Raw genomic sequence first — 72,089 nt, 5'->3', positions numbered from 1 at the left:
AGGGTCACATGCTGCTTCTAGGCCCTGGTTTGGGGGATCTGTTACCCCCTCTGCTGCTGTCGGGGTGGTGCTGGACTCGGGGATTGGCTCCTGTTTGGTGTTGGTGAAGCACGAGGGGAGTTGAGCCAACTTACTGTCTGGGTGAGGGAGCTGTTGTGGTGTTCCTGTTTCAGCCCCACTCTTCCCTCTCAATCTAGCTGCTGGCTCTCTGGTGATGCTGGGGTCTAGGCTGGCCACTAGTTCTGTGGCCTGGGGGGGATTTTTCCCATATAGCAAAATGCCAAACCACTCTGTGGGCTTTTTCGCCTTCCATTCAGCATCCAGGAGGTTTGGATTTGGGGTTTGTTAAAATTGCTGCAACATGAGTAGGTTCCGATGAAGCTGGCCAGTTAGAAAGGGTCTGACTGAGGTTGTGTAAACCCATTGGGCTGCCTGGGTATTAAGTCCTGGGCACTGCAATGCATGGTGAGTCCTGGGCACTGCAATGCAACCTCTACCTGGCTCCCCTCAACTCATCTCTCCCCTATCTCCAGCATGAAGGAGCGGAGTGGGTTGGGACTGTAGCTTCCAGTTAGAGCCCCTTCGCAAGCTTAAGGTTGTAGGGGGAGCATGGTCTTCAGACCAACCTTCAGGTTTATATGGTGTCCACTGTGAACTGCACTGGAATGACTCTGCTGGGTAGATTGGAGTGGTTACCCCAGTTAGGTAATAATCTATAAATAAAGTTCCAACCTCCACATTTAGCCTTATTATAGAGACTGTGTCTCATTGTTTCCATATCCATATCAAAATGCTGGCCAAGCAATTATCCACAGTTTAATACCACTGAACTGTCAGTAAACTTCAGTAAAACAAAGTTGTGACTGGTAGAGTTATATTTTTAGGGTCCTCTGCTATTGTGTTATTATTCTAGACTTCACGCATCACATTTGAATTCCTCCACAGACGTTTAGCGTCTTTGCTCTCCCATAGCTTCATCATATTAGATTATAGAATTGGAACAATACATAACTGCTTGTTTATATATCCAGTAACATCTAGGCAATATATCATCCAGGAAAGCTGTTTTTCCAGTGATGAATCACCATCTTCACACCATTATACTCTAACCCTCTACGACATTCATTATCACACCATTTTCAAATGCCAGGCTTGTGGATGTGGTAAATAACAAGGATTAATATAATAGGAAATGTGGTAGTTAAGAGTCTAAGTACAGTTGTTTTTCATGTCTACATGCCAGTGCACATAAAACATACATCTGTGTGCATACATAAACACACAGGCCCCAATCTCTGGTCCAGCCAAGCTCTGTTCTCCCCCATCCAAGGGAGCATTATGTTGTCTACTGAAGTCCACCAATGTACTGGCCATACCCTGCTCCGCAGAATGTCCCCTACGTGGAAGAGGGCCAGGAGGAGGTGGAGAAGAACAGTCTGGGTCTATGCTAGCCAGTAATTCCCCCTCAACAGGTTAATGGTCCTTTTGCATTGCCATACCTGTGCAAAGGGAATTGAGCATGGGCCAGGATGTGGCCTAGTACACATAATGCATAAAAATATATTAAGTGCAAAAGCCTAAGTCTGTGGTTAAGACAATACTAAGGAAGCAAGAAATTTTAACACATCAGGAAATGCAAATCATTTGATTCCAATAGCAATATTCACTCAGTGAATAGAGTAGATTAGATAAATGTCTATCAGGGATTTAGTCCTGCCATGAGGGCAGGGGACTGGACTCGATGATCTCTCGAGGTCCCTTCCAGCCCAAAAATCTATGAATCTATGAATATCTATTTATCTGTTTTAGGGTTTTATACTGCCACTCATCACCATAGTGTCTGAAAATTCACTGCTCTACAGCCAAAATGCTTCTGAAATAAATGTAGTCAAACTTTACTAATTCTGGGTCACTGAGAACGAAAATGATGCTTAAAATTGTTGATTGGCTCTAGTTTTCAAGATATGCTATTGGGTCAGTATATACGACCCTTGACTTGAGAATGGCGGAGGATAAGTGAGTTATAAAGGGAAGGGATCTCAATTTAAACCAGAAATGACTAAAATACATCTTTGACTGGATCTATGAATAAATCTATGACTGGGTTTGGACAGTACTTGCTTTTTAGGCAAAACAATGAATGATGCAATCTGAAGCTGGTATTGCGTCATACATGATATGAATTGCATCATGTTATTCCTAGAAGTCATGGATGATGCAATCATAACGAAGCTTACATCACTCTGCTGAACAAATTGCCCTATATCAGCTCTAGAAATCATCCAGTGTCGTGCTCTCTTATTTGTCAGTGTTTGATTTTGCAAAGGGACACATTTCTGTTTAGCCAAAGTGAGCAGAGATGCCTCGTACTTGTGTGAACAGTGCAGATAACTTCTGCTATGTTTGTGGTGAAGTGACTTTTGCATCACAAAAGCGCAGTATAACCACTATGGTTAAGAAAGCCTATCACCTTTATTTTGGCTGCAAAATTGGAGATCAGGACAAGAGGTGGGCCCCACACATATGCTGCAACACTTGTGCAACAAATCTTCGCCAGTGGTTGAACAGGAAAAGGAAATCTATGCCTTTTGCAGTGCCAATGATTTGGAGAGAGCCAACAGATCATACCAGCAATTGTTACTTCTGCATGGTGCCTCCAGTTGGGAAAGGTGTGTCAAAGAAGAAAAAGTGGACTCTGCATTATCCAAACATTCCATCAGCTATACGCCCAGTACCCCACGGAGAAGGACTGCCGGTTCCTGATGCACCAGAATCATTCTCACTTGAGTCAGACGAGGAAGAGGAAGAGGATGAAACTTCTGGTCCTGAACCATCAATGTCACAGGACCCACATTTTCTCCCATCCTCCTCCTCTGAACCACACCTCATAACACAAGGTGAACTGAATGACCTTGTCAGGGATTTGGAACTACCCAAGAGTAAGGCAGAGCTGTTGGGCTCCAGATTACAGCAGTGGAATCTCCTGGCAGGTGATGTTAGGGTTTCCATGTTCTGTGACCGTCAAAAGGATCTTGTCCCATTCTTCTTCATGGAAGGTGATCTTGTAGCCTGCAACAACATCGATGGGGTGATGGCAGCCCTCAACATCGTTCACGATCCAGATGAGTGGAGACTGTTCATTGATTCATCGAAGACGAGTCTTAAAGCTGTTTTACTGCATAATGGCAATGTTTTGCCATCAATTCCAGTTGGTCATGCAGTCCATACGAAGGAAACCTATGACAACATGAAACAACTTTTGAGGTGCATAAACTATGACCAACATCAGTGGCAGCTTTGTGGCAATTTGAAGGTTGTTGCTCTCTTGCTTGGTCTGCAGACTGGATACACAAAGTACTGCTGTTTTCTCTGCGAATGGGATAGTCGTGCAAGAGATTCCCACTACATCAAGAAAGATTGGCCACTCCGACAGTCATTGGAGCCTGGGAGGAAAAGTGTTCAGCATCCACCACTTGTTGAATCAAGGAAGATTTTGTTACCACCCTTACACATCAAGCTGGGTCTGATGAAGAACTTTGTCAAGGCCATTGACAAAACACAAGCAGCTTTCAAGTACCTCTGTGGAAAATTTCCAAGGTTAAGTGAAGCTAAGATAAAGGAAGGTGTCTTTGTTGGTCCTCAGATTCGTGAACTTCTTCGAGATGATGCATTTGACCATGCACTGCGTGGCAAGGAAAAGACGGCATGGAAAGCCTTTCAGTTAGTGGCAATAAATTTTCTTGGAAACAACAAGGCAGACAACTGCAGGTTGTTGGTGGAAAACCTCCTCAAGGCATACAAAAGCCTTGGTTGCAACATGTCACTAAAGATACATTTTTTGCCCTCTCATCTAGATTTTTTTCCACCGAACTGCGGAGCAGTGAGCGACGAGTACGGCGAGCGATTTCACCAGGACATTGCAACAATGGAGAAACGCTATCAGGGCAAATGGAGCCCATCAATGCTTGCAGACTATTGCTGGACAGTGACAAGAGATGCTCCATTTAATGAATACAAGAGACAAGCCAAGAAGCGCCGAGTAGACACTGAATAGGACTAAACTATGTACAGAATAGTTTTTTGCCTTTTGTTTCATAATAAATTGTATTTATATAACCCTTTTGCTGATTTTTAAAGTGTTACATAAACAGGACAGGTGAAATATTATCATGTAAAGCAACCATAAACACATGAAAAGACCTAGGTTTACAATTTATGATTAAAACTCTACTATCTACACAATATACGTAGACATAAAATGTAAAAACTTAAATATCTTAGAAACAGTAGCCAATCAGTTGTTTTAATTGTCATATTTGAATTCAGCACATCAAAATACATAATAAATAGCACATTTTATCTCTGAAGCAGACGACTTCTCAAAAATTGTAGACCAGTGAAATCAGTAGCATGGAAAATCAGTAGCAATAGTAATGTCCCTAGTGGACTGTCTGGAGACTCTGGCACATCTCCCTTTCTTTTTGGGGTCAAAACTCTGCTTGAGGAAGGGTTTTGTTTATGTTTGTTTGTTTGTTTAGCGGGATATTGGTAGGGAGTTGGCAATAGCCGAAGGGGTTTGTATTGTGAGCATCATATATGGTGGGAAGGTTCTCTCAAAGACCAAGGTTTTGCATTATTTTGTTAAGATGATCAGATTCTGGATTTGCCTGATGTCCGCCCTGGAAGATGTTCCTTAGCCAGATCCCCTTGACAGAGAATGCTTTGTCCCTAGCTCTAACATGCTTTGTGATCTGCATTGTTTCAGAGGAGCCCAGCCATTGTGGTGGTTCATAGATAAAAATTCAGTCTTTGGTGTAGCTGGGGCTTGATCTATTAATTGATGTGCTCATAGTAGCCTAAGACATGAAGAAGGTGAGCCACTGCATTCTGTACCAGCTGGAGCTCATGCATCATCTTCACATTCAGCATCAGATCCAATGAGTTGCAGTTATCCACCCTGGAGCTGACAAATACATGGATTACTGTGGTCATAAGAACGGCTGTACCGGGTCAGACCAAAGGTCCATCTAGCCCAGTATCCTGTCTACCGACAGTGGCCAATGCCAGGTGCCCCAGAGGAAGTGAACCTAAAAGGCAATGATCAACATATCTCTCTCCTGCCATCCATCTCCATCCTCTGACAAACAGAGGCTAGAGACCCCATTCCTTACCCATCCTGGCTAATAGCCATTAATGGACTTAACCACCATGAATTTATCCAGTTCTCTTTTAAACGCTGTTATAGTCCTAGCCTTCACAACCTCCTCAGGTAAGGAGTTCCACAAGTTGACTGTGCGCTGCGTGAAGAAGAACTTCCTTTTATTTGTTTTAAACCTGCTGCCTATTAATTTCATTTGGTGTCCCCTAGTTCTTGTATTATGGGAATAAGTAAATAACTTTTCCTTATCCACTTTCTCCACATCACTCATGATTTTATATACCTCTATCATATCCCCCCCTTAGTCTCCTCTTTTCCAAGCTGAAGAGTCCTAGCCTCTTTAATATCTCCTCATATGGGACCCGTTCCAAACCCCTAATCATTTTAGTTGCCCTTTTCTGAACCTTTTCTAGTGCCAGTATATCTTTTTTGAGATGAGGAGACCACATCTGTACGCAGTATTCAAGATGTGGGCGTACCATGGATTTATATAAGGGCAATAATATATTCTCAGTCTTATTCTCTATCCCCTTTTTAATGATTCCTAACATCCTGTTTGCTTTTTTGACCTCCTCTGCACACTGCATGGACATCTTCAGAGAACTATCCACGATGACTCCAAAATCTTTTTCCTGACTCGTTGTAGCTAAATTAGCCCCCATCATATTGTATGTATAGTTGGGGTTATTTTTTCCAATGTGCATTATAGATTCATAGATTCATAGATTCTAGGACTGGAAGGGACCTCGAGAGGTCATCGAGTCCAGTCCCCTGCCCGCATGGCAGGACCAAATACTGTCTAGACCATCCCTGATAGACATTTATCTAACCTACTCTTAAATATCTCCAGAGATGGAGATTCCACAACCTCCCTAGGCAATTTATTCCAGTGTTTAACCACCCTGACAGTTAGGAACTTTTTCCTAATGTCCAACCTAGACCTCCCTTGCTGCAGTTTAAGCCCATTGCTTCTTGTTCTATCCTCAGAGGCTAAGGTGAACAAGTTTTCTCCCTCCTCCTTATGACACCCTTTTAGATACCTGAAAACTGCTATCATGTCCCCTCTCAGTCTTCTCTTTTCCAAACTAAACAAACCCAATTCTTTCAGCCTTGCTTCATAGGTCATGTTCTCAAGACCTTTAATCATTCTTGTTGCTCTTCTCTGGACCCTTTCCAATTTCTCCACATCTTTCTTGAAATGCGGTGCCCAGAACTGGACACAATACTCCAGCTGAGGCCTAACCAGAGCAGAGTAGAGCGGAAGAATGACTCCTCGTGTCTTGCTCACAACACACCTGTTAATACATCCCAGAATCACGTTTGCTTTTTTTGCAACAGCATCACACTGTTGACTCATATTTAGCTTGTGGTCCACTATAACCCCTAGATCCCTTTCTGCCGTACTCCTTCCTAGACAGTCTCTTCCCATTCTGTATGTGTGAAACTGATTTTTTCTTCCTAAGTGGAGCACTTTGCATTTGTCTTTGTTAAACTTCATCCTGTTTACCTCAGACCATTTCTCCAATTTGTCCAGATCATTTTGAATTATGACCCTGTCCTCCAAAGCAGTTGCAATCCCTCCCAGTTTGGTATCATCCGCAAACTTAATAATCGTACTTTCTATACCAATATCTAAGTCGTTAATGAAGATATTGAACAGAGCCGGTCCCAAAACAGACCCCTGCGGAACCCCACTCGTTATGCCTTTCCAGCAGGATTGGGAACCATTAATAACAACTCTCTGAGTACGGTTATCCAGCCAGTTATGCACCCACCGTATAGTAGCCCCATCTAAATTGTATTTGCCTAGTTTGTCGATAAGAATATCATGCGAGACCGTATCAAATGCCTTATTACTTTACATTTATCCACATTAAATTTCATTTGCCATTTTGTTGCCCAATCACTTAGTTTTGTGAGATCTTTTTCAAGTTCTTTACAGTCTCCTTTGGTCTTAACTATCTTGAGCAGTTTAGTATCATCTGCAAACTTTGCCACCTCACTGTTTACCCCTTTCTCCAGATCATTGGTCAGTTCATTGTCCAGGAGAAAAGGACAAATTTTCTAAACAAGCTGGAGGTGAAACAAGGCATTTTTGGAAACTGATGCTACCTGATCATTCAAGCTTAGTAAGGAGTCAAACAGGAGTCCAAGGTTTGCACCTCTTTGACGAATGGGGACTTCGGTGGTAGGTAGAGACAAACTGAGACAATGTTTTGGCCAGGTCTTTGAAGCATTTCCCTTTTCTGACCAGCATCACTTCAGTCTTGCCACAATTCAGTTTAAGCCAGCTGCTCTACTTCCAAGAGTTAATTTCTTGTAGACATTCTGACATTTTAATAGTGGTAATGGATGCATTAGTTGGGAATGAGATATACAGCTGAGTACCATTGGCACACTATTGGCAGGTAAGCCCACAATGTCTCACTACCTCTCCCAGTGGCCTCATGTAGATATTCATGAGAAGCAGAGAGACTATAGATCCTTGTGGGACCTCGTAGGTGAACCCCTTTGGGGAGGATGAGCAGTTACCTATCACCACTTTCTGAGTGTTGCTGGTTTCTTATTATGGGTCCAGGCCTGTAGTCCTTATGTCAGAAAAATTCCCACTGACTTCACTGGGCATTTTGTCTACCATAGAACTGCAGGATTAGACACAATGCATATTAAAGTAATATATTTTGTAGTAAAAAAAATGGGCCATACCTGTAGCTGTCACGCATTGCTATCAGAACCTGAAATTTGTATTTTCTCATTCTTTTGTTTAAATTTGCAACTTGGCTGTATCAACTTTTTTCTCAAAACAGAAAAGAAAAATGTGAATTTGCAGTGTTATAAATCTGTTTTGCATAACTCCTTGGGGTAAAGCCATCCCTGCTGTGTCCTCATTGACTTCAATCGTATACATTTTGCCCCGTATATTTCAGCTGCAGCAGTCTATAGATATAACAACTCCAGGCAGCAGGATGATATGGCAAGAATGATGTGAGAAACTGATCCTTGATCTTTAATCCAATTAAAATCCCTGTCTCATCCCCTACAAACTCAGAGCACGATCCGAGTACAGTACAGTAAAATGATGTACTTGGCATCTATCTTGGACCACGCAACAGACGTAGAAGATGAATGAGTAAAACGGGAAATGGCTCATAGCTAATTTGCAAGGCATACAATGCTGCATGTTATGCCAGAATAACAAATGTGGCTGGCAGGTTGGCATATGTCTTTGCAGTGACCTGAGCTATGTGAGGGCCGAGGGTTTTTTCCTCTGGGCGAATGGTGATTGAGCAGCACACTGTGGCTGTGCTCCTTATGGAGCTGGAAGGCAGGGTCAGCAGGCCATTTCTGCCATCCAGAGGCAGCCCCACTGGGTCAGAGAAAGAACAGAGTGGATTTGAGAGAGCAGACAAACTTTGCAAAGGCGCCCCAAAAGCAGCCAAGATGTTTTAAAAAGTGTATTCCTAATACCCACTATGATCCTCCATGACTCAAAGCTTCACTACCTGGAACCACTGCTTGGAGGTAGCCTCATTCTCCAGCCTGGGCCACTTTTACCAAAGTGATGAAGACAAGATGCGAGCCTCTGAATGACTAAGGGCCCTGAACTAAAGTGTCTGATTCTGCTTTCAGTCACATCAGCAAAAATCTGAAATAGCGACACCGAAGTCAGTTGAGTTTGAAGCCAGTGTAAGTGAGATCAGAACTAGGCACCAAGTTGTTAATAGTAAAACATCAGGGATATGAATGTGGATTGTTGGGTTGAATCCAAGATGCAAACAGGGATTGAGGAGAGCTGCAGCATGCACATGACATCTCAATTCAGATCTGAGCAAGTTCCTTCCTGAGATTTCCCCCAACAGTCTTATTGGTTTAAAATAAGTCTAAAGGTTTGAGAATAGTTTTAAAATAGCCTGATATTATTTGTACTCCTCTGGTGTCTAAAGGCCATAGCAGAAGTCAGGGCCCCATCGTAATAGGTGTTGTAAAACCATATAGTAAGAGACACTTGTTGGCCCAAAGAGTTGAGATAATCTAGACAGACAAAGCGTGGGAAGGGAAACAGAGGCACAGAATGGTGAAGTGATTTGCCCAAAGGTCACACAGCAGGTCAGTAGTCTCCTGAAACTCAGACCAGTGCTCTATCCTCTGGACCATACTGCCTGGCCATGTGAGAAATTAGTAAATCAGGGTAACAAATAAGATGCAACACAAATCAGGTTCTGACTCTGGCTGACAGTTCTAGTCACCTGCAGCAGTTCAGGGTCTTGTTTTACATGGTTATAGGGAAAGGATGGATATGCCGAACAGCGTCATGAGTTCTTTATTGTTCCCACTGAAACCAGCTGTCTGGGGTGGGCACACTTGCCATGCAGGGAAAAGAAACTGCTATTGCATAAAATGATTTTAATGGCACTAATATTTTTTTTAATGTTTGAAAAAAGTCACTATTAAACCAGAATGATCAAATTAGTCTATTGTAACTTTAACCCACTATGAAACAGAATATAAAAAAGATAAAGGGACCAAGAGCCTTTCCTTGTGACACAAGGGAGCACGTATGAGAGAGACAAAGAGAGACAGAGTGAAAGAGAGAAGAGACAAGGGGATAAAGATACTTGAAAAGCTTTTCCTCATGCCTTTTGTTTAAAAGGGAACTGCATGTTTGCATGTGGTTAATTTCTCTCTCTTTGGAGGGGCTTTAAAAGGATTTGTTATTTAAAGTCCCATTGTCCGTTTTTATTGGAAACCCTCTAATTTTGTTATGTGCCAGGATATCATTTGAAAACCCTTTCAACGCTCTTTTGCAAACGTCAATCAAGCTTTAGATTTCTTTCCAGCATCAAGGCCTTCTACAAATAGTCCCCTCCATGGAAGCACTCTGGGGCCAGGAATGAAAGTCTTTGATTCCTAGAAGCTGATACATGGACTGATGGGGTAGAGACAGAAATGAGCTGACGGCAACCTTGTTGCAAGAAGAGACTGTGGATTTTACCCTGGGAATTAGGTTGTCCGAGGCAACCCCCAACATCAAACCAGTTTTGCTTATGCCTCTTACTGCACTTGTTAATGAGGGTCTTACGAGGACAAATAGTTGACAGCTCATCTAAAAAAGAAATGTCTGAGTCATTATAGGACTGGTGTGGACAGTTGCACAGTCTTTACCAATATCAGGGTCACAGAACTGCAGCTGTTCTGCTATACAGGCAGAAAAATCTTCAATGTCATTTTCTGGTGTTTAACCTCAAGTGTGAAATAGCTACTACACTCCAGGGACTGTCCCTTAGGGGTTATGCTGAATTCCTCTGTGATGCAGAGAAATTGAAGATGAATGTGTTGATAATATTAGAGCAGTGCAGAGGGCAGAAATTCCATTTCATGAAGGATTTCAGGATTTCAGCATTTGTCTTTGTTCCAATTAGCAATTAAACTTGTACATTTTTAAATTCTCCACAACAAGGAAATCATTCTGGGTTGATAGGAAACACTTTGTTTTGACAAAACTGTTTAGTTTCAATTTTGTTTTTTATTTTACATGATAATATAAAATCCAAAACGAGCTCAAACAGATTTGAAACAGCCATTTCAAAACACAAATTAAAATGCTTCATTTTGAAAATGTCAAAATGGGATGTTTTGACATTGTCAGAACTTTGTGTAACCCCCATGTGGCGTATGTCAGATCCTGGAACTCCATACTGAACTTGAAGGGGGCCCTACAACTGTAATGGCTACCAGAGCCCTCCAACGTCATTTCCTAGGATGTTTAGGGATGGGAACAAAAGGAACTCGAACCCCCACCCCACCCCAGCAAGGGGACAGCCTAACTTTAAGCAGAGCGAGTTTACTTTCAGATTTTCATTTGGAAGCTGAGAAAGAAACAGCATAGTTCAGGGAGTCCCTGCTAAACTCCCCCCTAAAGGAGTTTTGCACAGCTGAACGATCTAGCTGCATAGATCAGGCAGTTCCAGCACGGCAGTGACCAGCATTCAGCAGAGAGAGACCCAATCTGGCAATGGCTACCAAGAGCCAGCCAAAACCCCAGGAGGATCCCAGACCAGGGAACCAGCAAGCCTGGTTGGAGTCAGGAGAACACCCTCCCCCATAGAGGGTGAAGAGAAAGTAAAGGGACTTTTATTTAAGTCAGCCAATGCCAGAGTGCTATGACACTCCACTTGAAACCTCAACCTACCAAATATCTTGGGGAGTTGGGGGTTGGAGGGTTGTTGAGTGTTAAGAAGTGGAGAACTAGATTATTTATAAATGTATTAGTTAACCTTAACCCTTCACTTACCCAGAGCCTATTTTCCTGTTCCCTGTAAAGTCACTCCCTTTGTTACAGTGTTATTTTAGGTGTGTCATCCCTTTTCTGGGAGTTATTTACTCTATTGTTCCTTGTATACTGGGCTTTATGCCCCTTGTCAGCTACTAATATTAATTTTCTCAAGGGACAGCACCCCTGTGTATATGGCACAGTCAGGATATGCCAGGGCTGGAGGCACCAGGCACCAGAAAAGAACTCAGGTCCCAACCCACACGAGAAGAAGGGAGAAGCCTTTCCAAATATTGGTGATAGCAAGCACCCCAGAGAGAGAAGGGAGGAGGCTTAAGCCACAGCTCAGGGGAGGGGCCACATCCAAAATGAAATTTTGGAAAAATCAACATGATTTTGCAAAGCATTTTGACTTCAATGGCACTGCATTCTCCAATGGAAAATGGTTTCACTGAAGTTTTTCTGACCAGCTCTAGTTGATAGCTATTGATAGGTAACTAATTAACATTAGTATTTTTCCTTGTTTTACAACCAAATTAATCAAATAATTACCCTTAATTATTTAATCTGAACAGGCTGTAATCTTCCAAGAAGGTCTTCAAGGCAATTGTTCCTGAGCTGCTGGATGCTAATGACTGTGGTCTAGAGGCAAATACTCTAGAAGAGATACAATTGATTATGGGCAGATTCGCAGAGTCTGCAGAACAGTATGCGCTGACAATCAATCTGAAAAAGACAGAGGTCAGGGAAACCCTACATGAAAGCAAAAGTCAACATCAGCAGTATACAGCTGAATGCTGCTCAGATGTCTGCTAGCTTGGTAATATGTCACTGAGTGATGTTACTATAGACAAGGAGCTGACAAGTCATATCAACAAAGTTAGTTCATCGTTTGGCAGACTATCAGGCAGAGTCTGGCAGCGACATGGTATTAAGCTTCAAACCAAGTTAAAAGTCTATAAAGCAATTGTGAGTGTATGAGTGTGAGACCTGGACCTGCTACAGGCATCACGTTAAGCTTCTAGGTACGTTCCGTTTACGACTTCTGCATTCCATATTCTGTATCAAATGACAGGATAAAGTTACCAATAATCCGATTCTGGAACGTAGGGGACTGAAGTCATACTTATCGCATCACAGTTATGCAGGGCTAGTCACATGTTGATGTTTGAGAATGCCAAAGCAGTTGCTGTATGGCAAACTGAAAGTGGGCAACCACTCATGAGGCAGCCAGAAGAAACACTTCCAGGACACACTGAAGCATAACGTGAAACAGTGCAACACTGATGTTGACAGCTAGGAGGCATCAGCAACAGATAGATCCCCCTAGCAAGCAGTAGTGAATAATGGGGTCATCTCGTTTGAGATTAACTGTCCAATGGATCTTGAGGCACAGAGGATGAGTCATAAACATGGCATAAAGTGGCAGATTCAGCAAGCACAGACTGTAATCCCTTCCTCTGCACTGAGCCACCTATACACTTCCTGCAGAAAGGACTGCCACTTGCACATCGGTCTGTTTAGCCACAACCATACTCACAAGACATGAAACCGTCATCACAAAGGACAACCACAACAATCTGATGTGTCTCAGAATCCTCAGGGGGTAGCTGAGGCAGGAACAGTTGCAGTCTGAAGCAGGGCTTGGCTAGCATGGAAACGGGCACAGGCTAGAGTAGGAGTAGGCTGAAGCTGGAGAGGAAGCAGGAGCAAGGGTCAGCTGGAGCAGGAGCGGAGGAAGCCTGTCAGAACTACTAGGTAATATGAATTCCCCTCAGCCTGGTAGTGACATTGAGCAGACTGGAGACACTGCTTCCCATAGAAGCCTGTATGCCAGTGGTGTGCCATCTATGTATGCATTGCATGCCCAACTGGCTTGTGTTGTCCAGTCGGGTCCAGTCTGGGAGACAATTCCATCTGGCCAGAGATAACCTGTACCTGCCGATAGTGGGGGGGTGGCTTCAGCAAATGTTACTGAACGTGTTCAGTCTGTGTGAGCAAATGGACACATGACCCTGTGTGCCCTTCCATGTTGCCTCTACATCTGGCCCCTTAATGTGCATGAGGAACAAAATGATATCCTCCGCCCAGTGGGACCTTGCATGCACCGTATGTGTGAGGTCACACTGCATGGAGGACACCATTTTATAGAACAAAATGATGTCCCCTACACCACATCTCAGGATAAAAGAAAATCTAAACCAGAAATATGGACAGGGGAAGGGTTAGGCAATCAACAAGAATATTCAAAGTTGGTTGCAGGCAGTGGTCTTGGTGTGAGGACCAGTTTGATTTAATGTCTTCACTAATGACCTGTAAGAGGAAATAGCAGCCCATGAATGACGCAGATGATTCTAAATTGGGAGGAGGTGCAACCATAAATCAGGATACAGAAATAATACAAAGTGACCTACTGAGATTAGTAACATTGTCAGAAAAACAACAAAATGTGTTTCCACTTGGAAATATGCAAATATACCTAAGGAAAAATAATCCAAGCCCTATGTACTTAATGAGAAACTGTTAGTAGAAATTACTGAAAGAGACTTAGTGGTAACAGTGGACTGCAAATCATATGGATGTGTAATACAATATAACTAAGAACGCTAATGCAATTTTAGGATATGGTCACCTTGACATGACTCAGAAGAGACAAGTTTACCCGCTATGTAGTTCCAGTACAAACATAGCTGGAATATTACATTCAGTTCTGGTCTGTTAGAACAAACTGGAAAAAAGTTCTGAGAAGAGCAACAAAAATGATTAGGTATCTGGAGGGACCGATTTATAAGGGAAGCTTTAAAAAGCTCAATATATATAACAAAACTCATGGCAGTACATGCTAACAGTGTGTGTATATACTTGAAAGGTGTAGACTCCAAGAAGGGAGAGGCATAATTTAGAGTGATACATGGAGGTATAACTACCAAGTAGGACAAATGGACCGATATTACAAATGTGAAAATGTAGGCTGAATATCAGGAAAAACCTTCAAGAGATGTTTAGCTGTAGAACAGTCTCCCAAGGGAAATGGAGGAAGCCCAATCACTTATGATTTTTAAAACTTGACCGGGCAAAACACTAGAAAATGTACCAGAGGGAACAATACCACACTGGAAGAGAGATGGAGCGGATGATCTAATAGGTCTTTTCCATCTCTAACCTCTATAATTCTGCCGTTTCTCAGTGTACAGCATTATGCTACAAAAGGAGTAAAAAAAAAAAAAAGGAAGGAAAAGTATTAGATGAGTAAAAGCCCAGAGAAAGCTGTGTTTTGACCTGTCTCTCTGTGTGTCTTAAAAAGGTTGCTTTCACTGCACTGTTTCCTATTAAGAGAGATTTTATCCCCACGCCCTTAAAATTTGTCTAACTAGTTTACCTGTTTCCATTTATAAAGCAGAAAATAGCCACTCAGGAGTAGTGGAGGCTTTCAGAGAAGGATGCAGCTCTCATGATTTTAAGCAGCGCCAAACCATGGGTCATTCAGAACAAGAAAACCTTATTACTGGTTGTTGGAGTGGATTTCTTTTTAATAACAATAAAAAATCAGGAAAAGAAAAAGACAGGTACATAGGTATGTGCATGTACTTATCGACTGTGCTCTCTTTTCGCATGCCCTCCTCCCCTGCTCCACTAATGACACAAGCCTCAACATCTGTTTGTCTACATATCCCATAAATATATCTATGCTCCATATCGCTCCTTATAGGTGGAATACCTCCTCCTGAGCTGGGCTGCAAGTCCACACCCCTCTTTGCATTCAAGTATCTGTTGAAGACATACTTCTACTATGTTGTCTACAGAAGATTAACTAGTTGATACAACAAGGGCAGCTCTATCTTTATATAAAAATAAAAATATGCTAAAAGTAATACGATCATTCTGAATGATCAGATCATGACCAATCATCCCCTGAGCACTTTACTTTTATGTTGTAACCGTTTCCTTTGCTCTGTCTGTTTGCATTTTTAGTTTAAGTTCTTCCAGGCAGGGACTGTGCCTTCTTTTATGTTTGTACAGTGCATAGCACATTATGAGGTCTACTGGAAACAAATAATACTAACATAGTATATATATATATATGTGTGTGTGTGTGTGTGTGTGTCAGGGCTGGCTCCAGCTTTTTTGCCGCCTCAAGCGGTGAAGAAAAAAAAGAAAAAAAAAAACGATTGAGCTGCCGCCGAAGATGAAGAGAGCGAGTGAAGGATCCGCCGCCGAATTGCCGCCGAAGACCGAACTGGAGCGATTGACCTGCCACCGAAGTCTGAAGCGGAGTGATTGACCTGCTGCCAAAGTGCCGCTGAAGACTGAAGCGGAGCAATTGAGTTGCCGCTGCCGAAGTGCCGCCACAGACCCGGACATGCCGCCCCAACAATGGACGGCGTGCTGCCCCTTTCTATTGGCCGCCCCAGGCACCTGCTTCCTTTGCTGGTGCCGGCCCTGGAGTGTGTGTGTGTGTGTACACATATATGGTAGGTCTGATTTTCAGAGAAGCAGAGCACTCACAGGTCTGATTTCAGTGAGACTTGTAAGTGCTCAGCACCACTGAAAATCGAGCACAGCCATTAAGATTTTCAACTCCCCTGCCCCCAGGGGATTTGGATGACTGATTCCAATTCATCTTTACTGCAAAATGGATGGCTAAACCCCTTAGAGGCTTTGACAGTCTCAGTCAACATATGCATGCTGATGGCAGACTGCTATGTTATTTGAGGGAACAGGAAAGCATCATTACTTTTAAAAGCTGTGATAGAAACAGATTTCACATACAAACGTATAACACAAGAAGCTAGCATTAACTTCCATACCATCATGAACTGTCTGTCTTAGGATTTTATACTGCTGCCCATCACCGTAGTATCTGAGTGTCCCTAGTGGATTTCATAGAGTTTCTGGCACTTGTCCTTGTTTGGGGACAAAACTATGGTTGGGGTAGGGGCTTCTATCTATTTTTCATTTTGATGTTTTGTATTATTATTTTATTTGTTGGCTGAGGGGGGCAAGGAGTGGTTAGAAAGTTGGGAGTGGAAGGGGTTTTTCATATTGTGAGCATCACTTAGGGTGGAAAGACTTTCTCAAAGAGGAAGGTTTTGCAACATTTCCTACAGATGGTCAGGCTCATAACGCTTTCATTCCAGGCTCCGATTTTAAATTACTGAATGTGTTTATGACAATGCCCAAGGGCTTATGTTGGGAGGGCCTTTCATATAGACATAGATGAAAGTTCTTTACAAACTTTACTAACTGCATAGACTTCAGATATGCAAGAATAGCTTTGCCCATCACTGCAACTCAGCCAGCTCTGCGGTGAGAGGCTGCAACTGTTTAACTGTGTACAGCCACAATTCACAGCAATGAATGCCATATCCAGTGGAAACTGATGGGGATAGATAGAATGTAGTTATTCAAGTTAGAACAATGGCCAGGATGCTTTGGCTAATGCCCTAAACCTATAGAAGTGCCTGGGAATATTTAACTCTTAGGAAACTGGCCAGTGCTTAAGGCGATGTCCTCTAAAGCGTGGATAATTTCCAGGACTGAATCAAGACTAACAAGGGATGCACTGTCAAAGAGCAGGAAACTTCTGTGGCAGCTGAGAGGAGGGTAAGGGCACCTGAGGTTGCTTTGAGTCCTGATTTGCTCCACTTCTCCTTTGCCAGGGATCAATCCCTCTTGACCTGGCTAGCTTCTTTAATGGACAGCTGCCTCCTGCAAATGCCAGCCTCTCACCCGAGTTCAGGAAGCAGCAGGGGATGGTTGGCAAGCACCTGCAGCAGTATTCACAGGAAGGGATTTCCCAGAAGAGAGCAAGGTGGCCCTTGTGTTGCCTGTGGAAGAGCAGACAGGACATTGTGGGAAGAGTGATGTCCTTTTGATGTCAATAGTGGTGGTGAAGAAAGGGCTAGAGAGGAAGGAAGGAAGGAAGGAGGAGGGAGGAACTGTACAGTAGGGAATCACTACTAGTGCTGAGGGACAAGGGTCCCAATTTACCTCAGAAATTTACTAAGAAAAAGTAGTCTGTGTCTCATGGTCCATGTGGTGAATGACCATAAGGGGTTACCAGGACTTTGGTTATATGTCTTATCTGAAATTTAGCACCCTCCAGCACACAGTGCTCCTAACAAACTGGGTCTCTATTGACTCAGAGGGAAGAGAGACACCTACTGACTACACAACACTACTTCCTGCAGCACCAAGGCTTTTCCCTCCAATGTGTCCCATCTAAATTCTGACTCAGCCCAACTCTGTTCAGCTTGTGAGATCGAACAGCTTCACAGCCTGAGGTAGCCAAAGTGTAGCTTTAAAAGTACGTAGAATGCTTTACATATCCATTTTGCTGATTTGGGTTTTTTTAACTGTGCCACAACACATATTCAAAAATCAAGCTTGAACCCCATTTTTGGTGGGAATGTCATAATTCCTTAGCTCTTCCGATCCATGAAATGATGGTGATGCTCTACGTCAGTTTTGAGCATGGCTTTGCTAATACAATCTAAGGGTCTGCTCTTGGGCTCAGAGGCAGAGCTGTAGCCTCAGCTACAATATAAATGGTGAAGTAAAGGACCTGGTAGAAGAGAAACCATAAAGCAGGAATTTTCAACAACAAAAGAACTACAAAAGACCTTCACTATAGGTTAAGATATCATAGGGACATCTGATCTTTTTTTTTTCTTTGTCTAGGAAAGCCAACACACACCCATATACCTACATAGATTAGTCAGTGGGAAGTTAAAAATACATTCAAATTTCAATGGCCAGGAAGTTTTAAATATTTCCATGCAACCACCTTTCCAATTCAACTGGAAAAGGAAATACACTGATGCACACATGACCATTAACATCCTCTTGTTTCCTCCAGTGAGTTTTCGGCCGGTACACATCAGACTTCTATCCCATTAAGGGGCCATTTTGCAAACAAAACTATAGATCTGAATATACCCTAGTTTTGAATTCAAGAACACTATGTTTGTGGTTAGTCTGGGTTGGAGTAAGACTCTAGTGTATAATTACCTAGCCCTGGAGTTTTTACTGCTCTTTCTTAACATACTCATTGTTCAATCCCCTTTTTATTTGCTGCTGATTGTTATTGTTCTGCAAAATATCCTGTAGTCAGATTTGTGTTGCTTAACTCTTGGATTCCTCAAATCCCTCCTGTAAAACAGAAGGAAAAGAAACCTTGCAAGTTGTGAAAGAACAAAAGTAATGAGCTGGTGATTCTGTATTCTGTATACAGTCCTATTGCTTTTATTGACTTCAAGGATATGTTCTCTTTCAGAGAGCAGGACTGTGGTCTTTAGATTAGGATTTCAAGGAACACTGCTCTTATAAATTAGTAAAGTGTATGAGTCATCGCAATGTTGTGTTTGAGCCAAGATGCAGCTATCAGCCTAGCATAACATTTCAGCATCTGTCCAAAATACAACACGCCCTCATTAGCACACTAGTCCTGGGAGGTAAACCATCTGAAGGTTACAACAGGTGCTTCTGTTATAACAGGGGTGATTCTGGTGTTTTATTGATGCCCAATATGTACAGTGTGTTAGCCTTAGAGCAGAGAGAGAGAGAGAGAGAGAGCTATACAACAAAGAGCTTTACAAAGAATATTGGAGTACAGCTGATCAAATATTGTTCAATTAATATAGTCAATGAAGTTCAGAATTTTTTCAAATCAATTATTTAATAACTAAAAACAAACTATTCATCCAGCTACAGAGCTGGGCTTCTTGTCTACAAATATGTCTGCAGATAATTTATTCAATGATTTTTTCATGATATTGTTCAATCTCATTTTTTGACAAATATTTTATTTTTCATTCCAGGCCCAGCTTCCCTATGATTTCATAGAGATTAGCACTATAGTCACTTGAGAGAGAGAGAGAGAGAGAGAACACTTTAACCTAGGCATTTGTATGCTTAGGAATAGGACTGATGTTTGAAACGATCAGGCGTTTTTGCAACACAATGAACCTGATTGGTAAGTCAAGGCTAAAGAAGGGAAATTAAGTGCGACTGCAGAACTTGATGAAAGGCATACAAATATGGGTGCTGTTCACAAGTCGAGAATTACTGTGGGTGTCAATTAACCCCACAGATCACAGGGTTTATTAGGCTGAATTATTTGTCCTGAAGATAAAACACTGGAAGAAAGAAAGACATAATTAAACAGCACAGGCTTGCACAGATTTTAGGCAGCGAACCAAGTTTCCGAACAATTTAATTTATTAGGGGCCTAAATTGTACTAGATTATCAAATCAAGTGGAATAGTGGAAGGCAGTGCATTTTACATTCAGTGCCTAGAATGTAATAAGTGTGTTATTTCATTCATGCCATGTCACAGCTTGAGTTATGAAGAGAAGGGTATGTTTCCTCTGTAGGATAATTTTCCATTTTTTATCCATTTTCAAAAGCTGTCAAACAGCTGTCATGAGGAAAATGTTGCCAGTTTATCACTGAAGCTTGAAACCTGTTAAATGTGAGCATAAAGTGGTGCGCTACTTATAGACCCGATACAATGGGAGGAGGCTTAGCTGTTTGAAGTCTGTCTTTGTGGAGATTATAGATGGGCAGAGAGGGACAATGAGAGAGTTTCTCTTGGGAGAAAAGAGACTGACAGGTCTGTGTGTTTTCGTGAAATCAGGAGCACGTCTTACATGATGGGCATCAATTAAAAAACACAAGAATTTGGGGAAATTCCCCAAAGAGCATAAATCCTTCCCGAGAGGGGGGGGGGGTGTTTTCAAGAGAGTTTCCATGAAAAATTCATGCAGTGGCTCCATTTGTACAAAAAAGTGTATAATAAATAAATAATCATATTAATCTCACTGCCTCATAAAACAATAGAATATCCATTTTGGTCACTTAGTTTGAAAAGCAGGTCCTGAGTCTGAACATGTGTGAAATTACATCATCCGAATGAAAAGAAGACAAAAGGTTGCACTGTCTCACTAAAAGAAGCAGCTCACACAGTAGAATCACTCACAATGTCTGGGAAGTAAGACGCTGCCATACATATACAGCCAAGAAACTGTGCAGAGATGAACACAAAGAGGCAGACGAAACACAGTATGAAAATGGGTGATAAGCAGAGATTTGCAGCCATCAGGAAAGGGAGAAGAGGAGGCAGCTGCAAAGACAGGAGGCCGGAAAAAATAGACGAATTGGGCTGGAAATATATACAGTAATGATAACGACTGTGAAAGGATTACATGGAGCTGCAATTAGCTAGCCATGCTCCACTGCTATTCACTTGTGCCTTTTCCCATTCCCCTCCCCCCTTTTCAAATATTTTCTGTGCAAGAAGAAAGCTAGCTTATTGGTGAAGAGTTATGTATATGGTGCTCAGGTTGAAAAAATAGACGCGCTGGTATGGTCTCTGCTCTTCCCCCCTCCATCATGTGGTCAAACCCAAAGCCCCTTCCCCCAGGGCTGCAGACAGGCCATCCTCCACCATTCAGCTCCCCCCTTTTTTCAACTGGAAAGCCAAAATGGAGATACATGAATAAATGTAACATTTACTAACCTTCAGAGTCAGAATGATTTTTCTTGTCTGTGGAATTTTTATTCCCGTTTTATCTCCTCCCCCTCTCTTTCCTTTTATCCCCACACTTTACATGTCTTTTTTTCTCCCCCATATTTATTTTTTCACCTCTTTGTTTCCTCTTCCCACCCCCTCTCTCAATTACCTCCCCCTCTCTGCCTGACTCCCCAAAACCCCTCTCCCACCCCCTGCTAGCTGCCGCACAGCTCACTTTCCTTACCTCAGCCGCCTATCCCTGCCAACCAAGTCTCCTTCACTCTACACTCTTGCCTCCTGAGTGCTCTACGGAAGGCTCCCAGTCATGGGCTTTGGAAGCCAGCCACCCTCCTCCTGAACTGCCCATATGCCAAGGTGGCATCCTGGGGACAGGCCCTTCCGACAGTCAGCCCCATTCCTTGCGGTCTGTGATCCAGCTCCCAGGCACGTTGCATATAGGGCCTCTTTCTATCAGCCTGGTGGTTTGCTCTGTTACTGCAAGAGCTAGAACCTAATGGAAGAGCAGCAGTGCTCCCTAGGGAGGCAGATAAAGACCATCAATGCCAGTATGTGGCTGCATGAGGGCACAGCTGCAAGTGTCAGTCCGACACACTACCAGTCCAGCGTGAGCTCTAAACTGCAGCCATATCAAAGCATGGTAGAAAATATTCATTTTGAAAAAGCAATTAAAAATGAAGGGCTGATGGTTATTGTTAGCAACATGACACATGTACACAGCGCCTTTCGCCCCAAGCCTTTACAGGCTATACCCTGCGCACACCGGAATCACTTTACCGCTCCAATGCAGCTACATCTGGGGAGAAGATTGGCAGGCAGGAACACAAGATGCTGCATGACAGTGATGGGACTGTTTTACCCCAGGGCACTGGGGCAAGCAGCCATTTGTATGTAAAATGCTTTGAGGTCTTCAAGTTCCATGTACAGGAGGCAGAACCGTAGTGCACAATTCAGCCCCAGATTAGGAGAGTGAAACTCCCATGAATTTGGTCTTTGGTTTTGAAAGTCTTCTCCAGAAGACCCAAATACAGTAAACTTGATTTATCTATCTGAAAAGGATGAGTCACTGCTGCTAGGATGTGAACCCATCACCCCAGGGAGTCTAATTATCACAAATGTGTACTTAGACCACTAAGCCATTCCCTCCTGCTTTAATCAACTCTAAAGGAGTCAGTTTTGATCCTAGATGGTTACACAGCACCTGTGATAAAGGCAAAGTATTTAACAAAGTCTCTGTAAGTGCAGTGGCTCATTATTCATATTACAGAAGGTTTAAAAGAGTGGACAGTTAAGGAGGTGCACATTGTGTTGTAACAAAGATTACAGTAGCAGCACCGTGAATTGCTTCTCAGCTCCAGTCTCGATTTTCCTTCAGCTACACAAAAGAATAATGGAGCAAAAGGAGAGTTAAACAAAATTGTACTTGCTCCAGGCAAGTACATTCTCATTCTTAACTGGGTGTTTACTTGAAGGAGATTTCATTTCACATAGTTCTAACCCAGGTTAATGGATTACACAGCTGAAGGATCATGACTGTACTGAGATCATCCTGTTCTGTATCCACAGCATGCATCCCTGAGCCGTGAGGCAGCCTCCCCCAATTTCAGTGTGCGTGTATGTGGTGCTGCCTATACGTGTGTGTGCGTGCACACAGAAAAGGGAGGGGATCCTTAGCTGTCCAGCTGCAGCATATAAGCTGAAAGGTTTCTTTGAGAGAGATGGTGCCTGTGCAGCGGATCCTAATGACAGCAGAGAGGTTTTTTTCCACAGCATTTGGTAAACTTATGATGTGTCTGACATTTTTGCACAGTTCAGAAGACACTGTCTCTCATTTGGATTAGAGAAAGTTGAGGTGTAGCCCTAGCCTCATTATAACAAGGCTCCTGATTGGGAGAAGGCATTTTTCACCCTGTAGAAAGGGTGAGCTGCAAAGAAATTGCATCCTGAATCTTTTCTCAGAGATACCATTGCAATTGATAGACAATACTCTGCCATTATTTCTCTGGAAGAAAAGAGATTGTTTCCCCCATTACCTGAAGGAGACGCAGGCCTCTTACTAACACACTACATCTTAAATGTTAATGGACTGGCTGTGTTTGCAATTTTCTGCTGGAAGGCTGGTTGGCAGGATACCGGCCTGCAGTGATTGAATCATTCCACTGAATCACAGCCATGTTGGCAGGAGCACATTCTGAGGAAGTTTGCAGTACTGTCAAACACCTGCTGTTGCCATTGAGCGATATTATGCAAGATCCGAAATTCTATTTATTTAGACCCTCATTTGATTTTTTTTTATCCTCTTAAGACACTGAAGCCTCAAGTGACAACAACAATAAAACCCGCTCCCAAGAGCTTTATACAATACTTGGCCCAATGCCAATGAGCTTGTTCTTATAGGATGAAATCCTGCTCTCCTTACTGTGCAAAGACGCCAAGATGATAGGGGCCATAAAGTACCAAGACAGGCAAGTACTCATGCAAGCAGTGCTACTGAATTCTTAAGGTTACAGGTGCAAGTAAGGCAAGCAGGATTTGGCCAACAGACATTTCATTAATCCCTTTCACTTTTTCTTCTGAAAGGTTTTGTATGTACAAGCCTATGGGAAGATAGGAGAGGAAGCTACCAAATCCATAGAGAGGCTGTCACATATCCTGTGATGGACAGTTTTAATCCCTGGTCTGCTAGGACAGTGACTGTTTCACAATGAGCTATCTCATGGACTACCAAAATCAGAAGCTAACCCTATCTGCACCATGGAAGCAGAAAATCCCAGCTTTCCAATGATGTATAGCAAGTTTATTCCATTCCTGGCAGTTCATGAGATCCTATTAAAATCTATATTTAAATGTATATTTTTTCTGAGTATGCTCAGTATGCTTATGTCTCTCATCCCCTAATAGACTTCAGTTCCACCCTGAATTTAGTGTTCACTATCTCAAAAACTGTTACAGCAAGAACAAATATTGTATACCTATTTAAGGTATTTATGCGGTCCCCATTACCACAGTACCTGAGTGCCTCACAATCTTGAATGCATTCAACCTTACACCACCCTTTTAAGGTAGGACAATGCTATTATCCCCATTTTACAAAAGGGGAACTGAGGCACAGAGGAACTAAGTGATTTGCCCAAGGTCATATTGGAAGTCTATGGGAGAGCAGGGAATCAAATCGGTGTCTCATAAGCTAGCACACTAACTATTGGACTATCCATCACCTGCAAGCTTGCCATTCCCTTTTTGTGGTGGTATAAAGCAAGGACTTTGAGAGAAATGGCTTTTAAAATTGAGTTGGAATTCAATGGGAAGTGAAGCAAGATGGTAATCAGAATGAACTGGGAGTCACCCCAATTACCAAATTGTATTGTAAATGTTTTGTTATTGAAGATTAATTATGTAAAACTTTGCAGGAATTTCACACAACTGAAAGAAATGCTAATATTTGTACCTCAGCCATGATTCCTTATCTCAGCAACTTCTGAAAGGCTGTTTGAGTCCCAAGCTGCTGCTGACATATGGTTTCCTTGTTTCTATGACCACGAGTAGCGACAACTTTCCCGTTTGGAGAAAATATTAGACTTAGAAAAGTCAAAGATAATGAAGCCTATTTAAGGCCATTGGGTCATTGACACTTTTCTTTGTTATGGAAAATGGAAGAAATCAAGAGGATTTGTGTGTGATGTCAGCATGGAATTCAAACGGCTGCTCAGTTTCTGCTGGGAAAGGGAACCAGCTGGGGAACAGGTATGAACTTTGCTGTAAGTTTTGAGAAGCTTTTGAAGTGTTATGTAATTATATTCAACACCTTCAAATCTATTGAAAAAAGAACGTATTACACCTATGCTTTAAGGTTCATTCTTTCATGTCTTTCCAGGAGAGGGTTAGTAAAAATGCTTTCAGGAGAGTAAATGTTTCTATGCCCTTGTCCCGGAATAATAATCAGTACAAAAATATTTGATCCCCTAAGTCTCACCCTCATCATCACCCAAAAGCCACAAGTCCCAGCACCACCCACCAGGATTTCCTGCTGGCACTCAGGATCAGCACTTACCGTGAACGCATTTGGTGGGTGGAGGAGTCATAGAGCTGTCTTTCTGCATGTTGGGTGGTTGTCTTCCTGTATAGTGGAGGATGGAAGGGAAATAGGCAGAAGTGGAAGCATTTTCATTGCAGGGAGAAGGAGAGAAATTATGCACTAGAGAGGAGTTATGTCTGCCATGGCTTATTCCTGTAGCTTAGTATCCTGATCATGCCTCAGTAGTCTGCCCTTGCAAAGTTATGATTAGTTGGCAACAGAAATAGTTGTATTGTATCCATGGACTATCAGAACTCCAGTGAGCAAAATGACCGTAACTCTCATGTTTACACCTGCCTCCCAGATGAAGCTTCACGGAGAGGAATGTCAATAAAAAGTGAAAAACCTTAAAAGGATCCGGCTGGTTTGGGAACATTGGTAATGCTCCATGCTGCTGTGTGAGAAACCTAGGTTCAGTTCTTGTCATTAGTGTCTCACACTCTCTGAGCTGGCAGAGGCTTGGAACTCTGGAATCCTCCCCAACAGATAATGTAGCTGCTATGGAAATCCTGCCACTTCAAATCATTGGTGAACAGATACAGGATAATACAGCATCTCAGTTTAAATCCTGGATTTAAAACTGAGCTCCACTCACTGCCAATATTAGGAGCAATATGAGATGCAAAGTTTGGATCAGGCACCAAATCCACTTTCCCCAAAGTTTGAGGGCAGTGGGTCAGGGAAATTGGCTTGGATTTAGGATTTCCCTTTTATACTCATGTATTCCACAACCCCACAGCCCCAGAATGCACTGGGAAATCCAATCCTTGCTGCAGAATTGTGCTCCAAAGCTAAGCTGTCAGTTAGAAATAATATTGTAGCCCTCCTGGTTCTGAAGATAGCCTTGAACACTTGAAATGAATGTAAACTGATGCAATGTTCTCATCCTAAAACCAGCCTGAGTTGTGAGAGTTGGGAACAGCCCCACACTCCACATTGCGGTGTTCACTCTGAAACCAGAGAACCTATAAATGTCACTATTCACTAGTGATCAGTTTGGCAGAAAAATCCAACTAATAGGTTGATTCCAGAATCCCAAACTGAGTCCCACAGCTCCACAGGTGCCAAAAACACAGGTTGTATTGCCCCGCCCAGCTCCTCCCAGGCAATCTGTATGATACAGTTATATGTTTTCAGAACAAAAATCTACACAAACTGAAAAATGAGAATATTTTAAAAAGCATTAAAATGTCAAATTTAACTTCCAAATAAACAACAACAGGGGCCAGTGTACTGATTGTGTTTTCATTCTGTATGTCATTCATTTAAAACCCCCAATTCTTTAATTAAAATAAAGCTGCCTAGGAATCTACATTCTGTCACAGAGCGCTGCTCCATCAAAGGACCCTGCTGCAATATTTCAGTCCAGCTTGCCAGTGAGTACACAAGGCTTGGTTCTAGAGATGGCCCTGACCTCTGACATTCAGATCCAGATCTCCCCTAAGTCGAAGCTTGTTCAAACCCAAGGCTGTAGTCTGGGTGCATCTCTAATTAGAACCTGCTTTAGTTTTCCCAGGGTCAGCTGCAATGCTTGGCATAGGCCTCCTGGATATTTAGATGACAAGTAATGAAGATTTTTATTAGAGTTGAGTCTCGGCTGGCTGGGAGGGAGAGAGCTGTTTAGCATCAGATGGGAGAGGCAGTTGCCTCTGGAATAATTTTCAGTGCAGAGCTGAGAGAAAGGTAGTGAGGACGCTGTCAGAGCAGGTGCTAATAAGGCCTGCCTTGGGCACAGTGCAGAGCTGCACTGGTGCATCCCTTTAAAGGTGACCTTGGCCATTAACATTAACATTTTAGCAGACATTTGACATATTCAATTGTTTTTGTATCAAAAGACACTGCTCCTTATGCTCAGATCAATGTCTTCAATGCCACTGTCTTCTTGGACTGCAGTCCCTTAATGTTTGATATTTAAGAAACAAATGCTACAGGAGCACAAGGTAATGCACTTGCTTATTTAAAGCATGTAATCAATCAAATCACTATGTGTATATACAAACTAATTCAAGGTACAGAGTGCTCACTGTGCAAATTAAAGTGTCTGCCAAAAAAAATAAAATAAAGGCCTTCAGAATAAATCTGAAAAGTACTTATTATTCAATGAATCAACCAGGCGACCATTACTATAATTCAGTAGTGCCTTTTATGCTATTTATCATCTTCTGATGTGTAGAACTCACTACAGTTGCCCACCGCATGGATATCAGCCAAGATCCTGAGAAGTGCCTAGCACCTGCAGTTGCTGTCAACTTCAGTACCTCTCAAGATCAGGACCACAGACAGAGAATATGAGATGGTGTGAAGTGCTATGAGGTTTCTTTTGCCACTTGTTTGGGAATTCCTTCAGAACTGCTGCATGCTTCTATCTTATGGTGTATAATAGCTGATGAGGGCTGCAGTTCTCCCCAAATAAGTGGCTATAAAATCTTTATAGCAACCCCTATGTGCAGGTTTTGTTTATGCCACATTTGTCTTATTTTATTTGCTTTGGGACTTTTTTTTTTTTTAAAAAGTCTCTGTTTCCCCTCTTTGAAGTTCATCAGTTACCATGGAAATAGTGATGTCACTTGTATTGGTGTACAGTAATAATATGAGAACACACATTTATATAATGTTTTATTAAGCATAAGTGTTTAAGTAATAGCTATGGCCACAGATTTGGTATAAATATTATCTTTACATACACATTGCATCTAGTATACAATTCAACTACATGTGGAAAGAGGAAATGCAGTTGAGGAGTTTGTACTTTATGCTTCAGGTGCACATATTGTTACAAAGACATTTAACTTTTGCTGTCATGCTAAACATATTTTTACATATCTGCCATCACACTTTCTACCATACCAAGCTGGCTAGGAGACTAGATGTCTTGGCCTCAGTAATCCACACTTTGTCACCACCCTCCGGACTGCAGCAACATGATACACCTGAGCATGAAGCCTTCAGTGGGTATGAAACTTTAACTTGTACAGAAGGCTACAGCAAGTCTCCTCAGCAACACAGACTATCAGGAGTATATCAGACCTGTCCTCCACTCTCTAAACTGGCTTCCCATAAAATATCTACTGAAGTTCAAAGTCTCAGGCCTTATCTTCAACATGCTCCATGGCCTGAGACCAGGATACCTAAAACACTGCCTGAAGCTCTGAGATGAGGACTGTGAATGACAGCTTTGCTCCTCTGGCACAATGGAACACTCTATAATAAGAGTAAAGTGCATCTGCGCAGGTGACAGAACCCTCTCATGGGCCAGTCCAAGACTGTGGAATGAACTGCACCAGGAACTCAGAACCAATCCAAACCGCACCTCCTTCTGCTCAAAGTGCAAGGTGCATTTCTTTGCCTTCTCTAATGTAAACACACACACACACACACATATATATAAACTACTAACTCAAAAACACTCCACCACATACACTTCTGTCCCCAGGGAGAGGATGAAAACATGACACATAGGTGCCGACTCCATGGGTGCTCCGGGGCTGGAGCATCCATGGGAAAAAATGGTGGGTTCTGAGCACCCACCGGAAGCCCCCCTACCAGAACTCCCTCTCCCCCCAGCACCTCCTGCCTGCCAGCGACCCCTCCCTCCAAGCACCTACCGCCTGCCGCAGATCAGCTGTTTCACAGCGTCTGGAGGTGCTGGGAGGGAGGTGCGAGGGCACAGCATGCGAGGGGGAGGAGGCGGAGCGGGGGTGGGAAGAAGCAGAGCGGGGGTGGGGCCTTAGGGGAAGGGGTGGATTGGGGGCAGGGTGTGGGCAGAGCCGGGGGGAGCACCCCTGGAAGATTAGAAACTTGGCACCTATGACGTGATGGATGTTAGTTATGGCACTTAATGCACTACTGGAAGGTGCTCAGATATTATGGTGATGAGCATGGTATAAGAACCTATATATAATGGAATATCAAATTTCTTACCTGTGTTACTAATAATGCATTAACTTTGAAAGAAATTTTAAAATCCCCATTTAGGTGATTTGTGTACTCTTTGCACCTCACTTAACTGAATGATAAAACTAGACTAGTCAGTTTCATTTTGTCTCTGGTACCGTTCACCCTACACCAGCAGTAAAGTACTGAAATATTTGGGTTACAGTATTTCAGTATCTCCTCCAATCCCCGCTCCACTCCCCCAGCTATGCCAGCCATGACATCCAATTTTTCAGCTTCTCACACAACCACTTTTATGCTTTCTTCCACACCACCCTCCTGAATAGCCACTAACCTGTCTTTCAAATCCGTCCTCAACATTTACGTCTGCCATGATGCCTGCAAGAAATTATGAGAAGAATGGCTCAGTTGAATGGCAATTGGGGATGGTTGATACACACACACACACACACACCTATAATCTTGATTCAATATTGTATTCCTTGACACAACCCTTAGGGATGTGGTGTCTCTTTGCAAATTATAAGCTCCGAGGAGGAGGGTCAGTGCCTGCCTGTATGTGTGGAAAGTGCTCTGGGTGCTAGCATAATACAATAATCAACCATAATACAAATAATCTGATAACACTAATAAACAAAAGTCCATTTTCACTGCATTTTTTTAATGTTATCAAAAAGAATTTCTCTAAATATTAAGGACCAGATTCTTGACCCCACTACAGCAAAGCAACCAGAAAGCCAACGAAGCCAGCTCTCCAGAGAATACTACTTCTGGATGGCCTAGAGTTAGAATGCTATGCCTATTTCTCCCCTTTCCTCTTGCCCCTGATGAAGAGGGTATATCTGGGATTGAAGAGTTGTGGTTGGGAAGTGCCTACATCCACGACTGAGGCTTTAACCAGCACTGCAGAACCAGATTAGTGCTTGGCAATCCCAGGATCAGGGAACCATGAAAGCAGGTCCACTAGTGTATGAAGGATGATCTAACAAATAGAGCACTGGATTGAGATTCAGAGAATGGTGGTTAATTTCCTGGCTTAGCCACAGACTTCCTGTGTGACCTTGGGCAAGTCACTTAGTTCCTCAAGTCCCCATTCCCCTCCCTATTTCACAGGGGTGTTGTAAGCAGAAAATTCATTCATGATTGTGAGGTGCTAGATGCAGTGATGGGGGCCATATAAAGACACAGACAGATCTACCCCCCGCTGAAAGGTCATGCATGTAGAAACAACCCAAAGATCTGAAATTAGGTTTCATAAAAGCTTTTTAGTGAAAGACCTAAATTTTGGGTCTAAATAATTGTCAATATGATTCATATTTTAGAAAAAAATCTTATGTTAAAAAATCCTACATGTAATGTTTGAAAAATGTGTCAATTTTCAAAATATTTGCATACATTATGACTGTTAAGTTTTGGCTTATTCTTAAACACAGGAGCTGTTAATTTGATTGCTTTTTGTCAATACACCTAGAGATGATGAATGGCAAGGTACTATTAGAGCGTGGTGAGGCCTGTGAAGTATTTTTCAACATAGTATGAATAAATGCCTTTGATTTATTTGACAAGTACTTTCATTTGCATGGCACGCAACTCATATCTTAAAATAGCTTTTTTTTATACACCTGAGCAATCAGGCTTCATGCTGAGAACTAGGCAGAGAGTGAGGGGGCAGAATCCAACCCCACAACCTGGTGCCAGGTCAGGGGATGGGACAGGTCTGGAACACTGCTATGGCCACTATTTTCCAGCCTGCGACACACTCTCCTTGTTGATGCCAGACAGGACAATCTGTCAAAGTTTGCAGCTCATGCCATAACTAGTATTCCCTAAAAGATGCTATGGTGGAATACCATAGGCATGGCCAACCATGTCCCAGCCCAGAGTCCCCTCCCATACCCAGACTCCCTCCCGGAGCCCACATCCCCCAGCTCTGCCTCTGGCTTATGACACCAGTTTACCGACCCCATCCCTGGACCCAGTTCTGGCATTTGGCTTCTGCCCTGCTGGTACTCACCTTCAGCTCATTTCCTGGACTCTGCCCATCCTGGACCCAGCTCTACCCAGTAGGCCGAACTCTCTTTCACCACTAGACCTGGCCACCCATGCCTTTGTCAGCAACAGTTTGAGCAACTACAAAGGTAGGGGCCCATCTCCCCAGCATGGACCACACTCAGGCCAACACTTCCCTGGCGGAGCTGGTCAGAGCTATACAGAGCCTGTAGACACAGTGGAGAATGTGGCCCAACAGCCCCTTGAGCCCTGACAACACCCTAGCCTCCCACCCCTCAACAGCGCACCCTGCTCTAGGACCTGGAACCCATGAATGTCGACCAGGCCCAACCATGCCTGTCAGAGGCTGAGAACAACTGATGCTGAACTTTGGGCCTGTGTCTGTATTGTGGGGCAGTGGACACTTCACCTTGAGATGCCCTGCAAAGGTCAGACAAGCTTCGGGGTCGGGAAATGCTAAGCCCCAGCCCCAATAAGGGGGTCCAGGCTGGGCCGATGCTTTCCCCCCTCCAGATACTCTTGACCTCCATGTGTCTCTGTCAGGAACACAGAAACCACAAATCCATCCTTGATGCATCTCCACCTGCCATTGCAGCTCCTACTTCGAATGAGCCCAGTAGTTCACCTGGAGGCTCTGGTCAACCCGAGGGCCTTAGGTAACTTCATGGACCAGGATGTGGCTAACGCCCATAGGATCTCTGCCATGTGTAAGAATTCCCTGGATCTGATGGAAACCATGATGCATCGCTTCTGGCTTCGGGGCCGGTGAATCACCAGGCCACCCCCTTAGGGGTCCTTACCCTTCCGGGGCATTGGACACTCTTCAGTTCATGTTGATTCAGGCTTTCCACTTTCCAGTCATCCTGGGAACACCCTGGCTCACTGCCCATGACCCCTGTATCCATTGGCCAAAAAGGACAGTACACTTTTGCTCCCTGTGCTGCCAATGATTGTGGCTTCCCAAGAGAGAACTGGTATCTTCTGCCACATGTCATAATTTGGGGAATCCCTGCTGTGAAGGAATGGGCCCATGGGAGTTGGGCACACCCCCAACTGTCTTACCTGCCACTGCCAAAATACCTTGCAAGTACCATAACTTTGCAGATGTATTTGACAAAGGAAATGTGAACACCCTGTCCCCACACTGCAAATACAATTGCCCAATTGACCTTCAGCCAGGTATCAAAAGTTCCTTCGGCCATACATACACCCTTTCCAAACCAGAGCTCCAGGTCTTTGTGGCTATGTGCAGGAAAATCTGCAGAAAGTTTATCCAGTAGTCCACCTCTCCAGCAGCAGCCCCAATCTTTGTCAAAAAGAAGGATGGCTCCCTGAGGCCCTGTTTTAACTACTGGACCCTCAATAAGATGATGGTTCAGAACTGTTACCCACTTCCCCTCATTCACGAACTCCTAGACCGATTACACTGTACCCAAATTTTTACAAAGTTAAACCTCTGTGGGGCCTATAACCTCCAGATGCGAGAAGGAGATGAATGGAAAAACGCCTTTGCACCCAGTATGGACATTTTGATTACGTAGTCATGCCGTTTGGGCTATGTAATGCTCCTGTGACCTTCAAGCACTCTATCGATGATATTTCTAAGACATACTGGATCAGTTCATTATTATTTATCTCTATGACATTGTTATTTTTTCCGATGAGCAAGTAAAGCATGACCAGCACATACAGAGGGTCTTAGAAAGGCTTCACCAATGCCACCTGTATGCCAAACCAGAGACATGCCAGTTTGACCAGGATACAGTAGCGGTTCTCAGCTACAGCATCTCTCCTGAAGGGCTGGCCATGGACCCACACAAGGAGACAACCATTATCAGCTGGGTGGTACCCTGGGACACCCAGGGATTCCAATGCTTTTTGAGCTTTGCCAATTTCTGTAGATGGTTCATTAAGGGTTTATCAGGGATGGTCACCCCAGTCACAGCCCTTCTGTGCAAGGGAGCCCATTTTTCTTGGTCCCCAAAGGCACAAGCAGCTTTTGAGTGCCTAACACAGAAATGCATCACAGGCCCCATTTTGGTTCACTCCAACCTGGGCTAGCCATTTATGGCAGAATTGGATGCCTCAAACTTCATACTGGGAGCAGTCCTCTCCCAAATGGCAGCCTCCGATGGTCAGATTTACCCTTGCACTTTTTACCCATGCAAGTTCACCCCAGAGGAGCAAAACTATGACATCCTTAATAAAGAGCTACTGGCCACCAAAGCATCCTCTCCTGGAGGGTACCAGATTCCTAATTCAAGTCCTCACTGACCACAAAATTCTGGAATTCCTGAAGATGGCTCGGTACCTAAATCAGTGACAGGCCCACTGGTCCCGCTTCTTCACACAATTTGACTTTGTGGTGACCAACTGCCCTGCAACCAGGAATGGGAAGACAGATGCCAAAAGGGGAGTATTACAAACTTAACCAAGAGACACCATTCAAGATCCTGAAACCACTGTCTATGACCTGCTCCCCAGTGATCCCTTTGCAGTGAAGATCCACCAAGCTCTAGACAATGCAAATGCTCAGACTGCCTCAACTTTCACCATTCATGAAGGAATTCTGTATCAGAAGGGGCTCATCTTCATACCTGATGGTCAACCCCGACTGCAAGTCCTACGAATCTGGCACAATGCTCCTCTGGTGGGTCACTTCGATGGTTTCAAGACTCAGGCTCTCGTGTCGAGGAGTTTCTCATGGCTGGCCCTCGGCGCTTCGGAACCAACTTATGTCCGGTCCTCTGACCTCTGTGCCCAGACCAACCCCCCTACCCATGAAACCACTTGGCCTCCTTCATCCCTTGCCCACCCCACCTCAGCCTTGGGCCATCATGGTGATGGACTTCATCATGAATCTATCACCTGCCCAACGGTACACCACAGTTCTTGTGGTAGTGGAACGCCTGACAAAGATGGCACATTTTATACTGTTTCGTGGTCTCCCCACCACACAGGAAACTGCCCATCTGTTCAAAGACAACATCTTTCACCTTCATGGATTGCCCACAAGCACAGTGTCTGACCAGGTGTTCCAGTTTGTTTCCCACTTTTGGCAGGAATTTCTGTGCCTCTTGGGAATAGAACCTTGCTCCTTGACTGCTTACCAATGGTCAGACAGAGATCCTGGGGCAGTACCTATGCTGTTTCATAAATTATGAGCAGGATGATTAGTTGGCCCTCATTCCCCAGGCAGAATTTGCCTACAACTCCATGCATACCACGACCCAGCAGACCCCATCTTTGCCAATTATGGGTTCTACCCTCAGTAACACCTCAAAATCCCTCTCTATCCATCCATGCCCACCGTTGCTGACCTCACCATACACATCGACCAAGTATACTAGGAACTCAGGCACTGATTAGAAGATGCTAAGACAGCATACAAATGCCACATCGACTGACACCATCAGCTGACCCCAAACCTCAAGGCAGGAGATAATGTTTGTCTGTCCACCCAAATCTATGGTCCACCTGTGACCAGCAGATTCTGGACTCATGCCAAATCCGGAGAAGTCTACAATATACGATTCCTCTAGGCCATATCCCTCTCAGTTGGTGTTCATGGGAACCTGAGGAACACATCCATGCCCTAGACCTCCTACATGTCTTCCACCAGGTCTACCCCGAGAGTGGCCACAGCCCCTGAGTGGCTGCTGATTTAGCAGTCCTGTTTAAAAGTCTGGCCCCCACAGCAGATCAACAGCTGCTCAACGCATCCCATGCCCTCAGCTTGCTGACTCTAGTTCCCGTCCCTTCTCCTGCTTGCTCCAGTCCCCGCTCCCCTCTGGCTTCAGACTTCTGGCTTTGACCACCCAGCTCTGCCTCTAGCTTACAACTGTCTGGTTGACCCCCTGGTTCTGGCATTTGGTTTCTGTCTCTCCAGTACTGATCCCTGGCTCCACCTCTGGCTCACAACTCTGGTTCACCCCCTACCAGCTCTGTCATTTGGCTTCTGCCCCTCTGCTCATTTCCTGGACTTTGCCCACCCTGGACCCAGCTCTAACCAGTAGACCGAAATCTCGCTTTCATCACTAAGCCTGACTGCCCACACCTTGGTCGGCAACACCCGTAATGCTGCAGCCAACAGTCCAGCCTCAACTCTGACAGCTGCTGGTAAAAGCTCTCAGGCTTCAGGGCAGAAGCCAATCATTAACTGCCTGGTCTTAGGAAGAAAGTTTCCAAAGGGACAGTTTATCCCAAGCTTTTCCATTACAGAGTTTCTTGCACCTTCCTCTGAATCATGGTCTGCTGTGTGGCAATTCCTATGTTCCTATGAATGTATACAGCAGGTGGAGATGATATGACAGTTTTAGCTTCTGGTCCACGAGTTACAGAAGAAATCACATAATTCACAAGCAACATTTAGGATTTTATCCTTAATTCAGTGTGAGACTAAAAGTACTAGGTCACTACCACCCATTTCATATAGTGCTCATTCTGCAGTGTTTTTAAGGGCCAGATTATGGGCTAGACTGTGCAGTCATATAGGGGCTTAAGAGGGAGTGGGAATCCTGTCTCTGCATCCCTATGCAGTCTCCCTGGACCTTGACTCTGTATGGTCAGCAGGCACTTGTGCACTCATTACTGCCCACACTCAAGCAGGTAGGCAAGGAGTGGGCAGAGCTCCCTATCCAGGGTGGAGGTGGGGTTGTACTCTGCTGCTGGTAAAGGCCAGTAACAGATTTTTATACACAATGCAAGGAGGGAAAGGGAACACATTGACTTTCTGACCACAATTCTCACAATCCCCAATTCCCTTGTGCTGCTCCTGAACCACTCCTCACACAGGGCTGATTGGAAAACCACAATCTAGCCCTACGCGAATGTCCTTTTCATAATTTTTAACTAACTCCAACGTGGAAATTCTGCAGCTAAAAAAGATATTCCTCCACTGGGAGGGCAGAGAGTTACCAGGAAATCTTTCTAGGCTGGAGTTTCATTGCCTGTGTTGTCAGATTGACTGCTAGAGGCATGGTTGAGTTTCAAGAGGCAGACATGCATGTGTGTGATGCCCTCGACAAAGAACACATTTGACAATTGAAATGTTTTTGTTTTTGAGACGAAGAAAGAGCAGGCACTTCAGAAGTGTAATATTTTTGACAAGCATGCTGGGTCGTGAATGATGAGCTCATGGGTTAGTGTACTGTACTGCTCTGACTGCATAGAGAAGGGATTCATAGACTCTGTGGGTACGAATATATTTAGACCACAAATCTGGAAAATAACAGCACTTATCAAGTGAATTTATTTTCAACTACTATAGGACTGGAATATAAACATATATACATTTTTGCAGTATATTATCTATGGTGCTAGATGCTATGGTGATAGACAAAGACAGATAGCACGAGGACATTGTGTAGTGTGGTATAAAGTTTTACCAGCATGAGTGCACCTGAATGAGTGCATATGAAACCTTTATATCACACCATTATGTACGCTGTACAGGCACAATTCAGCAAAGCATTTAAGCAGGTGCCTAAGTCCATCCCTATTCAGCAAAGCACATAAGCACCTGCTTAACTTTAAGCATTGAAGTCAGTGGTACTTAAGCGTATGCCTAAAGCAAAGGGACAGGCTATTAACTTGGACTATATACTACATATTTTACAAGAAATTATTTTAGTAACATTTTAGAGAGTTTTAAAAAAATGTGTTGGGACCATTTTTTTTATCTCCCTCCACTTGTAAAACCAGATGCCTTCGTTACTAGAAGTCCATCTGTGCAGGGCTTAGACGGGGAGAAAGATTAAACCCAGGTATCTAAAACCATTTGAAAGATGGCCAAAAATAGCTTTTCCACACATAAAAATGTCATGACTTTAAAGTCCAGTGTCTTGAGAGAATTCAGAGCAAGAAGCAAACCCTGGGTATCTCACTGGAAAGCTGTGAATCTCCCCTTTCCAATAGTATAAAGCTCTCATCTCTAACCTGAAGAAGCATGAGTTATTGGATCCTAGAGATGACCCTGATGCATGACTGAACATCACATACCCTGGGTCTTGTGGCAGGGTAATATTGGTAGGCGGGGAGGGAGATTCTACATTTGAACATAAGCGAAAAAATATTTTAATAGCACATAGGTTTTTCAAAATGGAAGCTCTTTTGAAGCTGTTCAGAGGATGTAATGTTGGAATAAGGCTTAGTCTACACTTGAAAATTATATCCACATAGCTACATCAGTCAGGGGGTGAAAAAACCAGTGTAGCTATGCCAACATAACTTCCAGTGTAGACACAGCTATGTTGATGGAAGAGTGTTTCTGATGACATAGCTAATATCATCTGGGGAGAGGGTGTTGATACATCGACAGAAACACCCCTTCTGTTGGTGTAGGCTGTGTCTAAACAACAGGGCTATGTTGGCATAGCTATGACAACATAGTCTCTGTAGTGTAGATGTATCCTAAGTCCCTTTGGGAGACAAATTTTGATGAAGAGGTCAAAAGAACATGGTCCTGCAATTGATCAGATGGGTATCACCATCATGTATCTGAGTGTGTGCCTATATGCATACATACCTATGTATAAACATATGCCCAAATTTCCAATAATAAATGTCAGTGTATGTAATTTTTCTTGACAATTTCATATCGTTATTGTTAGCTCAGCTGAGCATAAAATAGCCCCATGAAAAGTTATTGTTATACCACGAGCAGTAAAAGTTAGATATTACACTGTGAAGCTCCAGATGAGTCATCGCTGAAATCAGCAGCTATGCCAATAGCTTTGATTATAGATAGATATGAATACATTCTGCTTTCTACTGACACCACTGGAAGGAAGAGTGTAGGACTCGCAGGGCCTTGAAAAAGGACCTAGGAGAGGAGAGAAGGAAAAGACAGATCCCAGAAGACGGATTTTGGAAAGGGATGAGGGAATGCAGAAGGGGAAATAAAAAGTCTTCTCATTTCCTTCTTTATTTAGTGTGGCTTTATAGTTGGATTCAGGATCAGTGTGTTCATTAGAAATATCCTCACCAGCTTCTCCCTGAGGCCCCTTGGCAGGCTAACTGATTTGGACTTTGAAACTCGTCGGGCTAGCCTGACCCAGGGGGAAATTCCTTCCCAACCCCAAATATGGCGATTAGTTAGGCACCATCACGGTCAATTTAGTACCAACACCCACTGCCTCTGGAGCGTACCAGCCCCTCTACCCAAAGCCATGGCAACATTCACAGAAGTGCTGTCAGGATGACAAACAATGTCAGTGTGGTGACAATGGAAGAAATGAAGAGAGGGGCGATGACTAGGAGCCTGATCAGACTCCCAACTTACTCTAATGGGAACTGGAACCAGCCCTAAATTAAAGAAATTTTGCACCACTCTCAGCTTAGGAAGAGAAGCTTCCTGCCTACAGCCCCACAAGAGCATCTGTATGAGCTTCAGCCACTGTAACGTCCATGATATTGGCACAGTAAGTCTAGCCACTGGATGAAATGAAGGGCTCTAATAGTCAGTTTCAGCTACTCCAGTGTTGGCTTATCCATTCAGAGACAACAGTCCAGAGAACTTCCAGGGCTAGAAACAAATGTCCGTGGACCAGAATTCCAAGAAACTCCATTTGTCTTCATTGACAAGGAAGGCTAGGCTTGAAATCTCAGGACTCTCTCGTGTAATGCCCTTGTCTTAGCCTACCCCAGGCTTGCAATGAATGAGCACAGTATAAACACAGAGACAGATGGTGATCTGAGCCCCTAAAAATTGAAAAATAAAATTAATTTCACATGCATTTTTTGAGCAGTACTGTTGTATTAATTTAGATGGACTATACGGGCTCAAAGACTTAACGGTGTTAACATGACCATATCACTGTCCAGTGACAACAGTACCTCCTGCCTTCTTAACACCTGGAGTTGCCATCTTGCCAGGTATAACAGGGTGGCTTGCCATGTGCCAGAGAACCTGGGTTATGCCAGCCCTGATGACTAGATATAAGCCCCGCGAGAGGATTCAGGTGATTGCAATATAAAAGTCAGCAGGAAGCTGCAGGGAAAGGTGTGAGACGACTGAAGCAAAGTAGGCATTGAGCAGCTCTGCTTTCCTATCACCTTTCTTTACCAGCTCACCTTCTCCACTAGCAGCCAACTCACACTGTCCTTGATCTTTCTTTTTTGTCTGACATGTTTGGAGAACCCCTTCTTCTTGTCTCTAACATTCCTTGCCAGCTGTAACTCATTCTTTGCCTTCACTTTCCTAATTTTATCCTTACACATGTGTTATTCCATGTATACTTCCTTGGTGACATGCCCCTTCTTCCATTTCCTGTATGTATCCCTTTTGGTTTTTAGATAGCTAAAAAAAACCTTGTGCAACCACATTGGCCTCCTGTGGCTCTTCTTATCTTCCCTCTGCATCAGAATAGCTTGATGCTGAGTCTCTAGTATTACATCTTTTAGGAACTGCCAGCCCCCGTCAACTCCTTTTCGTCCTAATTGGTATTTCAATAGGACCTGGCCTACTATTTCTCTGAGTCAGTTGAAATCCACCTTTCTGAAGTCCAGTGTCCTTGTTTTGCTGTTCTCATGCCTGGCAGTAAGCTGGGGAGTCTTTGGAAACTGCAGCTATGCCTGTAGACACTGCAGGGAGTAGTAATAAGACTCCTGCAGGACCCTGTGTCAGCGGAGGAAGGCACCAGCTGAGAAAGCCTACTGAGAAGGAAAACTCCAGGCACAGCTACTTGGAAGCAGACAGACAGACAGACAGACCTTTAGGGCGGAGAGGCTGTGCCCAGCTGAAACTGGGATAAACACTTTGAAATTTGTGTTTGGTTTTGTTATTTTGGTCTACTGGCAGAGGGACACTGAATTGGGCTTGGAGGGCCAGTCTGTACCCAGAGGACTAAATAAATGGGACCCCTTGTGGGGATTGTTGAATTACCTGTGACTGAGAGATCTTCAAGAGCCCTGAAGAAGGGGAAACAAAGTAAGTGGTCACTGTCCTACAACAGGGTTTCCAGCATTACCGTGAGACATGGCTGCTTCCTTTACAATTTGTACTCGAGAACCGTTCCGCCCCTGCTCTAGTGTCTCCTTTGACAAAAGCTAAGTGAATGGGCAGCAAGATGGCAGATGACAGATGACAAGAGCAAGGTAATGCCTACTGAAAGAAATAATTTGAACTACTCATACAAGTTGCTGGATTCTAAATTACCTATAAGCACACAGGAAAAGACCCAGACATCTCAGTGAAAAATCTCTCCTGCATGTGCAGTTGCATCAAAAAAGCAATCCAAATGTTAGATTGTAAAGGCAGTGGGATAGAAAATCATACTGATAATATTACATGTTCTATTATATAAATGGATCATGCACCCTTATCTGGAATACTGTGTTCAGTTCAGGTCAACTCAGCTCTCAAAAGTTATAGCAAAAAAAATAGACAGGGCCTGGGGAGAAATGACTAAAAAAATGAGAAGAATGCAAAAACTATCATCTGAAGAGAGATTGAGAAGTAGGCTATGTCACGGTTACAGGCCTAGCAGCACTTTTGACCCCTCTCTGCTCTCTGAGTGCACTCCCTTAAGCACCCTCTAGGTACTAGACCCCTGAGTCATCTTCACCTCTCTCAAGGTAGAATCCTGTAATTCTCTCACTTTCAGACAGGGACCTGGGCTCTGGTTCAACCTGTGGTTTAACCGTGCTTACCCAGAAGGCCCAACTGGGTTTGGTGTCTGCAAGCATTTCTTTCAGAAGTTTGTGACTAGTGGCTCATACTGGTGACTAGAGAGTCTTCTTGGAGCAGAGTCTCATTTAATCTTAACCATAGGCATAAAGCATAAGACAAAAAGAGAAAAAACTATGAAAGCGCTACATGCGTGCCTGTCTTACCCTAAGCCCTATGGTAATGGGCCAGGCAGGTTTTGCTTCTTCCATCCCTCCAGCAGTCTGTCTCTATGTTGGTCTTTCCCTGGAAACAGCCCTCTGACAACTGCCTCCTCCACCATCTCTCTAGAGAGCGTTTTTTTTTAAACTGTGTGTAGTGTGCTTTAGATCTTTTGGTTCGCAGCCTTATCAAAACAAATCTTGTAACTGGCTGGAACCTGCAAGTAGCGTCATCCAAGCTAATAGCTCAGGCATTGTTGTCTCTTAGTGACTTCCACTGTGTATACCAGGAAGTTGCTTGCCTGGAGTCATGATGTTGCCTTCCTACAAGTTTCCTAACAGCCAAGCTATTAAACTAAACCAATACATGCCTACAGCATACATTCCAATAAAGCCACACCGTAACTATCCCAATTGCTAGCTCACATGGTCCCTAGGATCCTGTTTGGGGCACTCTCCTGAGACCTGGGAGACCCAGCTTTGACTCCCTGCTCTGTCCAAGACCGCCTGGGTGACCCTGAGCAAGTCTCGTTGTGCCTCAATTCTTCATCGATGAAATGAAGATAACAGTGCTTCCCTACATCACCGGGGTGCTGTGAGGCCATTCATAACCGTGAGGAGCTCAGGTACTATGGTAATTGGGGCCATAGCGGTTGAAAAGATTTGTTGTTCAAGTGGGAGAAATGAGGGTGTATGACAAAGGTATATGAAATGATGAGTGATATAGAGAAGGGAAACTGACTACTCCACTTACAGCTGGTGGCAACTAGCAATTCCCATTTTGTAGGAAATTCTGACATTTTATTAAATTCGCTTTCAGTCCAATTTGGAACAAACAACTATTTTCTAAATTTCCCATGAAAGGGAATTTTTGAAAATTTTTGGTTTGGGAATTTTTTTTTTTTCAGAACTTTGAAACATTTTGGATTTTTGAAATGTCAATTTTTTTTTTTTTTTTACATTATTTCATGACATGTCAGTAGTAGTAGGGCACAATATGCTATAGCAGGGGTCTCCAAACTACGGCCTGTGGGCCGGATCTGGCCCGGGGCTTCCATTTGTCCGGCCCTCCAACCAACAGGGGAGAAGCGAACAGCTGAGTAGGCACGCGGAGCAGGCAGGGGAAGGGCTGCCGGCAGCAGCTCGCATGGGTGTGTGTGGGGGAGGGTAGCTCAGCTGAGCTGTGCAGAGGGGTGAGTGCCCCCAGGAGCCAGTGTCCCCCCAAAACGGGAGCCAACTTAGGGGAGAGTTGCTGCTGCAGCCGAGCAGGCACGGACCCCTGCCTTAGAGTAAAAATACATGCCAGATGCTTAATTACATCTCCAATAAATGGAGTAAAGACGATGGAAATTAACAATTTCGTAACGCTTAAATTTTAACTACAGCACTAATAGAACCAAACAGTATTTGTATGATACAAATGTGTGAGTTTTTAGAAATAAAATTAAAAAAAATGTGAAATGATTTTTAATGTATTGACAAATATTTTGTGTGATTTCACAGTACCTGTATCAATTAACTTTTATACCTGATTTAGAATTTAATGCAACACTGACACAGTAGAGTAGTGTTGTTTTTTTAACGATTTTGCATATATTTGCATATATTTAATTTCGTTCACAGTCGCTTTGGCCCGCGAAGCCCCTTCAGAAATCTAATATGGCCCTCGTCTCATAAAGTTTGGAGACCCCTGGGCTATAGAACTACTGACATGTCATAATATGACAGTGTTTCAATTATTTTTATTTTAAAAATCATTAAGAACAGCTAGTATTTAATGCTGATTGAAACAACTTACCTTCTTTTCTAGATCAAAGTGTCTCCTGTTTGTATTGTAATAAAACAATATGACATGTTGATACATTTGATACGGATGATACATAAAAAAAATTCTACAGAAATTTTCATCAAAATTGGTATGATTTCACAAAAAAGTCAGATTAACTGAAAAAGCGTTTCTCAATGAAAAACAATTTAGATGAAAATTTTCCAACCAGCTCTACTCTGAATTGCCTTCTTTAACTGAAAGGGAACAAATGTAAAATACATTAACACAACCCATAATTAGCCTATGGAACTCATTGCTATGAGCTATCATTTAGGTCAAGAGTTCAGTAAAAGTCAAAAAATGTTCAGACATTTGTGTGGCTAATCAGAACAGACACATGCACCTGAGAGGATTTTTAAAGTTATCATTAATCATTTAGAAAGGGCATTAATCCTCATGATTAGGCTTGGCTGCATTCAATTTTTAATAATTTTGACAGATAAAATCAATTTTTATTTTTAAGCATTTTTTCTAATTTTATCCATGTAATTTTTCAGGAAATTGGGGGTGAGGTCAGACAGTTGGGGGGTCAGACAATAATTATTTCATGACAGAAGATGTTGAGATTCGAAGAGGTAAAGCTTTCTAACCATTAAAACACAAACTCTTATCATCGTATGTCAACATTTCAGCCTTAAATAAAACTTTAATAAGCTCTCATGTAGCATTTTTCTTACTTTGCCTACAAGTACATTTGATTATTAGCAATGGAAATATTTTTTTCATCGGTTTGTGTGTGTGCACACAGTGAAATCAATTAGTGACCATAACAGCGTTTAAAAGAGAACTAGATAAATTCATGAGGTTAAGTCCATTAATGGCTATTAGCCAGGATGGGTAAGGAATGGTGTCCCTAGCCTCTGTTTGTCAGAGGGTGGAGATGGATGGAAGGAGAGAGATCACTTGATCATTACCTGTTAGGTTCCCTCCCTCTGGGGCATCTGGCATTGGTCACTGTCAGAAGACAGGATACTGGGCTGGATGGACCTTTGGTCTGACCCAGTATGGCCGTTCTTGTGTTCTTATGTTCAATGTTTTTTGACACTTACCAATAAAAATCGAATCCTTCCAAATCTACTAATGATTCAGGACATCAACCAACCACTAACTGATAGGAGTCAGGAGGAAGCTTCTCCTATAAGCAGGCTTTTCTATCATTGTCCACTAGGGGAGTTCTTGCACCTTGTGAAGCAGCCGATGCTGGCCATTGTCAAAGACAGGACACTGCACTAGATGCACCGTCAATCTGAGCCAGCCAGGCAATTCCTATTAGCAGTTCAGAAGCACATGAGCTTTATAACAAACACACAGAAAGTATTTCTAACAGGAAATAATTGGGCCAGATCTTTGGCCTTGTTGAAGTCCCTTTGCACCACCAGACCAAGCACAAAGGCAATTTAAACTTGATTTATGTGGACAGTTGAGAATTCCTCCACTCTAGCAGAAGCCTCAGCTGGTGTAAAGCTAGCATAGCCCTCTCCATGCCAGCCTCTCTTAACCACACCACCGTCAGGACCGTTCCAAAGGCTGGAGGGTAAAAAACCAGAGACACTGTACTCCATCCATCCTCAGGGGTGTCATGGCTATACAGGGGAGAGGGTGCAGAAGCACTGCAACTTGGAGCAACAGAAGGACCGGGAGCCAATTCAACCCTTAGCCGGCTCCAGGTTGGGAAGGTGATGTATGGCCACCCTTTGCCACCCCACTGCTTGCATGTGCTGAGCATAATCTTGGTACAGCTGAGGATTGAGTCCATCTCTTCCTACAGAACCAACGACCAAGTAATCAGTGCATACCATAACATAGGGATGGCCAAACACAGGTGAATAGTTAACTGTGAAAGATCTAAGCACAAAAATTAATGAGCAGTGGCTTAAAATCTCTCTGAATATGGAAATGTAAAACCCCCTAATCTCTCATTTTTTCTACACAGCCTGCTTTACAGAAATACCTTTTTGTTATACAAACACTTAGCGCAATACATACCCCTCCTTATCTTGCCATAATAAATGATCTTGTGGATGCTTCTCTAGACTCATAGAGTTCAGGGCCAAAAGGGACCACCACTGGGCCCTGCCCCCTACCATCAGAAACAAACCCATTACATAATTGCACTCACAAATTTGAACAGCTCTCTCGTAAAACTAATTAAGTCATTTCCCCCCACAACTCCTATTAGGAAGCTGTTCCAGAACCTCATCCCTGTATTAGAAACCTTCTTCTAATTTCCAGCCTTAATTTGTTCATGGGGCAGTTTATATCCATTTGTTCTTGTGAAGTCACTAACCATACAGTTGCTATTAATTTTTACTCTCTTACTATGTCCCTTTTATACACACACACACACAGAAGCAGCTGATCCATCTTAGGCAAACTAAATTGTGCTTTGGACAGTACTCTCCTCTCCTCCAGGGAACATTCCTCTCGTTAGTTGTGAAGTGTTTGCCACATTGCATCTGGTAATGACATTCTCCTTTGGTTTTTCCCCGGCTCGCAGCAAGACTTTTTACTCCATTCTCTGTAATAACTCAGATACAGGATTCTTCGTGCTACAGATTGTTAACCTCCTTACCAGACTCACCCCAGCTGGCACAGGGAAATGCAAAATGTCCAGTGCACTCTGGGGACGGGGACATGGATTTACCTTCCAGGGTTCCAGGTATTTCCCTTGAAGTTTCCACTGCAGACACCATAGAATCTTGGCTGCTGAAAAGATACTATGAATCACTGCTTCCCTCAGCTACCCTGCCATCTTTACCACCATAACCTCTTCCCCTAGTGGACTTTCCAGTATCAAGCAAACGTCAAAAGAAAATCTGTTTTCTACTCTGGATGTTCAGAAACATGGGAGAGCTCTATAACTGAATGACATCAGGTGGTAAAATAATTGGTGTAGCTGTACATAGGCTAACCATAAACATGCAGAATCAGGAAAAGCACTTGTGCCTTTTACCTACAAAGGATACATCTCTACATGGGCTCAGTGGAAAGAACTGATAAACACCTGAGCAGGCCTTGTGTATATTTCGTCTAGTAGACAAGAGTAATGAACATACCCACAAGCCAGTACATTAACTTCTGTTACTGTATGACACTTCTGACATTTCTTTAAATATTACAGATTGTACTAGCATTTCCCTTCTCCCTGACTGGCCAGGGGCACAGTACAAGAGTTCAGAGCAATCTACTAAATCTACTCTACAAAGGGAACCTGCAGGATCCTCTCTTACTTTCACAGGTCAGTCTCCCTTTTGACAGGACAGCTTTGGAGTCCAGCATTCCACTGCTCAGGAAACTCCTGCATCAACACTCCTAAATCCCCATGAATTCTGGGGTTTTCCTTTCAGAGAAAAAAGATACTTTCTGCAGGGAGGGGTGGGGTTCAACCACAGACACACTCTGGGAACAGAAATGAGACATTTAGCGGTATCAAAATTGGTGATATTCAGAGCAGTCCCCTCTAAACAGTAGGGCAGAAATACCTGTGGGGAACCTTTCTGGGGAATCATTCAGCTTTGGTGACTTCAAATGCTGCTGCACTAGCACAAAGGGCTCCTGAATTCATCTGCTTCAAACTATATCAGCAGTTCTCAAACTTCATAGCACCGTAACCCCCTTCTGACAACAAAAATTACATGAGCCCAGGAGCAGGGGACCGAAGCCTGAGCCCGCACGAGTCCCACTGCCCCAGGTGGGGAGGCCCAAACCCAAGGGCTTCAGCCCCAGGCAGGGGGCCTGTAACCCAAGCCCCGCCACTCAGGGCTGAAGCTGAAGCCTGAACCCCGTCGACCAGAGTTGAAGCCCTTGGGCTTTGGCTTCAGCCCCAGGCGGTGAGGCTTTGGCTTCAGCTTCAGCCTTGGGCTCCAGCAAATCCAACGCCAGCCCTGGTGACCCCATTAAAACAGGGTCACGACCCACTTTGGGGTCCCCACCCACAGTTTGAGAACCTCTGTGACTAATCTAATTTTTCTAACTAGATTTTTCTACCACAGTTCATCACCTAGTGCAGATAAGAATCCATAAGGCAGGACTCTCCTTTACATAGTAAGATTGATAAAATAGGTTAGACACACCAAAACCTGAGCATTATTAATTGTTATTATTTGTATTACGTAGCACCTAGGAGTCCCAGGCATGGACCAGGACCCCATTGTGCTAGGCACTGTACAAACATAATGAAAAGTTGGTCCCTGCCCCAAAGAGCTTACAGTCCAAATATAAGACAAGAGACAACAGGTGGATACAGACAGACCGACACTGGAATATGAGAAAATAATTAGACAATAGTGATCAGCACAATAGGCTGTGGTCACTCAGCTTGGCTCTCAGTCCTTCAACCCTGTAATACTGGCAAGTCCTTAGGCTGCCAACACCTGTATGGATGAAACTGCAGCTGGGCATGCATATGGGATAGAGGTGTGCGTGAGTCACACACATGGGCTCACACAACTGTGCGCAACAGGCCACTGAGGGGAAACTGCATCTCTTTGCACTAGAGGAGTTTGTTTCCATGGGCAGCAGCCTCTCTGTTGCTCGCTCCATGTGGTTCAGCCAGACTCACACTTATCCCTGCTCCAGAGCAGGGATTTGAACCTGGGTCTCCCACATCCCAGGTGAGTGCCCTAATCACTGAGCACTATAGGAGTGGGGGGGTTCTTCTCCCTCAGTGTTGTGAATCTAGTCCTTTGTTTTCAAAATGTTTGTTTTTATTTTTTTTTTAAGTTCAAAATGCCCAAAATCGAAATGAAATGTTTTGTTACAAGTGAACAAAATGATTAGTTCAACCTGAAATGAAACATTTTCTGATGTTCTGATTTGCCAAAAATTCAGAAAAAAAATCAGGGTGGGGATGACCCGAAATGAATTTGATTTCTTTGATTTTTTCAGAACTGCCAGTGAGCTAAAAAATCAGTTCTTCTCACAGCTCACTGCCACATATGTCATGGGGCAGAGTGATGGGAACTCCTGACTTTTGCGTGCTTACCATGTGTGCTCAGTCTAACTGTGCATGGAAGCCATCTTAGGTTAAAATTTTCAAAAGCACCTAAGTGACATAGTCACCATTTTCAAAAGTGACATGCATGTTGTCTTGTGGATTCATAAGAAAGAGACACGGGCTGGACACTTAGAAGTAAGGCTTTATTAGAACTAAAACAGAGTTATATAAGACAAAGGAGAGCCAAGTGCTTCTAGTTGTGTAGCTTGTGAAGCTGACTGTAGACTGTTTACAACTGGTTCTCACTAGCATGTATTCTGCTCTTAAAGACATAGTACACACTTCTGACAGCTTGGGCACTTAGGAGCATAAGTCCCATTCACTTTCAATAAGCCTTGTGCTCCTAAGTGCCTAAGGCAGTGGTGGGCAACCTGCAGCCCGTCAGGGTAATCCACTGGTGGGCCACGAGACATTCTGCTGACGTTGACCGTCCGCAGGCATGGCTGGCTGCAGGTCCCAGTGACTGCGGTTCGCCGTTCCCGGCCAATGGGAGCTGCAAGAAGCGGCGCGGGCCACTGGGACGTGCTGGCTACCCCTTCCGGCAGCTCCCACTGGCCGGGAACGGCAAACCACGGCCACTCGGACCTGCGGCTGGCCATGCCTGCCGACGGTCAATGTAAACAAACTGTCTCGCAGCCTGCCAGTGGATTACCCTGATGGGCCGCGTGCGGCCCGTGGGCTGCAGGTTGCCCACCACTGGCCTAAAGCCTGGTCTATACTAGAAAATTAAGCCCTTGTCTACACTGGCAAGGTTCTGGGCAGTAAAGCAGCTTTCTGCGCTGCAACTCCCGAGGTGTACACCCTGCCAAGCCACTTAGTGCACAGAAACTGCTCAGTTCTAGCATTTTAAAAAAACTTCCCCAACGAGAGGCGTAGGGCTTTCTGCGCTGTGGTGCCAGTGTAGACACCGTGGCAACTACAGCGCTGCGATTGGCCTCCAGAAGGTGTCCCACAATACCTATTCCCACCTCTCTGGTCATCAGTTTGAACTCTACTTCCCTGCCCTCAGGTGACCAGTGGTCATCCCCACCCCGTAAATTCCTTTGGAAATTTGAAAGTCCCCTTCCTGTTTGCTCGGTGATGCATGCAGTGGTCTCAGCGCATCTCTCCAGGTGGCCATGCCTGCTCCACGCACCAGGCGATCCCCTGCTTGGAGCAATGCCGAGCTGCTGTACCTCATCGGCATTTGGGAAGAGGAGGCTGTGCAGTCCCAGCTGCGCTCCAGCCATAGGAATTATGATACCTACAGACAGATTTCACGATGCATGACAGAAAGGGGCCATGACTGGGACACATTGAAGTGTAGGGGAAAAGTGTGGTAGCTGTGGAACACCTACCACAAGACGCAGGAGGCAAACTGCCACTCCGGTGCTGCACCCACGAGCTGCCAGTTCTACAAAGAGCTGGATGTGCTACTCAGCGGCGACCCCACCTCCACTGTGAAGGGCCCTGTGGATACTTTGTTGGCTCACATATCAGTCGAGAGAGGACCCAGCCAGGAGGAGGAAATCTTGGATGAGGATGTGTAGGGGGACCCAGAGGCAGAGGATGTCTCAGAGGCCAGAGTTGCATGCAGCCAGGAGCTCTTTTCTACCCCGGAGGAGGCAAGCCAGTCATAGCAGTCGGAGCTTGGCAAAGGAGAGGAGGCCCCTGGTAAGTGGGTCTGATTTTGGGAATCGCTGAAGCGAGTTGTTGGGGGCAGGAGGGTTGCAGAAAGCAGGCTTGTCTCCCACCACATGCCTAGTCTCAGCGGCAGAACAGGCTGTTGATTGACTCCCTCACTTCACGGGAATCTCCCTCAAAGATCTTCAGGAAACTCTCATGGAGATACTGGGCAATCCGCTGCTGCAGGTTCTTCGGCAGAGCTGTTTTGTTTCTTGCCCCATTAATAGTAACTTTCACACGCCACTGTGCCATCACGGGGGGAGAGGGGGAGGACGCCATTGCTGCACACAGGTGAGCTGCATAGGGGCCAGAGTGGAAGCCGCAGGCTTGGAGAAGACCCTCCCTTGATTCCCTGTTCACCCTCAGCAGTGAGATATCTTCCATAATGATCACCTCCTATTGAAAGTGTGGGGACAGGAATGATTATCACCCCCCCCCCTACAGTGCTGACTCTCCCCAAGAGCCACGTGCCCAGTAAGAGCGATTTACCCTGCCCCTGTGGCATTTTGGTGGTCTTGTGGCTCATAGAAAATCAGGGTTGGAAGGGATCTCAGGAGGTCATCTAATCCAACCTCCTACTCAAAGCAGGACCAATCCCCAGACAGATTTTTGCCCCAGATCCCTAAATAGCCCCCTCAAGGATTGAACTCACAACCCTGGGTTTAGCAGGCCAATGTTCAAACCACTGAGCTATCCGTCCCCATGTGTGCTTGCCTGGGGTCAGCCAGTTAGTGACAGGTGTGTGAGTACTGGCTGTGTTTTAAAGCACTGAATCAGTGTTGTGTGTGTTGCAAAAAATACTGCTTCTGTAAAATGTTGCATTTAAACTTCACAGAGATGACCTTGGGAGCCCAGCCTCCCTCTTTGTTATCGGTGGCGGAACAGCTGCGCAGAATTAGAAAGCGACCAAGAAGAACTAAGGAGGACTTTCTGCGTGAGGTTATGATGCACTCTGCTGCTGAGAAACAGGAATTGAAGGAGTGGCGGGACAGCGAGACGAGGGACTGAAAGGAGAACACGGCATGCCAGAATGAAGCCACGGAGCAGCTCTTAAACGTTATGGAGAGCCAAGTGGACACGCTCCAGGCAATACTAGCTCTTCAAACCGAGCAGCTCCGCACCTGCCCTCCCCTTAAGGGTTAATGCCTCTTTTACCTGTAAAGGGTTAAGAAGTTCACATAGCCTAGCTGACACCTGACCAGAGGAACCAATGTGGGGACAAAATGTTTCAACCTGGAAGGAGGGAAGAGTCCTTTGTTCAGTCAGTTCATTAAGTTTTGTGCCGGAGAGAAAAGATCCAGGAATCAGCCTCCTATCAGGGTAGTGAGCATTAGAGAAGGAATAAATTAGCTTATGTTTATTTTCTTTTGTGACTTGTCTTTTTAGAGGGACAATCAAATTGGGTTTTCTTTTGTGTAACTAAGGTTTTTGCCCGGGGAACATCCTCTGTGTTTTGAATCTGTTGTCTGTGAGAGTAGCTTGCATGCTAATCTCTCAGAGGTATTTCTTTTACCGCTTTTCTTTGATTAAAAGTCTTCTTTTTAAGAACCTGATTAATTTTTCCTTGTTTTAAGATCCAAGGGGTTTGGATTGGTGTTCACCAGGAAATTGGTGAAGAAGTCTCTCAAGGCTACCCAGGGAGGGGTTATAGTACTTGGGAGGGAGATATTTTGGGGAGGAAGACAAAGTTCCCAAATGACTCAAACGGTTGTTTTAAATTATTTGGGTGGTGGCAGCATACTGCTCTAAGCTGGTAATTAAGCTTAGGGGTTCTCATGCAGGTCCCCACATCTGTACCTTAAAGTTCAGAGTGGGGGTAAAACCTATAACAGGTGCTGTCCCAAAACTCTTTCCCATGTGCCCCCCAGATACCTCCAACACACTTTTATCAACCTTTTGGCTCCAGACTCTACCCTTGCATTCCACTCCTCCCTCCTCACAGTCCAGCACTGTGGACTCCAACTACTCACTGCACTCAACACCCATCCCTCTGCAGTTTAGCCCTGCAGTACCCACTGCATTATATTCCAAAGGAGAAGGTTGGATATGATCCCTGGACATACACAAATCTTTAGCCGTCTCAGGACCCCTACTCCTCCTGGGACCTTCCCTTCCCCCATCCCTGCTGATGTATCTTTTCATTTGACTCTCTCCTCCGGTTGTTGTCTTTAAATAAAAGAATTGTGTTGGTCTGAAAGCAATCTTTATTCTATTAATTGAAAGCAAAAAGAGCACTGCAAAGCAACATACAATTATGTTAAACCCCCTTATTGCATCATGTGCACCAATCACCTCCTAGCATTACAAGCACTGCAGCCCCAAGCATAGCAACAAATATTAGTGGCTTTCAGCTTCAAATTGCTGCCTCAAAGCATCCCTGATCCTTATGGCCCCACGCTGTGCCCTTCTAATAGCCCTGGTCTCTAGCTGTTCAAACTCAGCCTCCAGGCGCTGAGCCACCTCTGCAGTCCAGCCTTGAGTGAAGTTTTCACCCTTCCCTTCACAAATATTATGGAGTGTACAGCATGCGGCTATAATCATGGGAATATTGTCATCGGCCAGGTCCAGCTTCCAATAGAGGCATCACCAGCGGGCTTTTAAATGGCCAAAAGCATACTCAACACTCATTCTGCCCTTGCTCAGCCTGTTGTTGAACCGCTCCTTGCTGCTGTCAAGTTGCCCCATGTATGGCTTCATGAGCCACAGCATTAAGGGGTAGGTGAGGTCTCCCAGGATCACAATGGGCATTTCGACTTCCCCTATGGTGATCTTCTGGTCCAGGAAGAAAGTCCCAGCTTGCAGCTTCCTGAACAGGCCAGTGTTTCAAAATATGCATGCATCATGCACCTTTCTGGACCAGCCTGCGTTAATGTCTGTGAAACGCCCACAGTGATCCACAAATGCCTGGAGAACCACTGAGAAATACCCCTTGCGATTAATGTACTCGGTGGCTAGGTGGTCTGGTGCCAGAATTGGAATGTGTGTGCCATCTATCGCCCCTCCGCAGTTAGGGAAGCCCATTTGTGCAAAGCCATCCACAATGTCACACACGTTGACCAGAGTGTCAGTCTTTTGGAGCAGGATGTGATTAATGGCCCTGCACACTTCCATCAACACAAGTCCAATGGTGACTTTCCCTCCAAACTGGTTAGCGACCGATCGGTAGCAGTCTAGATTAGCCAGCTTCCACAGTGCAATCGCCATGCACTTCTCCAATGACAGGGCAGCTCTCATTCTCGTGTCCTTGTGCCACAGGGCTGGGGTGAGCTCATCACACAGTCCCATGAATGTGGCTTTCCTCGTCCAAAAGTTCTGCAGCCACTGCTCCTCATCCCAGATGTGCATGACGATGTGATCCCACCACTCAGTGCTTGTTTTCTGAGCCCAAAAGCGGAGTTCCACTGTGGTCAGCACCTCCGTGAATGCCACAAGCAATCTCGTGTTGTAGCTACTGTGCGTGGCGAGATCAATGTCACATTCCTTTTGACTTTGTAGTTTAAGGAATAACTCCACAGGCACTTGTGACATGTTAGTAAGAGCAAGCATCATACTGGTCAACAGTGCAGGATTCATTCTGCAGCCCGAAGAGGCAGGGTGCGCAGTACACAACCGTTGAAAGATGGTGCCAAATGCAGACGGAAGCACAGGGATTGCTGGGATGCTAAGCAATGCATCATGGGTCATTGGGACAGGACCCAGGATGTCCCGCGACCCCCTCCGCCTTCCCATAAGTCTTAGCGGCAGAAAAGAAAGAGGTGCTCTATGGGATAGCTGCCCAGAGTGCACCGCTCCAAATACCGCTGCAAGTGCCGCAAGTGTGAACACGCTATTGTGCAGGCAGCTGTCAGGGTGAACACACAAAAGCGGTTTCCCTTTAGCGCTATCTGAACGGTGATGTAACTGCCGGTGCTGTAACTTTGCCAGTGTAGATGTGCCCTAAGTCAGTTTAACTACATCAGCCAGGAGTGTGAAAAATCCCTGAGCGATGATGTTAAGCCAGTCTATGTCCCCAGTGTAGAAAGCTCTATGCTGAGAGAATTCTTTCGCTGAGCTAGCTCAGGGAGGTAGATTACCTAGGCAGATGGAGAACCCCTCCCATTGGTGTAGCTAGCATCTACACTGAAGTGCTACATTGGTGCAGCTGCAGTGGTGCAGCTGTGCCACTGTAGCATTTCAAGTATAGACAAGACCTAAGTTACTTTTGAAACTGGGACTCGGGCTCCTAAATCATTTAGGCACTTTTGAAAATTTTATCCCTTGTCCTTTTGCTGGGATGAGTTGGGAGAGTGCGGAGTTTTATTATTAATACTTGCCCAATATGACACTTGTACGGATTTAAAAAAACACGTACATGCACCTAGAGTATGGGAGTGGTGCACTTAATACAGTTTATTAATCATATGCAAACTGTTATTTAATATTACATCATATTATACAGACTGGGCAAGATTCCCACCTGGTATATGTGGGCGAAACTTCACCAGGTCAGAAAGTGGCTCATGGTTTCTGGAGGAAGTTAACACGCTCTGTGTTTTTTTATGTTTGCTTCTACGATCAATACTCTTTGCCCTGGAATTGGTCACAGAGACACTACATAAAGGCTGATGAGGCTTAAGTGCTCAGCCCTTTGCCGCATGCTGTTGTTTCACCATCCATCCCTGCGTAATCACTGTCATTCTGCAGAGATTAGGTGTTGTAAAATGAGGTCCAGGTTTAAAGGCTTTAGTGCCTGCTTTTGTAACAATAAATGAGAATGACAAGGCTAGTAGTAGTAATAGTACAGGCAGTAACAAAAATAGCATTCCCATTGTGGCTGCACTCTAATCTTTATAAATGCTGATCATCTTTTGTCTTCTTAGAGTCCAGAGGATGCCATACTGTTTCAAACCTTTCTTCACAGAAACCCCTTTAAAGTTGAGGCATGACTGAAAGCACACAACAGTGGCACTGAAATATACCATGTAAGCCTGAGCATGACAGACACCCCTGCCTGTGCTTGTGAAAACTGTTGTGCATCCACTTAATGAGGTAACTGATGACATGTGGATATCACCTTTGCTCCTTCCTTACCTGGAGAATGAGAGGTAGAGCCTAAATTATGAGTCATCCTCAAAGAATTCCTGCCTCCGCTGTAGGAATTCACACTCAGGTTCCCATATATTCACAGCCAATGGCCCTTGCTCTCTGGAAAGGGCAGTCTGAGTAACATGGCAGGCGTGGTTTAGTAAATCTTGGGAAGTGTTTCTTTTTAAAGTGAATTTGGGGTTTGTGAAAGGTGATGGGTTGGTAACTATGAAGCCCACTATTTCTCCACCAAAGAGATACAGGCCAGACAGTGGCAGTAGTAGCTGCACTACCAGTCAGCCTTATGCCTGTTCTGGAAGCACCACATCTATGGGAAGGCAGGCAGTTGAGTCTCCATGTCCAGTCTGTCCTTAAAGGCAAGGCATAAATTCTGCCAGTTTTAATAATTGCTTTGATTTCGTAGAACTGGACTGAGACCAAGAGAAAAGCTTAGTGAGATCAGCACACCCATCACATAGGAAAAGTGCTTGGGAACAAGAAACACCCTGCTATCAAAAAGGTACCTTTTACAGCATATTCACAAATGAACTGGAAGGTTTATTCCCTTTATAATCACAGCTGACAGAAAAAGCTCAGATTCAATTTAAAAACAAAATATAAAGTTCCTCACCTATTCCTCAGACTATACACTCAAAACATTTGCTCCTTAAAGCTTCTGGGGGCCTTGATGTAGCTGTGACACAGAGGCCCATTTGTGGTTCACTACTCTGTGTCAACAATGCGTGTCAGCCCTGACATACTCACTACACCTTACACACTGGTGTCATGATATTTACTTAAAATTTATCATGTAGTATGTAACTGGAAATTAATAACTCAATGATCATTCTGGTGTGCCATATATACACAGTGTCTGCTAAGAGTTATGGATAGATGCTAGAATTATGACTTGAGTGTGTTGAAACCAGGCATGTCGGGGGAGCAGGTAAACAGGTCTGCCCTAGAGAAAGGAACATGTTTGCTTCTCTAACCAGCCCAGGCATCAGGGAGAGACAATGAAGGTCTATTTACATATCAGGTAAATAAAGCCTTCAAGCTAATAAGTGGAGGAGGAGACAGCATGCTGTCCATGTCCCAGTAGGAGAGACACATTTGGTCTGGGTTTTTCTTTTCAAATAATACATTGCAAAGGTTTACTGGTCTATAAAGTGGGGCTTGAACCTCAAGCGATAAGCAATCGAATCAACTGATTGTATATAGTATTATAAAAGTGTATGGAGTAAGGTCTTTTCTGAAAGCTAATGACACACTCACTAGTGATTAATCATTACGAAATGCATGTATTAACATTATAAAAGGAAATATGGATATTTAATTATATTAAGCTTTAAAGTCTGTGGCCAAACATGGAGAAACAGGTTCCCTTGCAGACAGGAGAGAAGGCAGCTATCAACCTGTCTCCAATGAAATTAAGCAATGAGTGACTAAAAACAATGGAAACCCCATTTACATAGAAATCAGCAAGTGGATGGAAAGCCAACAGGAAGGGAAGAACAGCACGATGCCATGTTGCCTCTTGAAACAAGGTCATTGAATTGTGGAAGATATAAACAAAGACAGAAGCCATCTTTGGCATCCATCACTAGACAGACAAGGAGCTGGAGCTCTTGCTAACTAAGAAAGAAGGGTCCCTTCAACCAAGAAGAGGGTTGAAGTCTCCGGGAACTGAATATAGGTGAGAAACCCACTTAGGCAAAGATCTTTCATCTGGGAATACCAGGGAAACTAACTTCTTGTACTTCAGTGGAAGGTCCTGACTGAGGAAAAGTCAGCCATGGCTGGGAAGAAGGAAGGTTGGTGAGAGAAACTGTCTTGAACAAAGCCTGTACCTTGCTAGATTAAATTTTAGACTTTTACATGCGTATTTTTACTTTTATTAGCTTGTAACCATCTCTACTTTTATTTCCTTTATTTGGCATCACTTAACTTATGTCCTATTATTAATATATGTTTTGTTTTTACTATAAACCAACTCGGTGCTGTGTTTGAAGGGAAGGGTGAACCCCAGTTCAGTTAATAAACTATAATGTGCTTTTGTCTCTTTAAAGAAGCAACCACGCTTATTATTTCTCTGAGTGATCCAGGAGCGGGCTGCACATTGCAAGGCTCAGAGCTTTGGGGAAATTTGGGACTGGGAGTGTGTTGGGGTCACATTGATATTTATAACAAAGGCTGGTGGAAGCCAGATTGGGGCTCTAGATAGGCTACTGGGATCAGCATGTCAGAACAGGGATGTTTATCACACAGACTTTCAGGGTCTGACTTGTAGGCTGGCTGTGAGAGTCTCAAGCTAGGAGCCACAGCAACAAAGCACTGTAAGGCACCCGGGGTTGCAGGGCAAGTGGTGAAAACCCCCTGAACTTGATTGCACCCCAAAGTGTGACAGCCCATGAAGAAACTCTGGGAGTTATATTTGGAGCATATTCAAAAAGAGAATTCTTGCATTTTCTTCTTTTCCTCGTTCATGTACCATCAGGATAACAAGTATGCCTGAAATTCTAAATATAGTTGTATGCCGCATGCAGAGGGATGAATTCATCGATGATATATGTTACAGATTTATGATGCATAGCTCATTAGGGTTTTGCTATCTGATTCACCAAGGTTTCGATGGAGACAGATTGCTATATATGAAGAGAGGCAAAGAAAATCTGATCAACCTATTTAATGAAGGGAAAGACCTTTGCATATAATATGGGACAAGGCAAGCGCATTTAAAATCAAAGTGTGTGCAGCTGGTTTATGCCACTGTTTGGCTTGATTGTATTTAGGGAGCTCTCGTCATACAGTATCTATTTAATCAAAGAAAAGGAAACACACACTTGTCCAGGAATTGGGGGCTTCATCACTAATCTAATGGGGGCTGTTCTTGAAATTTCACTTTCATGCACATTGGGGGAAAGAAAGCTCTTCGTTTTATCATCATTGACCACACAGATCACCCACTTTGCAGAATCCATGATGACTGCATTCTTGAGAGAGTGTGTCCTCGGGGACTGTAATTATTCATCTTTCAGAGGACACAAGATCTATACTACACAATTGCTGCAGACAAGAATTAGTTTACAGGTTTATCTCATGAGTGAAAGTATAATCCATCTTCACTGGCATGATTTAGTAGGTGCAGCATAAGAAAGGAGATAAAGTGGGTCAAACCTGTTTCAGTTTACATTTATTTGTACACAAGTGTTCCTGTTACCCAAAAAGGTGCCACTCAATTCCTCACCGCAGTGAATACATTTTGGTGACCCACAGGAAATTGGTTTTCATAGACTGCAACATCCTATAGCACATCTGAAAACGTTTGGGAGGCACGTGTGCTGGGTTTGGAGTTACAGACTGTTCCTGAGAATGCATTGCCACTAATGATGATCTGGCCTAATTTCACACCTGTCATGAGATCCAGCAGCAGATCAAGGAACCCAAAGTCCCAATTACTACTGGAGACAATAGCCTATTGTGATGGGTTGGACCCCTTGGGAAGCCACCTGATGTGCAGAGATACCACTGAGTCTACCTGTTCTGCCAGCATGGGCCCCCTTCCTCAATGTGGAGAGAGGTGTGCACACTTCTTACTCCCCCCCCCCCATTAGAAATTACAGAAACTGGGATTAATAATAAACAAAACAAATTTTATTAACTATAAAAGGCAGAATTTAAGTGGTAAAAGGGGTAACAAACAGAACACAGTAGATTACTAAGCAAATGAAATCAAACATGCAAACTAAGCTAGTTTCACTAAAGAAATTGGTTACAAATAGTATTTCTCACCCTAGATATTGTTGCAGGCAGTTTGCAAAGTTTCTGTGGTTCAGAGTTCCAGTTATATTCCCGCCTCAGTCTGGACTCCCCCCTTGCCTTCCCTTTTGCAGTCTTTCTTCTTGGGCAGACAGGCCATTTAAAGGAGGAGTCCTGTTTGCCTTCCTCCCCACCCTTAAATAGGATTTAAGGCGGGAATCCTTTGTTTCCCAAACTTGACCCCCCCCCTTCCCTTACAGTGGAAAGTTACAAAAACGCCCCAGGTAATGTTTAGTATCGGGTGACAAGACCACCTGACTCTGTAGGATCACTACGTCCATGAGTCAGTGGCAGTATGGAGCGTCCACAGGAAGGCCAAGCTTTTCACAGTCCATTGTCCTCGCTAATGGGCCATGCGCCCTGTCTGGCTTTTCCATTGTTGTACCTGAAGTGTTAGCAGTGGGCATCACCCAAAGTAGCATAGTTGAAATACAGATACATAGGCAATATTCCTAACTTCAGATACAAAAATGATACAGGCATACAAATTGGATAATAAATCATAACCTTTCCAATGATATCTCACATGAGCCATCTTGCATAAAGTATATCTCAGTTATGTCATATTCAGATCATAAGCATATTTTCATAAAGAATATGGAATGACACGTCACACCTATTCTAAGAAGATGGTGGTAATGCTAGCACAGGATTGGTTATGCTAATACCTGTACTAAGGAGCTGAACTAGATCCAGTAAGAACTAGATCAGAGGTTCCCTCATTTTTTCTTCAAGCAGACCATAACGTGAGAGGATCATGTTGATCTTTTTCTCTCCTTATACTCATGCTCATATAGGTCACCTCTTCTCCTACCCATCATAATAGAACATATGTGTGGCAACTTCAGCAATGGCTTACATAGAAAAATAATGTTAGGAAAGTTTAATGTAGTTGTGGCATCTTTTGATGCAGTATAGCTGCTGACACCAAAGAGGAGAGCCAGCTCTATGTCATCACCTAGCTCTCTGTGGAGGACCAATGGTACAGGCATCACAGTTTGGGAACCTTCAAGCCAGGTGTTTCAGAAAATCAACCTGAGTTGAATGCTTGTGTACTTAATAAAATACTGTGCCCTTTCTCCAACCTCCTTCCTTCCTGAACACTTGTTTTAATAGTTTCATCCCAATATACTTCTAAATGTCATATGTACTGCAAGTCCCTACATTCCTTTGCGCACCGTGCATTTTTCTGCATTCTTCCCCCCTTCAATAGCCCGTTTTACCTCAAAGACAAACATAGCTTGTCATTTTCATCCTGAAGCATAACATTGTAGAATCACAGCCCTGGTCTACACTGGGGGGGTCGACCTAAGATACGCTGACTTCAGCTACGCGAATAGAGTAGCTGAAGTCGGCGTATCTTAGGTCGACTTACCTGGCCGTGAGGATGGTGGCGAGTCGACCGCTGCCGCTTCCCCGTCGACTTCGCTTCCGCCTCTTGTGAGCTGGAGTTCCGGAGTCGACGGGGAGCACGTTCGGGGATCGATCTCTACCCGCCGATCTGGTGGGTAGTGAAGACCTGCCCATAGACTCAGAAATGTAAGGCTGGAAGGGACCTTGAGAGATCAACTAGTCCAGCCCCGTGCTGAGGCAGGACCAAGTAAACCAAGACATCCCTGACAGATATTTTTCTAAACTGTTCTTAAAAACCTTCAATGATGGGGATTCCACAACCTTCCTTGGAAGCTTATTACAGTTTTTAATTATCCTAATACACCTCTACCCCAATATAACGCTGTCCTCGGGAGCCAAAAAATCTTACTGCGTTATAGGTGAAACCGCGTTATATCGAACTTGCTTTGATCCACCAGAGTGCGAACCCCCCCACCCCACCCCCCAGAGCACAGCTTTACTCCATTATATCCGAGTTCGTGTTATATTGGGTCGCGTTATATAGGGGTAGAGGTATAGTTAGAAAGTTTTTCTTAACATCTAACCTAATCTCCCTTGTTGAAGATTAAGCCCATTACTTCTTTCACCTTCAGTGGACGTGGAAAACAGCTGATCACAATCATCTTTACAACAGGCCTTAGCATAATTGAAAACTTATCAGGTCTCCTCTCAGTCTTCTTTTCTCAAGACTAAACATGCCCAGTTTTTTTAACCTTTCCTCATAGCTCAGGTTTTCTAAATTTTTTTTTATCATTTTTGTTGCTCTCCTCTGGACTCACTCCAATTTGGCCACATCTTTCCAAAAGTGTGGCACCTAGAATTGGACACATCACTCCAGCTGAGGTCTCACCAATGCCGAGTAGAGTGGGACAATTAACTACCATGTTTTACATAGGACACTCCTGTTCATACACACCGGAATATTAGCCTTTTCCGCAACTGCATACCATTGTTGGCTTATGTTCAATTTGTTATCCAGTATAACCCCCAGATCCTTTTCAGCAATATCTAGCATCTAGCCATTTTGTAGTTGTGCATTTGATTTTTCCTTCCTACCTGAAGTACTTTGCTTGTCTTTACTGACAAGCATCTTCTTTCATCTTGTTGATTTCAGAACTATTTTTCAAGGTCATTTTGAACTCTAAAATCCTGTCCTCCAAAGTGCTCACAACCCTTCCCAGGGTTGGTGTCAGCAAAGCATTAATAACTACTCTTTGAGTACAGTCTTTCAACCAGTTATTCATCCACCTTATAGTAATTTCAGCTAGACCACATTTCCTTAGTTTGCTTCTGAGAATGTCATGTCAGACTGTGTCAAAAGCCTTATTAAAATCAAGATATATCACGTCTACTGCTCCCCCCCTCCACACTAGACCATTGACCCCGTCAGAGAAGGAAATTAGGTTGGTTTGGCATAATGTATTCTTAACGAATTCATACTCACTGTTACTTATAATCCCATTATCCTCTAGTTGCTTACAAACGGATTGTTTAATAATTTGTCCCAGTATCTCTCCAGGTATTGAAGTTAGGCTGACTGGTCTATAATTCCCTGGGTCCTCTTTGTTCCACTTTTCAAAGATAGGGAGTATGAGTATCTTTGCACTGGGGATTTAATGCAATGCTTTTTGATGCGTGTCTGGTAACTTGCGGTACACAAGTCACACCAATAGTGTGCCTATGGGACATCTGTTTTCAATTCACATTGTGTGAACACAGTGGCAGTTTGCTGTAAACTGAGTGAGTAGCATTCTTGGGGGTTTCCCCTGTTTCTTTCTTCATGGCTGAGCAGCGCACATCATGGGAATGTTTTTGCTGTCAATTGTGGCATGCAAAGTGGAAGCCAGGTGGGTTTCTATTTAGAAAAAAAAAAAACATGTTTCCACTGCCTCTGCCCCATGATTCCTTTCTGGGTGGGCAACTGCCAGTTTCAAATTGCTGTCTGCCAGCGTGGACCCAGAAATGCACCGTTTCACTATGGTGGCAAGCATGACTATGCAGAGGCTGCTCGGGCTGTATTACAGTATTGAAACTTGGATGCATTTGGCATTGGACTTCACCCACTGTGCCACTGAGATGATGTGGGTGCAGGAGAATATTTAATAGCAGAATCAGCAGATCTCCAGCAGCAGGAGAACACTGCGAAGTTGTTGCAGCATGACAAGGACACCGAGCTGTTGGAGCTAGAGGACTGGTTCCTGGATCAGCCACACAGTGTGCAACATCATTTCTGCGCCCAGCAAGCAAGCATGGAATGATGGGAGAGGATCATTCTGCAGATCCGGATGACCAGCAGTCCTGAGAGAAGGGCTACCTTTCTGGACATATGTGCAGAACTGACTCCAAAGCTTAAATGACAGTGTACCAACATGCAGTGCCCCATAGCCATAGAGAAGCAGGTAGCCATTGCCATCTGGAAGCTGGCTCCCTAAGAATGTTACCAGTCAGTAGTCAACCAGCTCAGCATTGGGAGATCAACTGTTGGGGCCACAGACATACAGGTCTGCGATGCCATGGATAAGATACTGTCTAGCTGAGTTATAAAGATGGATAATGCTCAAGAGGGAGTGTCTTTGTCTGGCCTAGGGGATAGTGGAAAGTCCCGCCACTAACTGAGCCGGTCCATTGTCACGAACATACATGTGTTAGTGTAGCTGTAACCATTGAGCTGGGGCATTAGCACCTTGCTTTGTTGGCAATAAACCTGACCAAGTGCCTTCACTATGAGAAAAGTCTGTGGATTTATTGGGTGGTTCACTCAACGTCTGCTGTGGCAGCTGTCTGCGCACAGCTGGGACTGCACATGGTAGAACACACGGGAGAACACGCACACAACCGAACAGCTGATGGCAAGTACAAGTAATGAGGCATAAAAGTCAGAAATGGTTACAAGAAAAATCAAGACAAGACATTTACGAATGCCTAACTTAACAAACTATATCAGATTCAAGCAAAGTTTCTCACCACATGCTTCCAGCAGTTTTACTAACCAAAGCCTGTAGGTCAGGACCCCGCCCCCAGAGTCCAGTGCTTGCTTCCTTTTTCTGTTCGGGTGCAATGAATGCAATAGGAAGGGAGAGAGAAAGGGGTCCCCTGGGATGTTTGTCTCTCCTTTTTATAGTTTAAGTCCCTCTCTTGAAAGACATTTCCAGTTGGGCACTAGGAGACAAAGGGTCTATGTGGAAGGATGTTCCCTCTGGCTTTTTCTCATCTGTTTGGGCTCTCTTTGTTTCCTTTCCTGCTTGATGGCTCTGTTTACTGCTTAAATGCAAATTAAGCAGAGCACACATTCCTTCATTTAGGGCAGACCTGTTTGCCAACCTCAGTTTGGACAAGGCTGTGGGGTTTGGAACATGCATTAATATCATCATACAGGGAAATCTTATAACTTTACATACAATGTTTCAAACATATTTTATCGGGATGATAGAGACCAGCAAATTGTGAGTGTTCAAATTATATCTTACAAGACATGCCTTGTACAAAAATTATTACAATAATGTGTAGGGTGTGAAGACGGGGGTATATTCTGTCACACTATGCGTCTATCATTTGTCCCCTGCCAGGGTACAGAATTTATAAATAGAAAGAGGTATTTCTCTGTGATACTCAGAGAAGTGGTTGACCACCACGCAGGATTGTCTGGAAGGGACTTCACTGACAGGATCTTTCAGAACTCAGTTCAACGTAAACTAATGAAGAAAGGACATTAACGGTGTGGAGATTGGTCCAGATATTCTGGGAGACCCTGATTATCCTGTGATGCCTTGGTTAACGAAGCCATACACAGGCTGCTTGAACAAAAGGAAGCAGGGGTCAGCAACATGTCCGTGGTAAAAATGTTGAAGTCGTTGGTAATTTTTCAAAAAATTGAATGACTGAATGACATAACCACCTCCCAATGTCCGTCACTAAGTACAGTAATTTTGTCAAGTGTCCGCCATACAACATAGTGGTGTTAACCCCTGGAAGGAAGGAATATTTGAACTATCACCTCAGTAGCTGCGGAATGGTGGTCAAGTGTGCATTTGGCCGCCTGACAGGCAGATGGCGCTGCATATGGAATCACTTGAAAGCAGCAGAAAAATGTCCCAACCATTATAGCTGTCTGCTGTGCACTGCACAATAATTGTGAGACCAAAGGGAAAGCCTTAATGATGGATGGGAGACTGAGGTGTAGAGACTTGTTCAGTGGTTCAAGCAGTCAGCAAGGCATCCCACAGAGAATGCTAACACCCAGGGGAATATTGTCAACAATCCTATTGTTCATGTTTTGAATCTCATGCTTGAACATATGTAGCTGTCTAACTAGCTGCTGATTCATGGAGGGAGAGGTTGAGGTAGGCTGAGAACAGTGCAGTATTGCTTATGGGTGGTGGAAGTTGGACGTGGTCTATCTACTTTTGTAAAACGATATAAATTATTTTAGCTTTCTTTAAAGGATTGTATGTGCTATATGCAGTGATGAGTCATAATGGCCAAAACAGATTTTAAATGTTTTTTATTGTGAACCAACACTAAGAAAGTTTTAATGGAACCCATGGATAAATAACAATACTTTTTTATTTGAAAATACATTTACCAAAACAATCTACTAACTAAGCAACAACAAACAAACTTTTACTTATGCTGTGAAGTTATTTGCCAGGATGGTCCCTCCCGCCCCCAACCAGAGAAGTGGCTTGCAAACTATACTGGAGGGTGGGGTGGGCTAGTCCCTATAATATGTGAACCAAAATTGAGCAAAATTCCTCAGTTTTAAGTTCTGCTTTATCTCCCCTGTGGACATGGAGAATGTGAAGAGAAAAACAGACAGAGTCCTGCAATGTGTCTTACAAGGCATTTAAACCACAGCAGGGAACAGGACTGTTTGAGTGCTTGGTACAATGCCCAGATATATCTCAAGTAAACTATGAACACCAGTCAGACTTCTTTTCCTGTAGCCACTGTCTCAATAAACTGTTAGATTTTGCACAAATGATTAACTGTGCCATGGGGGGGAGTGGGGGGGTAGGATAGAGGCCATGGCTGCACCATCCTGCCACCCACCAATTTGGGCTGGTAATCAGGATTGTAGGGGGCAGCGTTCGCCAAGCAGGACAGATGAGGGAAGAGGAAAGGAACATAAGCAGATGTGCAAGTGCCCTCTGTGCCACAGTCCTGGAAACTGTTGATAGTTATGGCTTTACCATGAGACAAAATCGCCCAGATGGAGCAGCCACCATTTTGGAAATATGTATGGGGCAGAGGATGGGGAAACAGGAAACATGGGCTGACAGAGAGAAGGAGGGAAGGGCTTCTAGCTCACATCAGTCTAAAATGGCTGTGGCTGTGAAGCACTTGGAATAGAAGCCAGAACAACAGTATAGCATAATAATAATAAACGATAAATGGGAAAGATTGTTACTTCCATGCTGAAGTTGCCTCCAGGGGATCTGCCTCTTTGGTCCCAGCCTGGGTTTGTGGCTTGGGACCCAGGGTTGGACGATGAAGGGCAGGAATTGCGGTACTTTGCAGCAGGGCATGACTGTGGCTGGCTTTCTAGCTGACCAACATCAGGATCCTGGGTCCCAAAAATATCCTGGCTCTCAGGGGGCGGCTCCTCTCCTGCTCATCCTCCAATGGGTCTAGCCAGTCGTCCTTGGTGTGGGGGAGAGGAAGGCTAGCAGGCTCCACATGTGTTCGGGACAGGTTGTGTTATAATTGTGTAGGGGTCTATCCATTTCATCATAACATGGACAGGTCACATGTCCCCTGCCAGACTGTCTCCTTTTGTCCCTCCTTGCAATGTACTTAGTCCTGAGCTACTTGCTCTTTACCCAGCACTGGTCAGTATCCTGGTCATGCCTCCTCTCGGATACCTGCTTGACAATGTCCACAAAAAGGTCCCTATTCCTGTGTCTGACCACAAGAACTTCCTGCACCACAGCTTCTCCCCACATGTCAATGCGATCCAGGATCTCAACATGGCTCCTGGCAGCTGCAGGCTGTGGGGCTTCTGGAGTTCTATCTCGCTTGTATTGCAAGAATGCTCACACACTCGGATCTTGATCCAGGAGCAAATGGGCAAATTCTGGCTCCACACCAGCTTTTAAAGTGGGGAGAGGAAATCCTGGAAACTTGACACCAGAGCAGAGGCAAGCACACCCATGAATGGACAGGTCGATCTGCAAAGCACTGTGGTATAGCTGTTGAGAGCATGGGAAAAAGTGATGTGCAGCAATTGCGTCCACATGAACAACAGACCACATTAATTCAATTTGCAGCAAACCTAGTCCACTTGGCAAGAGGACTCCAGAGTTCACAGCAAATGCAGCGTTAGTGAGCAGTGATGGACTGTGCCATATGTACACAACCGTTTTCAAACTCAATTAACTTGGTTTGATCCACTTTAAAACCCCCATGTAGACCAGCCCTATGTTTGCCCGTCTCCAGTCCTTGGAGATCTCACCCATCCGCCATGAACCCTTTAAGATAATTGCTGACAGTTCCAAGATTGCTTCAGCTAGTTCCTTAATTACCATAGGATGAATTTCATCAGGCTGTGTTGACTTGAATAAATCTAACTTATCTAAATATCCAGTGTTTCTCAAACTGGGGGTCCCGACAAAAAAAGGGAGTCGCAAGACTATTGTAGGGGGAGTTGCAAGAGTGGTGGGTGCTGGTTGGGTATCCTGCTCCAAAGGCAGCGCCACCACCAGCAACAGTGCAGAAATAAGGGTGGCATGTGTCATCACAGCCTGAAATATTTTCAAAGGGGTCCCAGCAAAAAAAGTTGGAGAACCCCTACCTGGTTCTTTCCTTGTGTTACTCAACAACCTAAAAAATGTATGTTTCTGGAATAAATCTTGCTAAACTCAACTGTCTGTGGTCATACAGTCCAGCTTTACCTGTTTAAAGGTGAATTCATATGTTTTCAAAAAAGCTACTGAAAGCCCAAGATCATTAACATGATTCCACACACAGAACTAAATGTTTTAATTAGATACATTAGAAATCAAAATAATAGAAAATCAGTTCCAGATGCCCAAATACTACAGCACTTGGTGCATTATAAATGATCAGAATTAGACATGCCAGAGATACAGAAACTAACCTCTATAGATCTATACTCAGAGATCTGGGTTTCCCTTGTTACACAGACTGACATCCTTGACTCTGAATGAAGCATAAGGAGTACAGCTCTATACCCTGATTTTGGTCTTTGACATCAAATCAACTCTAGCAAGTCTTTATAAATTAAAAACAACCAAAAATATAAAATTATCCATTTGAAATTACAAATAAGTACACTAAGTAGAGATGGGCATAAACCAAAATCCTAGATCCAGACATCATAAAGTTCTGGATGTCACATGTCTGGACTGAAATGTTGTAAATGGTTCCTAAATATAATGGGATAAATCAAAACCCTGTATCTGAACACCGCTAAACTTTGTGGGGTAAGGTCCAGATCCAAATTTTGTAGCTTGAGACTTAAATTTGAAGCATATACACAATGACTTTATTTAAGAGAGACCAGAGTTTATTTCATATATATCTGTCAATTAATTGCAGTTAACTCACGTGATTAACTCAAAAAACTTAATCGTGATTAAAAAACTTAATCACGATTAGTCGCACTTATAACAATAACCCATTGAAATTCATTAAATATTTTTGGATGTTTTTCTACATTTTAAATATTGATTTCAATTACAACACAGAATACAAAGTGCACAGTGCTCACTTTATATTATTATTTTTTATTACAAATATATGCACTGTAAAAATGATAAACAAAAGAAATAGTATTTTTCAATTCACCTCATACAAGTACTGAAGTGCAATCTCTTTATCATGAAAGTGTAAGTTACAAATGCAGATTTTTTTTGGTTACATAACTGCACTCAAAAATAAAACAGTGTAAAACTTCAGAGGCTACAAGTCCACTCAGTCCTACTTCTTATTCTGCCAATCGCTAACACAAACAAGTTTGTTTACATTTACGGGAGATAATGCTGCTTGCTTCTTATTTACAATCTCACCTGAAACTGAGAACAGGCGTTCGCATGGCACTTTTGTAGCCGGCGTTGCAAGGTATTTACGTGCCAGATATGCTAAACATTAGTATGGCCCTTCCATGCTTTGGCCACCATTCCAGAGGACATGCTTCCATGCTGATGATGCTCATTAAAAAAATGTGTCAATTAAATTTGTGACTGTACTCCTTGGGGGGAAAATTGTATGTCTCCTGCTCTGTTTTACCCGCGTTCTGCATATATTTCATGTTATAGCAGTCTCGGATGATAACCCAGCACATGTTCGTTTTAAGAACACTTTCACAGCAGATTTGACAAAACGCAAAGAAAGTACCAATGTGAGATTTGTAAAAATAGCTCCAGCACTCGACCCAAGGGGTGTGGAACATGCTTTTAGAAGTCTTAAAAGAGCAACACTCTGATGCGGAAACTGCAGAACCCAAACCACCAAAATGGAAAATCAACCTTCTGCTGGTGGCATCTGCCTCAGATGTTGAAAATGAACATGCATCAGTCTGCTGTGCTTTGGATAGTTATCAAACAGAACCCATCATCAGCATGGAAGCATGTTCTCTGGAATGGTGGTTGAAACATGAAGGGACATATGAATCTTTAGCGCATTTGGCACCTAAATATCTTGCGATGCCGGCTACAACAGTGCCATGCGAATGCCTGTTCTCACTTTCAGGTGACATTGTAAACAAGCAAGAAGCAGGCAGCATTATCTCCTGCAAATTGTAACCAACCTTGTTTGTCTGAGTGATTGGCTGACCAAGAAGTAGGACTGAGTGGACTTGTAGGCTCTAAAGTTTTACAATCAATTTATACAGTTAAAAGTGAATTAAGTTTAGAATCTAACTTACTTTTCACCATTTAGGTTGTTTGTCCAGTGTCTGTACTGCAGTCAGTGACACTGATTTATTTATAGTCACTTTCACTTTCCCATGCACTAGCACAATGCTACAGAGCTTCAGCTGCAAAACATTGCAAAGAAATATTTACACATACAAAAAACAACAACATTAAAGCATTTTCAGTGAGTACCAGGCTTTGCAAGGCTAAAAAAAAAAACTAACTAATTTTTGGACCTCAACTACATGCACAATATCCCTTCAATGAGATAGGCCCTAAAGGGTATTATTCATTCATTTATTTTGAAAGCTTTTCAGTTCACCTTCATTTTCATGCAGTTATAGGATGGCAAATTGCAGCACGAATTGATTTGTCTAGACTCATACATTGCTATTTCCCTATATCTGCCGCCACATTACTGTAGTTTCCCACTGACATCTACCATTCTTTGGCATTTTTCTGGGAACCTGCCCACTGTGCTTCATTCTCTTCCCTTTATTATTCCCTCCCTCCCATAAACACATCAATGGCTTCCTGGCAACAGAAGCATTTTACATACCATGGGGGCCTTCAAGAAAAGCTTATGAAGTGAGACCACAATTTGCTTCTAGCCCTGGAGTCAGGAGAAGGAGAACGGTTATGCTCTTTATTTTTGGACCTTTCCAAGACCTATAGATATACCACCATGCCTTCTGGTGCCTAGATGATGTTAGCTGTCAAAACCACTAGAAGTCTGACACAGTCAAAACTCTCACTGAAGTCAGTGAAAGTTTTGCCCGAGTAATGACCTTGGGGTTTGGGTCACTGTGAATAATACACAATTTCACAAAAATGACCGACACTACATGTAATATCCTGTCTATACCGTTGTCAGTGGGAATTATGAATCTATGCCCTGTGTCTTAGGCCTGTGACCCTTACCTAGTTTTACATATTCTGCTTTTCTTACATAGAGTAAACCAGTAACCTTGGAGCTGTTACACAGTCAATGCCTCTTAAGAAAAATACTGAACAGAGAGTGAAGGGCTAGAGAGCCTTTCACCTCTGTTTGCTGGTTCTAGTCCAGCCATGAGCAGATTTTGATAGCTATATGTATATAGACACAGTGTGTCTGAAGTACATTTCATGTTCCCAGTGAAGGAGTGTCCACATAACAAAAATTGGCACTAACTGGCCAGAGGCAGCAGCTAGAACAAGGAATTAACCAGCAGGAAGGAAACCAAATTATTCCCTAGAATGATCCCTCCAGTTCAGGAATAAGACAATAGTGGGACACTGAGGAAAGCTTGCACTGTCACAGTTCATTTCTTTGTATGGAGGACTTCGGGATGCAAGGCTGACAATCCAGCAGCTTTCAGCAGTCCTGAATTCACACAAACATTTACCTTTAAAAAGGAAAAAATAAGATTGAACATCACCAAATAACAGATAAATGTATCTGTGACACACATCCATAAAGCCTTCTGACAACATACATTGTGCCTGTGCCACAAGATGTATTGTGGTGCATGTGACCACTAGATAGGAATAATGTGCCACATCCTGAGGGGCTTTCTCAGTCAACACTGGAGCAAAATTCCTGCTGATTTCAACAGGAACTTTGCCTGAGTATGAAATTCAGGATTTGGCTCATTATGCAGAAAAGCACTACAGGACCCTCATGACCATTTGCAATGCACAAAACCATCACAGCTACCTTAGCTTTTCCATTATCATCAGTATTTATGTTGCAGTAGTACCCAGAAGCGCCAATCAAAATCAGGACCCCATTGTCCTTGGCACTGTACAAATATAGGTTTCTTGCCCTCACTAGTTTACAGTCTAATTTTAAAAAGATACACTAAGTCAGTGTGATGAACAATAGGTGGGGACAAGGAGGGAGAACAAGGATAACTGCAATACAGAGGCACAGCTAAATAGAGCACCTATGTCCAATACATAATGGCTTAGATTCAAACTCTTTGGGACAAGGATTATTTTTTTGTTCTGTGTTTCTAAAGTGCTTAGCACAATGGGGTCCTGATCCATGAGTGGGAATCCTAGGCACTGTGAAAAAACAAATAATAAATACAATAATAACAATAATGCCATTTAAAATGAGTATCGGCAATCCCTCTACCTGTCCATTATCAGTTTATAATTACCAGTATAGCCATCACAAACTGAGAGAGCAAATAGGTCACTCTTACTAGGAGTGGGCAGACTGTATTTGGAGACCTCAAAATTCCGTAAGAGCCATACCTGCAGAATCGTAATCTATCCCCCAAGCCACTCCAGCCACCATCTCCTCTGGGAATGAGCCACTGGACCATGAGCTTCCTTGGCCAGCTGCAGAGAAGAGGCTGACCTCAACCTTCCCGCTAGATAGGCTCCTGGGCCTCTGCTGAACAAAAACTTTGCAGCATTCCGCAGCTTTGAATATGGCTGGTTCTGGCAAGATCCTATTGTTATTATTATTTATTTATATTACCGTAGCACTTAGGAGCCCAAGTCATAACCAGATCCCCATTGTGCTAGGTTCAATGCAAATAAAGGACAAAAAAGATGGTTCCTGCCCCAAATCCTTCCTCAGCCATTGTCCCCAGCCTCAAGTCATCAGAACCAGCAACATAAATTGCAAAACAAGAAAACAAAACTAAATCACACTGACTTTGCTAGGCTGTGAGTTAAAGAAAGACAAAGCAACTGATGTGTAACCAATCTTGTGTAGCCTGACACCATTATCTACCAAGCTAATGCACTAGATCTATAAATACTCTCTGCTTCACAGGGTATTGAACTTGCTTTACTTGGCAGGCTGCTGGAGGAAATTACGAAGGGATGGGATCTCCACTCTACATATCCTTGGAATGCCCCTGGGTATAGTGCTAGTCACAATCAGAATAAAACCACAGCCCCTAGAAATGAACTCTAAGGCTCTGTTGTACGTTAGCCTAAAGAAGAGAGTTCCTTCAAACAGATTGGGGCTTGATCTCCCAGAGGAGCCACCCATTCAGGAAGTCATCACCATTTGTGTTAAAGCTCAGAGACATCCAGCACTGGAAAAAGAGGAGTGTACAGACAGCAGCGATCACCGTCCTGCCACTACCCCAGGAGCCAAGGTTTCCCGTTAGGAACATCTTGGTACTTAAAGAGAAAAATGCATTTACACTTCAAGGCTTCTGCGGTGTAACCATAGAGATATGTTAATGGAATAATCACACCAGCTATGTAGGGGCTTGTGCTAGTTTGTGCAAAGGGGTTTTGTACGTTCCAGCCTCTCTGCCAATGTTAAAATAATTATTTGAAACATTGTTTAAGACTTTGGGGGGGGGAAGCATTTCTGGGCACTTTTCATATCTAAAAATAGATTTCTTATGTCAAGTTAAACTTTTTCAAAGGTGGCTTCCAGCAACAATCAATTTCTTTGACTCTTTACAAATCAGAAAATATTCTGGGCCAGATCTGCAACTAGTGCAAATCAGCATAACTCGGTTGAGGTTAATAGAGCTGGGTTGATTTATAGCAGCTAAGGATGTGGCCTATTAATGCCAATGTATTATGGAACATGCAGCAATTTTGGAACACCAACGTGATCACAGCTTTTTCTCTCTGTGATTAGGGTGACCATATTTTCCCAAAGGAAAAATGGAACACTCCTGAGCTGGCCTGAGGTGTCCCCCCCCCCCCCCCCCCCCGCAAGG

The sequence above is a fragment of the Terrapene carolina genome, unplaced genomic scaffold (assembly GCF_002925995.2).
Source record: "Terrapene carolina triunguis isolate 2854851 unplaced genomic scaffold, T_m_triunguis-2.0 Scaffold42, whole genome shotgun sequence".
NCBI classification, from domain to species: domain Eukaryota; kingdom Metazoa; phylum Chordata; order Testudines; family Emydidae; genus Terrapene; species Terrapene triunguis.
The sequence above is the reverse complement of the archived record's forward strand: the minus strand, read 5'-3'. Positions refer to the sequence as shown.